Below are 58,927 nucleotides of genomic sequence, written 5' to 3'. Positions count from 1 at the left end.
TGGGCCCACTGGGGAAAGTGCTCCTGGGTTGCTAGAGAGACCAGAATTGCAGTGAGTGAGCGCCATGACCACAGCTCAGCAAAGAGCTCTCCCCTGATATGGACTCAGGGCGGGGATGGGACGGGAATAGGGTGACCAGACAGCAAATGTGAAAAATCAAGATGGAGGTGGGGGGTAATAGGCACCTATATAAGACAATGCCCCAAATATCAGGACTGTCCCTATAAAATCAGGACATCTGGTCACCCTAGATGGGAAAGAGAAGCGCAGGGGGGCTGAATTTCAATGGGAGGGGATAGGTCGCTGGTTAGATGGAACCAGATGGGCATCCTCTTGCCTGGCAAGTTACGAGAGCCCAAGGGCTGGAGCCCCCTTCAAATCCCGTTTGCGCCCCAATGCAGGTGCATGGGCTGGCTAGACAAGGTGCATCAAAGCCGCCCTTCCAGCCCTGCCCCCGGCCTGCGTCCAAAGAACTGCCCTGTGCCCCGCAATCCGTGGAAAGGCTGGAAGGGTTTGTGTCCGGGGAGATCCCAACTCTGGGCCCCCAGCCTGTGTCTGGTGGTGTGTGAAGCAGGGTCGTGTTCTCCAGGCCAGAAACCAGCCGTGGTCACGCAGATACTACGAGGACGTCTCCGCTGCAGTAAAACCCTGGGGGCTGGGCCGTGGCTGATGACTCCGGCTTGGGCCGCGGGGTTGTAGAATTGCCGGGTGGCTGCTCGGGTGCAGCAGGGGGAGGGGCTTAGACCCCAGGATCCAGAGTGAGCCGGAGCGGCTGCACTGCAATTGAACAGCCCCACGAGCCTGTGGCCGCTGACAGGTCTCGCTGGGCCAGGGTCTGAGCTAGATGCTGGTAGTGCTCAAAGGCCTGGGAAATAGGCTCTGGATCTTCCCACTGTCAGCAAACTGCCCGGGGTCCTGGTGACTGGGATCCCAGTTGGGCTGGGACATTTAAAGCCGAGCAGGATGCTCACTCACCTGGGTGGGGGCTGCTGCTCCCAGGGTCCGGGAAAGCCCGAGATCCGAGCAAGCTGCAAACAGAGGCCGGGTGTGGGGCAGGGCGCCGGGGGCTATTTCTGGGACGGTGCCTCATCTGGGACGAGACAGCTGGTCCCGCAGTGGCAGGTGGCAGGGTGATGGGGACTGGGCTGCCGGGGAGGAGTCTGGGCACCGACACAGGAACGGAGACGGTGGCCTGCTGTGACGCAGCTAAAGCCAGGGGACGGGGGGGCTGATCCGAACCCTCCCCTCCCAGCAGGGTCCATGATTGGTGACAGCAGGAACATTGCTCAGGAAAGGAGGGAAGCCTACTGGGACACACGCGTAGCCAGAGGGACTCCTTAATCACAACAGAGCCTCTGGGGTTTGTCTACACTGCATTGTAAACCCGGGTCTGTGGGATCTGGACTGGAGCATCCACACTGCATTGTAAACCTGGATCTGGTCTGTGGGACCCGGCCTTGAGTGTCCCCACTGCATTATAAACCCGGATCTGGTCTGTGGGCCCCGGCCTTCTGGACATGGTGTTTCCAAGTCTGTGCTTGCAGTGTGAACCTGGGCTGACCACTGCTGGCTCCGGGCCTCTCAGCCATGCGAGCCGGTCCATACTGCACCACACAGACCTTCTGACGCCAGTCTGTGACTTGAACTGTGTCCACACTGAAAAAACGACAGGGGCTCGGCCACGCTGAACAAAGACTGTAGGCCACACGCTGACAGGATGGGGGACTGTATCCTGGGAAGCAGCGACAGATAATGGTGGCAGATAATGAGCTGGACATGAGCTCCCAGTGCGATGCTGTGAGCAGACGAGCTAATGTGCTCCTGAGATGTATAAACAGGGGGATCTTGAGTAGAAGCCAGGAAGTTATTTTACCTCTGGATTTTGCCCTGCTGCGACCGTGGCTGGGATTCTATCCTGGTGCCAGACGGATGTTGATAAATCGCAGAGGGCTCAGGGAAGAGCCATGAGAAGGATTAAAGGATTGGAAAACCTGCCGTACAGTGACGGACTCCGGGAGCTCAAACTATTTAGCTTAACAAAGAGAAGGTGAAGGAGAGAGTTGATCACCGTCTGTCAGTACCTACATGGGGAACAAATATTTAACAATGGGCTCCTCAATCCAGCCCACCTGATCCTCATTAACGGCTTCTCCTGGGGCCTGAAAGGGGGCAGCTGGTCCCAGAGGAAGCTGTGGCAGGGGCTGCAGGGAGCAGGAGGTTCTTGACCAAGGAGTTGGGCTGGGAGGATGGAGTCAGAGGTCAGAGCAGCAGGGGGGATGGGCCAGGAAGATGGATCCAGAGGGCGGAGCAGCAGGGGGGTTGGGCAAGGAAGATGGAGCCAGAGGGCAGAGGAGCGGGGGGGAGGGAGGGGGCAGGGAAGATAGAGCCGGGGGCGGAGCAGCAGGGTGGGGTTTGGGCCAGGAAGATGGAGCCAGAGGGCGAAGCAGCAGGGGGGATGGGCAAGGAAGATGGAGCCAGGGGGAGGAGCAGCGGGGGGGGGGGGGGGTTGGGCCGGGAAGATGGAGCCAGAGGGCGGAGCAGCCGGGGGATGGGCCAGGAAGATGGAGCCAGGGGGGGGTTGGGCCGGGAAGATGGAGCCAGAGGGCGGAGCAGCCGGGGGATGGGCCAGGAAGATGGAGCCAGAGGGCGGAGCAGCCGGGGGATGGGCCAGGAAGATGGAGCTAGGGGGAGGAGCACTAGGAGGGCAGCATAGGGCTTGCCTGCTGACCTCTCAAAGCCGGAGACTAGTTGGCTCTGTGCCGGCCTTGGCTACACTGGCGCTTTACAGCGCTGCAACTTTCTCGCTCAGGGGTGTGGAACCCCCCCCCCCTCAAGCGCAGCAAGTTACAGCGCTGCAAAGCGCCAGCGTAAACATTGCCCCAGCACTGGGAGTGCAGCTCCCAGCGCTGTAAGCTAATCCCCACGGGGAGGTGGAATACCTGCAGCGCTGGCAGAGCTCTCTCCCAGCGCTGGCGCTGCGACCACACTCGCACTTCAAAGCGCTGCCGCGGCAACGCTTTGAAGTTGCAAGTGTAACCATACCCGGAGAGAGCTGGATCCTGTCCTGGAGAAGAAAGGGCACCAGGAAGAAAGACGGGGGTGTTCTCTGCTGGGAAGAGCCGGCCAATCCACTTGGGTACTAGTATAGACCAAATGCATCAGTGTGTATTTGGTGTTTAAACGTCATGAAAACAAAGTGGATGCTGCATGCACTGGGTTCACTTACCTGCATCCCGATGGGCTGTAATGGCAAACATTTACCCCTGTCACCAAATAACCCATCAAACTACACAGCAGCTGTGTGGAATGCAAATGAAGAACTCGAACCGCAGAAGTGCGAATTTCAAAGCAAGTCGTGGTTGTGTGTGATGACTGGAGATCAAAGACTCTACATACATTCCTCTCTTTCGGCCCTCAAAGAACGAGCCCACGTGGGTAGGGACCCTGTCGGCTTGTTTTCTGTGAGAAGAAGCTGTAAGTACGGACACCAGGAAAATTTCTTCATCTCTGAACTGTTTGGATTCGAGAGGGCAGAATAACTGAATGAAAAGACAGCGATTCCCCGAGTTACTCTGGGGAGTCCTGAGAAAGTTTGAAAAACTGGCCAATGACAACATCTCTGCTGCCATTTGGAATTATAGACTGTGACTCACCTCTACATACATTTTTACCTGCTTTAACCTCTCAGTAACTATCATTCCTTTTACTTGGCTAATAACCTTTTAGTTAGTTAGGCTATTGGGTACCAGCCTCGTCTTTGATGTGAGATCTGGGATGCAAATCAAGCTGGGTGAGTGAGTGGTTTCTTGGGACTGGGCGTAACCTGGAATATTCTGTGCTTTTCGGTGTAAGCGCCCATTGATTGCACAGTCCGGCTTGCTTGGGTGGCGGGATAGCCTGGCATGTCTGAGGAGGCTGTCTGTCGTTCCCTTGTAAGACAATGGGAGTACCTTGGGAGTTCACCTTTGGCACTGGGTTGGTGAAACTGAATTACAGAACATACCACCAGTGTGGGGTCTCTGCCCTGCTTTTGATGGTCTGCCCTGAGGTTGACACTCATGGTTGTGAGCCACTCCAGACAGTGGGAAAAGTCTGTGCTCCCGGGCGAGTGCGTTCACGCTGTAAATAAAAAGGGTTTAATTTATCAGACCGCAAGCAGCTGCCGTCTCTACATTGGCGGCACGTCCGTATAGGGCAGGGGTCGGCAACCTTTCAGAAGTGCTGTGCCGAATCTTCATTTATTCGCTCTAATTTAAGGTTTCGCCTGCCAGTAATACATTTTAACGTTTTTAGAAGGTCTCTTTCTATAAGTCTGGGATTCCTGCTGTATGGAGACGATGAGACGCGGCTTTGATGGCTCCCATCGTTGCTCTGGCAGGGGTGTTCCCAGCCCTCCCTGCCCCCCCGGCTCCATGTGTCCCATCCCCCCACCTCTGTCCTACTCATATTCGCTCCCCCTCCCATCTTCTCTGTCTCAGTGCTTGGGTCATAAACTATTTATAGAGGAGACAGTGTCCAAACTTCCCTCTGTCTCTGGTTACAGCTGAGTCACGAACCCCTGGCACTGCCTGGGGTCTCTCTGCTGAGCCCCTGGCCTGGCCTGGCAGGGGGGGTCTCTTTAAACAAGTCTTCCTCAGAGGCAGTCGCTCCCATCTCTGGGGCTCTGGTGCCACCGAGTGGACATCTCTGGCTCCTGCTTCATTGAGAAGAAAACCTTTCCCTGCCTGGTTATTGCTCTGGCGCAGGTGTTTGCACCCTATGCTGGGCCCCTGCTCCCCTCTGCCCAGGATCTAAGCAGGACCCCCCCACCTGTCCCATTTTAAGAACCCGGGAAGAGCAGAGGTGACTTAAACCCTGCACCTGCCCTGGTTCTGCAGGGATGCTGGTGACAGCAACACATAGGGGCTGGTCCATAGGTTTTAAGGCCAGATGGGACCATTTGCTCAAAGGCCCAGGCTGGGAATGTCAGAGCCGTCCAGTGGAGTTGGGCGCCCAGGTCCCAGTAAATTTCAGCTCCTGTGGGTCTCTGTGAAGCCCCAGTCACCCCCTGTAATTGCTGCATTGTGAAAGTGGATGCCCCGGGAGGATGCTCAGTCACTTACCTTGGGGCCCAGCTCCCGGGGGGCGGCCTGGTTGTCTCTGTTTCGGCCGGAGGTTTAATACCGTGTAGCCCTCTTCATCCTCCATTGGCCAAGCGGGGCCCTGGTTTGATTTCCCAGCAGGTGCTCAGAGAGGGGAAGGAGCCCCCTCCCCCCCGCCCCATTAACTGGCCCTCAGACTCGGTCTGTGCAGCTCAGGGCTCCCATCAGCACTGACCGTTCTTCAAGGGAAACCACACAGGAAACGCAGGTACCAAGCGCATGTGTGCTCTGAGCTACATCTCTCCTCCGCCCTCCCCTGGACTGTGCTGGAGACCTGCACTGGTTGGACAGAACAGCTTTGAATACAAGCGGGTCAGGGCCCCCTGGCTGGCTTTGCTGAACCGGGTTTCAAACTGATGCAAGTTTGCCCTGCGTCCGCACTAGCGACCTCCTAAATCGTTTCCACTGTGATGTCCTCTGGGTACCGATCCCACTCTTCTCAGCTCAGCCCCCAGAAGCAGTGCATTCTGGGAAACTAAGAACTCCCCCCCCCCACCCCCCAGAGCATTCAGGGGCAGAATGGGAGGGGATGTATGGACCTGTATAAATCACTGGCCATGGCGTGTTCGGTGTCCCCAGTTGCGCCTGATCTGCAGAGGACGTGGGTCTGTTACAGCCCCCCATACAGCCCCTGGCTCTCGGGTTCACACTGTAGAGAGGCTCACGCTTTTCGCTCTGAAGCTGCCTGGTTCAGTTCCTGCTGGTGCTTGTCACATGCGCCTGCCTGCATTTTCCTATCCTTGAATCATCCTAGATTGTGGGCACCAGAACTGGACACAGGATCCCAGCGGCAGTAACACCAGGGCCAAAGCCAGAGGTAAAATAACCTCCTGGCTCCTACTCGAGATTCCCATTTATACACCCCAGGATCACATTAGCCCTTTTGGTCACAGTGTCACACTGGGAGCTCGTGTTCATCTCATCATCCACCATGATCCCCAAAGTTCTCAGTCCTACCGCGCTCATGGGCTTTATGCTCATCGTGTCCCCTAGCATGTATGAGGGCAGAGTGCTGGTATGTGTGTTAGTGGCAGGCTGGGGCAGGGCTCAAAGAGGGCAGAGTTAAGGGTTGTGTTGTGGGGTGAGGATTTTCCCTCTGTGTTTATATATATCAGTGACTTGCATTCGTTTGCTGGAATAGCTGCGTATCCCACTGTGTGTTTTTTGACCAGCCCGTGCTGCTACAATCCGGCAGGTCAATGGAGAGGTTTTCGGAATTAGTGCAGGCAGTAGGAAGAATTGCAGCCAGCCAGAGAGCTTGCTGGAAATTTTTGTAGTCACTTCAGCAAACACACGAGCATGAGCCTGACCCATGGTCTCTCACAGGAAATTGCCTTTGGTCAAGAAATCGCTTAGCACCTGGCAGGTTGTTCACACCATCAGCATCCTCTAGTGCTGCGGGCTAGCTCAGATCAGCACCTCCTGTCCGTGCTGGGTGCTGCCATTAGCTGCTCTCTCTTCTCACTCCCTGGGCTCTGCCTGTGTCCCAAAGACCAGCCGCACCCACTGCTGAGATGGGCAGGGCTGCAGGGGATGGGGTGGGGAGGGGCGAAGGGTAACGACAGGAAGATGCGAGACCAGTGTTGTGTAGCATGAAAGGGCAGGTCATGAAACCCGAGACTGAGGTTGGGCCCCGGGGGAGGAGCCGGTAGCAGCAGAGCAAAGGGCGGTGATGGGAGCTGGCCCAGCGAATGGGGTTTGAAGAGGGATCTGAAGGTGGATTGAGAGGCTCCTTTAAGCCCTGGGTGGGAGATAGGCCAATCCAGACACTGGGGACTCCATGAACAAAACCTTGTAGGCCCAAGGGGGAGAAGAAGGATCAAAGAGGAAGGAGGTGGTGGAGTGGGGTCAAGAGGGACCTTCCCCTGGGCACAGGTTATCCTAGAACTGTGGGTGTCTTGCTCCTTCCTCTGGTGCTGGCCAGTGTCACAGACAGGAGAGTGAGTAGAGGGACCCTGGATCTGGCAACCCCTGCAATCCTGTGAGTGCAGCCCTGTCATAAACAGAGAGTTAAGGGTTAATGTCTCTTTTACCTGTAAAGGGTTAAGAAGCTCAGTAAACCTGGCTGACACCTGACCAGAGGACCAATAAGGGGACAAGATACCTTCAGATCTTGGTGGAGGTAAGTCTTTTGTTTGTGCTCTTTGTTTGGGGGTTGTTCGTTCGCGGGACTGAGCGGGACCAGACATCAATCCAGGCTCTCCAAATCTTTCTGAATCAGGCTCTCATGTTTCAAACTTGTAAGTAGCACAGGCAAGGCGTGTTAGTCTTATGTTTGTTTTCTCAACCTGTAAATGTTCCTTTTTGCTGGAAGGATTTTTACCTCTGTTTGCTGTAACTTTGAACCTGAGGCTAGAGGGGGTTTCCTCTGGGCTATATGAATCTAAGTACCCTGTAAAGCATTTTCCATCCTGATTTTACAGAGATGATTTTTACCTTTCTTTTTCTTTAATTAAAAGTTTTCTTTTTAAGAACCGGATTGATTTTTCTTTGTTTTAAGATCCAAGGAGATTGGGTCTGAACTCACCAGGGATTGGTGAGGGGGGATGGTTAATTTCTCCTTGTTTTAAGATCCAAGGGGTTTGGATCTGTGTTCCCCAGGGAAGGTTTTGGGGGGACAGAAAGTGTGCCAGACACTGATTTCTGGCTGGTGGCAGCATTACCAGATCTAAGCTAGGAATTAAGCTTAGAAGGGTCCATGCAGGTCCCCACATCTGTACCCTAAAGTTCAGAGTGGGGGAGGAAACCTTGACAAGCCCAAGAACTGGAATGGGGGCAGAGCTAGGGACGGAGATGTGGGCAGGGGCAGAGCAGTGCTGCCTGCTGTGTGCTTCATAATATCTGTGAAGCAAAGGAGGGAAAGTTTCCGCCGGGGTGGAAGGCGGAGGTGGAGTGGCTGCCTGTTGATTTTGAGCAGCCAGATACCAGGGATACAAGAAGAGCTCAACAGGGAGCGACGCAGCTCAGGGAGGCTTTGAAAGACCATTTTAAGAGCAAGGCAACAGTGCTGTGTGTTGCTGTAGTGTGTTCTGCCTGGCACTGTTGATGGTTTGTTTGGGTTTTTTGCACTGCGGTTGGAACCTTGTAGTGAATGCTGTGTGTGTAGTACTAGAACATTGCAAACGCACCGATTGCTACTATCTGTGAGTGATGTCAGCCCAAGCCAACATATGCTGTGAACTAATGGAGATGAATTAAGCTTCCATAACTGGACTTTTATTCCAAACCTAGAAGATAGGTAACAGCTGCTAAATGGGTCAGGTGTTACCTGCTGGCAAAAGAGAACTCTTTACCTCTGCCTACTGTACAAATGTTGTCAATGGTCCTTAAGATCCAGCTGCATCTGATTCCTGCAGCAGTGAGTTCCCCAGGTAGTCTATGCATTGCACAAAGTAGTTTCTTGTGTGGGTTAAAAATTGCTGGGCCATTCATTTAACCTGCTTATTGTCAATGGAGGTGAGAGTCTTCCCATGCTGTAATTGCCCCCACCCCCAATTGGGGAAGGGTCCTCTGTTATGTTCACAGCCCACACACAAAAACAAAAACAAATACTTCTGCTGGAAAGTTGCAATGTAACACAACTTTATTCCACCCAGACCTCGCAGGGTCCTGGGTTTTGTGGGACTGTCCCTCTTTGACTCTCAGAATCCTCTGTCCCCGGGGTTGAGGGGCAGTTTGCCCCAGATCTCCCCATTTAAGCAGACCCCCAAACCCAGCGGCACCGGGACTCGGAGCACTGGGTCACAGCCTCACTCTAGTCTGGTCCAGACACCCAATCCATCTCCATCTATGGGCCAAGTCTTAGTGGAGCTGCAATCAATGTGTCCCGCTTTTGCCAGTTTGCAATTCACCACATTCCTGAAGGGCAGATCAGAGACTCTATCCCCAACCAAGCAAACTCTGTCTTCAACCATCCGACCATAAAGCCAAGTAAAAACCCAGCACTTAAGAGAAGCGGATTATACAGAGGTATCTGTCCCCCAGGCTGCAGGAAGACGCCTGTACACACATTCTGTACCTTTTCCAGCTCACACATGCTCTGCGCTAAAGGTCTGAATCGCCTCTCGCACTGGTGAGAGTCAGGAGTGACTCCAGAGAAACCAAGGGAGTCTGTAAACTGGTGGCAGAGCAGAATTCAGCCCTACATACTTCGAGGCGCCTCACAGATATCCAGTGTAAAGCAAAGACGAGCCAGGATCCTCCGTGGCTGAGATGCAGGGGGAAGAGGTAAATTTGCTCACACCCTCCTTTCCTTCCTGGCCCAGGGAGAGAGAAAAGGCCCCATACCTTGTTCCCCAGCTCCCTGAGCCAGATGGCCTGCTGCTCTGGTGCTGGATTGAAGCCAGCACCCCAGTAGGGTAAAGCCCCGTATCCCATTCCTGAACCCCCTGAGCCAGCCAGCCAGCCAGCCAGCCCCCTGCCCTGGCGTCTGATCAGAACTGTCACCCTCTATACGGAAAGGCCGAATAGCCATTCCCCACCCTCCTGGGACTTCCAGTCCCCGCACCCTAAGGGTGAATTGGAGCCAGTGCTCCTGAGAGGGGAAAGGCGCCATATCCCCCGCCCCACCAACCTCTTGTTTGGCTTCTGGAACCTATTACATGATTCTTTGACTGCTACAGGGGGAGAGTTTTGCTGTGCCCTGAAATAGCTCATTTCACATTGGTCACACCCTGTGCTGGGCTTTGGCCATCTCAGCTCTGAGACCACATCCTCTGGCACCGAGGCCTTGACTGACAATCGCTTTGGGCTGGTGAGTGTCTCAGTGAGGAACCGGGGTGCAGGAGTGGGTGAAGAGAGCTCAGAGACCGTCACCCCCTAACGGAACCAAGCCAATCTCCACGTAAAACCCCCCTCGCTCGTCCGGGACGAGGCTGCCGGACAGGAATTGGTATCTGACGTTCCGGGGAGAAGCAGGGCTTGCAGCTGAGACTCGCACGGTGTCTAGAAATGATTCAATTGCTACTTCTCTTGGCTTTCGCAGGTGAGTCAAGGGACCTGCTCGTTCAGGGAGGGGAGTTAAATGCAGAGAAATGATCAGTTTCTGCCACCCCTTACGCTTTTCTGGGGGAGCCCTGGGTGCCTCCCTTTATGGGGGGCTGGATGCGCTAACCACAATCCCCATCACGCGCTGCTGGGACCCAAAGATTTACCATCATGATTTTGGTCCTGCTCATTCCTGAGCCTCAAAGGTGTTCGGACAAGGCAGCATCCTGGACTCCAGAGCAGAGGCTGGGACGTGAACCCAAGGGGTGAGATTCACAAAGGGGAGCGTAGGTAATACTATGCTGCCGCTAGCGCCAAGGCTCCCTGCTGTTTTGCAGCATCCACAGCTCCGCATGGGGTGCTCAGGCTGTCTCTACAGTGCGTAGGGAGAAGGATGAACTAGATCCACAAAACCAGCGTGCTGGATGGAGAGCTGCCTAAGCCAGCCAGTAGGAACAGTCCAAGCCTCGCTCCTCAAACGGACGTAGGTGCCTACCAGTGATTGCCGTCAGTTGGGCCCCTAAGCCGGGTCAGCCCTGCTCACATAACTCCACCAGAGGTGATCCCCTTGTTCTATGCCTTAGCTCAGTGGTTTGAGCACCGAGCTAACATGTGGGAAACTCTAGTTCAAATCCCAGCTCTGCCTGATCAAAGCAGTGAGGGGCACCCAGCTCTCCTACATCCCAGTTATGTGCCCTGACCTCTGGGTGGGGCAGTCTCAATTGCCCCTGCTGGTGCTGTTTCACTTTGCCTAAATAATTCAACATTACTTGCACCAGGCTGGTGGTTAGGGTAGCAATCTGGGTTCAAATCCCCAGCTCTAAGGATTTAACCAAACTGGAGCAGCTTCAACAGGAGAGAGGGAGAGTGACCCACAGCAGAAGATCCCATGACCCAGCATGTTCACGTGGGAGGTGCAATCCCTGTGCCATATCAGGCAGTAGTGGGGTTTTGAACCTGGGTTCAAATGGAGGGTGAGTGCTCTAGCCAAAGAACTATATCAGGGGTCGGCGACCTTTCAGAAGTGCTGTGCCAAGTCTTCATTTCTTCACTCTGATTTAAGGTTTCGCGTGCCAGTCATACATTTTAACGTTTTTAATAAGTCTCTATACGTCTAAACTATTGTTGTATGTAAAGTAAACACGTTTTTTAAAATGTTTAAGAAGCTTCATTTAAAATTAAATTAAAATGCAGATCTTAGTTTAGTGCAGTGGTTCTTAACCTGGGGTGCACCCCCCTGGGGCAGGGCTGGTGCAAGGATATTTTGCGCCCTAGGCGAAACTTCCAGCTTGCACATTGGTTAATTGAGGGGCAAATCCCAATGAGCCTTTATAGACCCCAGGGGCCAGCCGTGCCCAGGGGCTGCTCCCCAGACCAGGTTCCCTCCTCCCCGCCCCCTGAACTCCCCTGGAGGGTGCACAGTCCCCACAACCCAACCCAGGTGGCCCCCACCCCAAGTCCACTCACTGGCTTTGCTGAGCTTGGGCCGCTGCAGCAGCTCGGCAGGGAGGAGCCGCCTTCCGGAGGCACCAGAGAGCCAGAGCATCCCACTTGCGGCAGCAGCGAGCCCCAGCCATGGAGGAGCCAGCGTGGCGCAGGGGGGCAGCAGCCCTGCAAAGGCAGCGGTGACACCGCTAGCGGGGAACAGCTGCGCCCCCCCCAGCCCCTCCTGCCCAGGCTGCGCCTGGCACTCCCCCGGGGGCGCCTGTAGGCTGCAGTGGATGTATGCAGGTGCCAGCCCCCATGCGCCCCCTGGCTCCACCCTCGCCTAGGGTTCTCCTCTTTCAACAATCAAACAAAAGGGGAGAGCCCTGCCCCAGCCCCCATCCATTCCCTCCCACTTCCCACCCCGATTGCCCAGGTCAGAACCCCCAACCCCCCACCCCGCTCCTTGTCCCCTGACTGCCCCTTCCTGGAACCCCTGCCCCTAACTGCCCCCCTAGGACGCTACCCCCTACCTGTCCCCTGGCTGCCCCGACCCTTAGCCACACCCCCGCCCCCAGACAGACCCCCGGGACTCCCACGCCCCATCCAACCACTCCCCGCCCCCTGACAGACCCCCCCACCAGAACTCCTGACCTAGCCAACCCTCCCCCTTCCCCCTGACAGCCCCCCCTCCCGGGGATTCCCCTTACCATGCCCAGGCCGGTCAGACGCTGGCTCCACGGGGAGGCAAAACATGGTGCCGGGCTGCTGTGCACACAGCCCCTCCCCCGCACAGTGCTGAGGCAGCGGGCGAGGGGAGCTGCGGGATGGGCAGCGGCGGAGGTTCACACTTCTGGGAGCCGCAGAACCTGAGCACAGTGAGGGGGGAGCCAGGGGACCTGCCTGCCTGGGCTTCGGTCCGGTGCCCCCTCAGGCTGCGGCCTGGTGCCGGCTCCTGCAGCGGATACATGCAGGCAGTGGGCCTCATGCACCCCCCAGCTACCCCCTTGCCGCACTCGGGCTCTGCAGCTCCCGGGAGTGTGAGCTGCCACCGCCCCTCTTGCATCAGGCTCAGGGCCCCGTGCCCCAGCGGCTCACGCTCCCGGGAGCCGCAGAACCTGAGCGCGGTGAGGGAGGAGCCAGGGGGCTCGCCTGCCACCAGTCTGGGGTCCCGGCCACCGGCCCCGCTTCACTCAGCCGGCCGCGCATGCTGACCAGGGCCGGCAGCCGGCAGGGGCGGCTCTAGGAATTTGGCCGCCCCAAGCAGTCATGCCTGCGGGAGGTGCACCGGAGCCCCGAGAACAGCGGACCTCCCGCAGGCATGACTGTGGAAGGTCCGCCGGATCCACCTACTGCCCTCCAGGGAAAATGCCGCCCCACGCGCGCACTTGGCGCGCTGGGGTCTGGAGCCGGCCCTGGCAGCCGGGACCCTGGCTGGCAGCCACTTGCTAGGCAACATCGGCTCGCGTGCCAAAGGTGGCACGCGTGCCGTAGGTTGCCGACCCCTGACCTAATACAAGTACTGTAGTGCAATCTCTTTATCATGAAGATGGAACTTACAAATATAGACTTATGCACAAAAAAAACTGCATTCAAAAATAAAACAATGTGAATTTTAGAGCCTACAAGTCCACTCAGTCCTATTTCTTGTTCAGCCAATCACTCAGACACACAAGATTGTTTACATGTTCAGGAGACAATACTGCCCACTTTGATTACAATGTCACCTGAAAATGAGAACAGATGTTTGCATGGCACTGTTGTTGACAGCATTGCAAGATATTTATGTGTCAGGTGCACTAAAGCGTCATATGTTCCGTCATGCTTCAACCAGAATTCCAGAGGAAATGCGTCCATGCTGATGCCGGGTTCAATAATGATCCAAAGCAGTGCAGATGGAAGCATGTTCATTTTCACTATCTGAGTCAGATGCTACCAGCAGAAGGTTGATTTTCTTTTTTGGTGGTTTGGGTTCTGTAGTTTCCACATCGGAGCGTTCCTCTTTTAAGACTTCTGAAAGCATGCTCCACACCCCATCCCTCTCAGATTTTCAAAGGCACTTCAGATTCTTAAACCTTGGGTCAAGTGCTGTAGCTATCTTTAGAAATCTCACATTGGTACCTTCTTTGCATTTTGTCAAATCTGCAGTGAAAGTCTTCTTAAAACAAACAACATGTGCTGGGTCATTGTCCGAGACTGCTATCATATGAAATACATGGCAGAAGGTGGATAAAACAGAGCAGGAGACATATAATTCTCCCCCAAGGAGTTCAGTCACAAATTTTTCACACATTATTTTTTAACATCAGCATGGAAGCATGTCCTCTAGAATGGTGGCCGAAGCATGAAGTGGCATACAAATGTTTAGCATATCTGGCACGTAAAACTTGCACCGCTGGCAACAACAGTGCCATGCAAATGTCTGTTCTCACTTTCAGGTGACATTGTAAATAAGAAGCAGGCAGCATTATCTCCTGTAAATGTAAACAAACTTGTTTGTCTTAGTGACTGGCTGAACAAGAAGTAGGACTGAGTGTACTTGTAGGCTCTGAAGTTTTACATTGTTTTGTTTTTGAGTGCAGTTATGTAACAAAAAAAATCTACATTTGTGAGTTGTGCTTTCACGATAAAGAGATTGCACTTCAGTACTTGTATGAGTGAAAAATACTGTATCTTTTATCATTTTTACAGTGCAAATATTTGTAATATAAAGTGAGCACTGTACATTTTGTATTCTGTGTTGTAATTGAAATAAAATATATTTGAAAAATGTAGAAAAATATTTAATACATTTCAATTGATATTCTATTGTTTAACAGTGCGATTAAAACTGCAATTAAATGTGATTAATTTTTTGAGTTAATCACGTGAGTTAACTGCAATTATTCGTCAGCCCTAATTACAAGGGTTGATGTGTAAAAGTCAGGTTTCGTTCCAAAAGAAATAAAAGATAAAAACGCAAGCTAACACGTAACTTACCAAGCTAAGTGAACTTGAAAGCAAAAGGCTTTGTCTCACCATATACTACAGCAGTCTGTACTAGCAGAAAAGCCTCCCAGATAGGACCACTGCTCCCTCAGTTCAATGATGCTTTTTTTTATCTTTTGAGCATTGTTGCTGCTGTGAGCAGAGATGGAAGGAGAGAAAGGTGAGGTGGAGGCCACTGTCTCTCATTCTCATATCACTCTCCCCACTTTGAGAATTACCCCAGCCGGGGTGCAGGCAACAAGCAGTTTCTCTTGTGGACGTGAGGGCTGAACCGTTCCTGTGATGAAATGTACATTTCTTATTCACACCTTCCCCCACTGCTGGAGAATGACAGCTTAAGCAGTGATAACTGGGGCCAGTGTGTCTTTTCGTCTCTGAAAAATCGGTTTGTGGGTGTTACCCAGAATTACAGCATATTTCAATAATAATTGTACAGTAGAATCTCATAACTTCACATATAGTGTTGTTATATATTTATTTCAACAGGATAATGATGTTCAGTAGATTATGACTTTTCAAATGCTATCTCACAAGGCGAATATGTTGTACAAAATTTATCATAATCTTGTAAAAGGGGTGAACATAATAGTATAAACCATCACAGTTTTCTGTGAATGCCAGCTGCCTCACTGCCACTTTAGGCACCTGTAAGTCCCGTTGTGACCCCTCCACCCAAGGTGCTGGTTATGCAGCCCCATTCCAGTGTGTCCGTCTCTTCCCCCACCCCAAATATTCCACCTTCCTTCCTACTTCTTTTTGCCTTCTACCTAACTGGCTTTAGAGAGTCAGGATCTAATTTCCCCTCACAACACTGACCCGTCGGTGGTGTGGCTAGCAAAGAAAACTGGGCCACAGCACTCCCATGCTGCTGACAGATTGCCAGGTCCCAGCATGGCCCAGTAGCTTTGTACCAGGCATTCCTCACAGCACGTGGTTTTGCACTGCTGGCCAGGTCTCCAGCTGGTGTGAATCTGCACAGCTTCACTGGCGTCAATGGGGCCAGATCCCCGGCTGGTGTAACTCAGATGCTCTACGGGAGTCAGTGGGGATACACCAGGTCACAGCAGCTGAGAACCTGGCCCAACTTGTGCTGTAGCCTGTGGTTATCCAGCAACTGAAAGGTTTGATTTGTAAAGCCCTATAGAGTCGTTAGACACCCAGCTCCCATGGCCTGCCGGTCGGGGTTAGATAGCTAACAGCTAGCTGTCACTTCTGCCTTGGAGTAACTCTCCCGAAATTGCTTTGGGTCAGACTCCCAGTGAAAATGAAGCTTTGTCCAATTATTTGAGGTTTTACATGAATGGTTCTTTCTTTGGGGGAGAAAAAACAAACAAAACCAGATCCCACATAAAGAGCTCTAAACCCCACTTTGTGTGACTTATAAAGCCTTTTCTAAATCTTAAAACAGATTGTGTGTTTGTGTGAGTGAGAGAGACAGAGAGAGAGAGAGAACTAGTCCACACAGTTGATTTAGGAAATGTCATTTATGGAGTCACTCCTGATCTCCAACTGTGACTTGACCATGGTCATACAGGATCCCCATTGAGCCATCCAAGATGGATTTAGCTCTTAATCTCTTCCAAGGTATCTGCCCCCCCTTCATTATTGTTTATATTGCAGTACTGTTTAGGAGCCATTGTTTTTGCTGCTTTTCTCTGAACTAGCCTCTCAGGAGATCGTTTGCAGAGTCTTTGTAGCCGGGTTGGTCCCAGGGATTAGAGACAAGGTGGGTGAGGTCATATCTTTTACTGGACCAACCTCTGTTGGGGAGAAAGACAAGCTTTCAAGACACACAGAGCTCTTCTTCAGGTCGTCTTCTCTCAGGAAATCGGCACAGTTCTGGTTTCCTTAGCACTAAGCAATGCAGCGGGCAGAGTTGTAGGACAGAGATCTTTACTGCACATGCACAGGGGCCAGGCTCACTTGCTGAGGGCTGTGCCTGTCTGGTAGCAGCATCTTGCCTTCCTGAGACCCAGGTGTCAAACCATATTTGCTCCGTCCTGAAATCTGACCCTTTATCTCCAGTTCCACCTCTCATTCTACAGTTCTAGAATCGCGGTGCTCCAACCTCACCCCCGGGACAAGATGAAAATATGAACGGTCGAGGTAGTCCAGTACCCCAGCCCCTGCTGTAGTAGTCCCCTATTCCATCTAGTATAATATCCCATTGTCAGTGCCAATCCATAACGCACTAGGCCAGTTGAGCAATGCTCTACATGGGGCAAAGAGTTTCCTTCCTGACTCACATATTGGACCAGTTTATGACCAGTTTATGCCCTGAAGCATGAGGTTTGACCCCCCTCCCCCCACCACATCTCCCCAGATCTAAATTGCTTGTTACACACACAACAAACAGATCCACTGGGGAAACTGGAGGTGCTGTGATTGTGGGAACATTCTGTCACTTCTCTTGCAATTTTCTACAGGATTCCAATGACTTTCATTACAAATATGAGACATCAAGTGATCTTGTTTTCACAGCCAGGATGATCTGTTTAATCTATGTCGTGGCATGAACCTAGCCTTCCACAAAACTACCTTCAGCCAAAGTACAACAGCAGCGGCAAAGGTGTGAACTCAACCATCCCCCAACCCATGTAGTGAGACGTACTGTTAGTAGGTGGTTGTGGTCAGGAAAATGACTGCTCTCTAACTGATATCTGTAATAACATACTCCCCTTACTAGCTCCTGTATTAGGAGCTAGCAACACTTAGTCATGTGGTCTGCTACAGACCACCTAAACAGGAAGAAGAGGTAGATGAGGCTTTTTTAAAATAACTAACAAAATCATCCAAAGCACAGGACTTGGTGGTGATGGGGGACTTCAACTACCCAGACATCTGTCAGGAAAATAACAAAGCAGGGCACAGATTGTCCGATAAGCTCTTGGAATGTATTGGAGACAATTGGAGAGACTGTTCTAGATTTGATTTTGACAAACAGGGAGGAACTGGTTGAGAATTTGAAAGTGGAAGACAGCTTGGGTGAAAGGGATCATGAAATGGTCGAGTTCATGATTCTAAGGAATGGTAGGAGGGAGAACGGCAAAATAAAGATGATGGATTTCAACAAGCCAGACTTTAGCAAACTCAGGGAGTTGGTAGGTAAGATCCCATGGGAAGCGAGTCTCAGGGGAAAACCAACTGAAGACAATTGGCAGTTTTTCAAAGAGACATTATTAAGGGCGCAAGAGCAAACTATACTACTGCATAGGAAAGATAGGGAGCATGACAAGAGACCACTCTGGCTTAACCAGGAGATCTTCAATTATCTTAAAAGCAAGAAAGAGTCCTACAAAAAGTGGAAACTAGGTCAAATTACAAAGGATGAATATAAACAAATCACACAAGTCTGTAAGGGCAACATTAGAAATGCCAAAGCACCAAATGAGATCAAACTAGCTAGAGCCATGAAGGGTAACATGTCATCCCTTTGCCTTAGGCTCTGCCCCTCAGCTCCCACGCAGCCTGCTCCACTCTCAAATAGCCCTGCTTGATTTTCTTCTGCAAAGCTACTCCCTGGCCTTGCTCACTGGGCCAACCATCCCATAGGCCTCCTGCTTCCACAGGCCTCTCCCCAGGACTCTGCTCTTCTCCATGCAGCAGCTCAATGAATGATGCTACCTAGAGTGGGCTGCTTCTTTTACCCTCTATATCCCGCCCCCTGACTTCCCAGAAGGCTTTGCTCTCAGCCTCATAGTTCCTCTGGTTACTACAACTACCAGAATGCCTTGCCAAAATCTGTAAGACTGTCCTTGAAGGGCCAGAATATCTCACTACAGCCCCCTCCTTGGCAGCCTAGAGGCCTGAGTGGGACACGAAGGGGGTTCCCTTCTCAGCCATGGGGCCCGGCTAGGGTTGCCAGATGTCCAGTTTTCAACCAGAACGGCTGGTCGAAAAGGAGCCTTGGAGCAGGCTACAGTCAGCACCGCTGCTAAAAGTCTGGTCGACAGTTCCCGGAAGCAGCTGGCATGTCCAGCTCATAAGCGCAGGGACCAGGGGGCTCTGCACGCTGCCCCTGCCCCCAGCGCCAGCTCCACAGCTCCCATTAGCTGGGAACTGCCTAGGAGCCACCTGAAGTAAGCACTGCCTACGCCTCTCCCTGCACCCCAACCCCCTACCCCAGCCCTGAGACCCCCCTGCACCCAAATTCCCTCCCACAGCCAGCACCCCTCCCTCCTCCCACACCCCAATGCCCAGGCCCTATGCCCCCTCCTACACTCCAAACCCCTTGGCCCCAGTGCAGAGCCCCCTCCTTCACCCCTAACGCCTCATCCCCAGCCCCACCCCAGGGCCCACACCGCCCAGCTGGACCCCTCACCCCCCCCTGCATGCCAAACCCCTGCCTTAGCCCTGAGCCCCCTCCCGCACCCCAAATCCCTCATCCCCAGCCCCACCCCACAGCCCACAGCCCCAGCTGGAGCCCTCACGCCCCCACCTGCCACCAACCCCCCTGCCCCAGCCTGGTGAAAATGACTGAGGGTGGGGGAGAGCGAGCAACGAAGGGAGGGGGGAATGGAGTGAGCAGGGTGTGGGGCCTAAGGGAAGGGGCGGGTGGGGGAAGGTTGTTCTGTTTAGTGCATGTAAGTATGTTGGCAACCTACATAAGGCTGGTCTCTCATAGAATCACAGAAGATTAGGGTTGGAAGAGACCTCATGAGGTCATCTAGTCCAACGCCCTGCTCAAAACAGGACCAACACCAACTAAATCGTCCCAGCCAGGGCTTTGTCAAGCCGGGTCTTAAAAACCTCTAAGGAAGGAGATTCCAGCACCTCCCTAGGTAACCCATTCCAGTGCTTCACCACCCTCCTAGTGAAATAGTGTATCCTAATATCCAACCTCGACCTCCCCCACTGCAACCTGAGACCATTGCTCCTTGTTCTGTCATCTGCCACCACTGAGAACAGCTGAGCTCCATCCTCTTTGGAACCCTCCTTCAGGTAATTGAAGGCAGCTATCAAATCCCCCCTCATTCTTCTCTTCTGCAGACTAAACAATCCCAGTTCCCTCAGCCTCTCCTCATAAGTCAGGTGCCCCAGCCCCCTAATCATTTTTGTCGCCCTCTGCTGGACTCTCCCCAATTTGTCCACATCGTTTCTGTAGTGGGGGGCCCAAATCTGGACTCAATACTCCAGGTGTGGCCTCACCAGTGCTGCCTCAAGGGCATGCTGAGGCCCATTGGACAAGGGGGGAGGGAGGGAGGAATCTCACCTCTCCAGGGAACTGATGTAACCCATTGGGTTGGGGTTATGTGTCATCCCCCCATTCCACATCTCATCCACAGATGCTGTGAGTTTGCTACAGTCCATCCTCCTGAGCCAGGCTCTTTAGCACGGGAGGGCTCCAGTGCAATCCCTGGTGTCAGCCAAGAGGGCGTCTGTCACAGGTGCCCTGGGGACACCCAGAGGCCTCCCAGGCTGATCTGATCCTTGTGTCAGTGTGTGACGCTCCATGCTCTCCCAGGGCTGCTGATCCAGCCTTCAATCCCCTTTAACTCTGGGATCCTTCTCTGTTTTTTCTGCCCCACCCAGGTGCCTCATCCAAACTCTCCATAGTCCCCCATGTGGCCCAGGTCCATGCCAGCCGCAATGCCACAGCCCTGCTGCCCATCTCCATCCGCTCCCTGGACCCGGCCTGGGAATACTTCTACATCTCGTGGGACTTTGCCTCACGGAACTGCCCCATTCTGGTGTTGGTAGTGGATCGGTGCCAGGGGGCTGCCCACCGATGGTGGGAGCCCCCCTGCCAGCTCATGCTTGACGTGGCGCGAGAGTACAAGCAGCGGGCAGACGTGACCCCGCAGAACGGCTCCCTGGTGCTGCAGGGCCTGCGGAGTGAGGACACTGGCACCTACCGGGTAACAGTGAAGGGCCCCAACGGAGAGACCTCTGCAGACGTGAACCTGACGGTGACAAACGGTAACACATGGGGGGGAGGAGGGCATTTAGGCTGCAGGATGGGGAATGGATGTATGAGTAGGGCTCTCAACTGGGAGTCAGGATGCTGGGTTCTATTTGCTAGGTCTGGAAGGGGGGATGGGATCTAGTGGGAGCCAGGACTCCTGGGTTCTCTCCCCAGCTCTGGGAGGGGAGTGGGGTCTAGTGGTTAGAACAGGGGAGCTCCAAGTCAGGACACCTGGGTTCCATTCCAGCTTGGGCATGAGGGAGCTTGGTCTAGTGGGTTGGGGCTGGGAGCCAGGACTTCTGCTCCCACTTGTGCTAGAACCTCTCTCTCCCTTTCATTGCTGATGCTCCCAATGGCCTCAATTGCAGCAGGAGCAGCGTGGGAGGGACTCAGTGTTGGCAACTCCATCCGGCTGGGCTTCAGTGGCCTGGTTCTCTGCCTCCTGGGGCTGATAGTAGCAGAGGTGAGTGATCCCTAGGGCAGCTTTTGTCACTCTGTGGGACAGGCTAGAATGTGGGACATCACTGGGGCGTAGGGGTGGTGAGTGCTGGAGAACATCACAGTGACCAAGGCTTTGTCTATGTAGTGGATGGGACATGTCATTCTGCATGAACTGTGATAGGCTGGGGCCTGATATTGCTGCAGCTGACTGGATGGGAGTAGGCTGGAGGGAGGTGGCAGCAATTGTCCCATCCCATCATTCCCATGAACGGTGTGTGGGGAGGGGTGCATATCACTCCTGCCCTATTAGCAGGAATAGGACCTGTTCGAGGTGGGGTGTGTGGGTTGGGGGGGTGCTAGGCCATGGCCCCTTGCTGGGACACATCTCCCCTGTTGCTCCCATAGAAGAGTGTGGGGTGCACATGTACCATCAGTCCCCCTCCTATGATGCCCCACCATCTCCACACCCCCTCAGTGAGTGGAGGCAATGCATTATTGAGGGGCAGGGATAGCTCAATGGTTTGAGCATTGGCCTGCTAAACCCAGGGGGTTGGACTAGATACCTCCTGAGGTCCCTTCCAACCCTGATATTCTACGATTCGAGGCCTTAGCCATGGTGCATTATGGGAGATGTAGTCCAGCTGGGGACATCAGCCCCTAGAGGAGAAAGGGGACTTGACATGACTAAACAACTCCCAGGAGGCCTGTGGCAGCAGCATTTCCAAATCAAAATAGTGTTTTTTTATGGACTTTCACTTTTTTTACTAAAAAAAATGAAAATTTTCTGCACAAAGAAGCCACTTTTTGAAAATAAATAAAGTTGAAACCCCCAATTGTCAGTTGAAAGGCAGTTCTGATGTACAATTTTTGACCACCCGGCCTTTCACCCCTGCCCTGTTTGAGGATTGTTTTTCTCTTCCCCAGTTTGTATCCAGTCACCAGCACACGGTGAGGCACCAGGACTTTGCATGAGCCTTCACTCAGGAAGAAACCTCTTCTTCCTGGCTCCCTTCCTCACAGTGTTTGATGGGGGATGCTGCAGCGAGACACTACTGTAAGAAAGGGAGTGATTCCCTGCTGACCCACTCAGGGGTGAATAGTTTCCAGCATAAACATTGACTGCCTCCTTAGTTTGGCTTGATCACAACTATAAATAGCACCCACAGTTATAAACCCAGCCAGGCCCTGCTTAATAATCTACCTGGCTGGTTCACACAATAGTGAGTTCCACGTCTCCCTTCAAGAAATAGTGTTTCCTCGCAGTAGTTTAATAGGAGGCCCATGCCAAGTGCTTTTGAAAACACTACGCTAAGGCCTTGTGTTGACTAGGATATAAGGTGTGTGATGTTCACTAACTAGCACATGCTAGTAGCCCTGTGTAGACATGTCAATGTGCCTTTTACAGGTGTGACAGCAGTTGAATTAAAACTTCTTTGCACAGGAACGTTCCCCTGGTATAAGCTAAGGTGTGAGTTTAAACCAATTTACTGACATAACTCCTGTGTGGACACTCTTATTCTGGAATAAGGGAGTTACAGTTACACTGGCATATCAGTCTAAGGCCTTGTCTACACGGGCAAATTAAAGCGCGGTAACTTGCTCGCTCATGGGTGTGAAAAATCACACACTCCCTCGAGTTCAGCAAGTCTGAGCGCTGTAAAGCGCTTATGTGAATTCCATGTACCAAAAACCTGATAACTGGTCAGTAGTTTATTATTTTTTTTAAAAAATGGGTCCATTTTGAAACACAGCCAACTTCAACATTTTTCACAAAGAAGTTTTCTATTTTTCAAACAGCTCTAATTCGTTTTCAGGTAGACATGATTTTATCAATATTTCTTTTGTCATGGAGAAAAGAACTGACACATTGTAAAACATTTTATTTTGAAGTTCATTCTTCATATTCAGGGCCGGCTCCAGGCACCAGCCAAGCAAGCTCGTGCTTGGGGCGGCATATTCTAGGGGGTGGCATTCCGCCCAAACCTAGGGCAGCACGGCAGGTTTTTTGGTGTTTATTTTGGTTCCCCGATCTAGCCGCCCTGTAGGGGGCGGAGGAGGGGAGCAGCCTGCAGCAAACTCAGCAGGGCAACCCGTGTCCTTCCCTCCCCGCTGACCGGAGCGGCGGTGAGCCCTCCCAGCAGGCAGCGCAGCAGCTGGGGCAGCAGGGCGAGTGCCCCACTGAAGCACTGGCCACCCCTCTTCTTTCTCTCCCTTCCCCGCTCCCTCCCACTAGACCGGGTGCACACTCTGCAGCACAGGGAGTCCCCCTGCACCCTGGCTCCAGCCGCCCTGTAGGGTTTTTTTGTTTTGTTTTTTTCCCCTGCTTTGCCACTCCAGCCCTGCCGTGGTTTTTTTTTTTTTTGCTTGGGGCAGCAAAAAAGCCAGAGCCGGCCCTGTTCATATTGCAAATATATATGTTTGGCTGTTAGCTTAAGAGTCAGAGAAACAAACTTTTGTTTAAATGCAATAGAAAAATGTAATAAATTGTTTATTGAAATTGTAGAAAAGTAGGAATTAAAAGTAATACAGTTAGAAAAGAGGGAATGAACATATAAAGTGCAATAACTTATGGACAGAATATATTAAATGTAGCACCTAGAATACATCCATTTGTCACATCAAAACAGTGTCATGGCTTTTTTTTTTAAAAATTGCCTAACAGAAATGGCAGACCAGACATTAATTTAACAAAATACTGTCCCGGATAGAAACTCATTTCAGTAGTACTAGGGATACTGTTGGAAAATAGATTTCTGGATTTTAAAAAAAAATTATTCTATTGTATAAAATCCATAGATCTTAAAAAATGTGTTCTGAAGAACAGTAGTTTTTAGCATGGCAGTAGATTTGTTAATACTGAATAACAAGAAATATCTGGCTCTTATATAGCATTTTTTATCAGTTGATCTCAAACATTTCACAGAGGAGGTCAGCATTTTACAGATGGGGAAACTGAAGCACAGAGCTGGTGAATTTCCTGGTAATGCAAGGTGATAGATCTATTTGCTGTAGTTTGCTGATTGGATTTAATTGATTTGAAAAGTCTGAGGCATCTTAGTTCACAGAAACTGTACAACACTGAAATAAGGGTTGAGTTAGTGTAATTCACAGTGCAATGTACCGCTTATGAGTCCACAGTGATATGTCTCAGCTATATATTGCTGCCCTGTGGCTGGAATTAGAACTGCTCACCTGTGTGGCTTTAAAGCCCATAGAGCTAATACATAACAGAGATTCTTAGCTTAAGTGGTCACAGCCTGTGCGTTTGGGAGAGGAGAATGCAAGTTGTGCTCCCACTGTCACCTCCAGGTTTTGGTCAGCTACGGCGTGCAGTCTCGTTCCAGCCACGAAAGGCTGAGGTAGACACTTAGACCTGTGTCAAAGACTATGTTTTACACGTGCTTGGCAGCACGCTGCTTTCTTATGCGCAAGAAAAGGGTTGTGGCTAGATCGGTGGCAATGCTGGAGTTACAGTACAAAGATGATTATTCCTATTATGCTCACGAGTGGTGAGCAACACTCCAGTGGTTTAATGCTCCAAGACAAACATCGGCCACAAACCAGATTCTGCTCTCACGCTAGCATCGATCCAGAACGACCCCACTGCAGTCAATGGGGACAGAACCTGATTCTGATATCCAGGACCCAGTATAAATCCAGAGTGGTTCTAACTTGCTCTGGATTTACAGAGGGCTGGATTTATACTGGGGTCAGAGATCAGAATCTCCCCTGAGCCCACTGGTTTCAGAGGCATCATTCTGGAGCTACATTAATGTGAGAGCAGAATCTGGTCTGGTGCATACTGAGATGGAACAAAGCCGTGTGAGCACAGGTGCTGGAACTAGGGCTGCTGGCGGTGCAGCCGCACCCCCTGGCTTGAAGTGGTTTCCAGCATATCCAGGGTTTACAATTTGGTTCAATGCGTCTCAGCACCCCGCCCCCCCCCCCACTGTACAAATTGTTCCAGCGCCCCTGCATGTGAGGGTGGAGTAGGCCAGATCTTTTAATCTCTTGTTGCTTGGGACCTTATGTTGCTAAGAGTTCAGTGCTGGTACAGAAAACCCATTGGTCTATTCAGTGACTATCTGAAACCCTGCTGAGGAGAGTGGCTGATCCAGTTCCAGATGTAAACAAATTTTAGAAGGAGGGGTGGGGCAGGTTCTCAGTGCAGAAGAGTCCTATGGCTCTTCTTATGCTAGCAATAAATAAAATAAGTTACAATAACTTCACGATTTAGGGTCTTGAAGGTGCAGGTAGAGTTAAGATGAAACAAATGCAGGCATTTACATAGAAGACAACGTACTGAAATCTGTCCAGTAGAGACCACGCTTATTAGGCAAAGACCAGTCTCAAACACCCCACCCCAAGTACAAATCTACTAAGGTGGAACTTTTCCACCCTTATCAGACAGACACTTTCACAAAGCAACTAGGGGCTTCTGCTGATGAGTTGAGTGGTCACTAAAGACGGGTTTCAAAGTTTCCCTTTACTGACTCACCAAGACCTAAGCCCAGGGGTTCTGACCTTCGCTGCTAGCAGCTATAGGGCTGGCAGTGACAGGGATGGGGTCTGCCAACCTTCTCTCTGCATAGCCACTGATGTGGTCCTTATCACTGCAGTGTCTGGGCACCTCACCCACAGGTAGGGTCTCCCTTATTTCACAGGCACAGGGTAGATGCAGTGGCTGGCCCAGGGCCACTCAGGGAGTCCCAGCCCAATGCTTTACCCATTAGATCACCCTCCTGACCTCTCAGACTCTGATAGGAGCTGCTGCAGGGACATGGCAGAACCCTGGGGTCTTGGCAGAGCAATTGGTTCCTATCTCTGGTGCCCATGTGCTTTATTTACAGGAGTGGCAGATTAAAGCCATTAAATAAACAAGGTGAGGCCCCCTCCTCACAGAGGAGAGAAGGGTCACTCACCCCTTCAGACACTCTTCGTCCTCCTGGGCCCTGCCGTTCACCAATAGGTCTTGCTCCTGCCGGGCCTGATCTACTTGGCGTTCGTTTGGCTGGGCGGGACGAGGCTGGCGCTCTATGGTGTTGCTGTCTGGAGGCTCAGAGCTTTGCCTTCTGCGGCACTGGGACAGCCCAAATTTCTTCAACACGATCACTATGACAATCACTCCCACTATGATCACCCCCACTATGATCCCTAATAATATGTGATAGTCCATGGGCCCTGCAATCAAACAGAGTGAGACGGGCATTAGGCCAGCAGCAGCTCCCATTGCTATTGATCAACAGAGAAGCACCCACCTGGCTTTCACCATGTCCCAGACCATGCCACGCCACCACCATCCCTCCTGTTCTCTGTCCAGTTGTGTCTCTGGACTTTGCATCTTTTCTGGGTCTTAATTTTCTCTCTCATTATCCTCATCAGCAATTCTTTCTTGCTTTGTGGCATCTCAATGAGCACCTGGGTCTGCAGAGAGCCTGAAACAATCACTGCCTGACCTGGGGTGGGGACGGATGGACAGAATGTACCTGTGTCCACACCCTACACACTATTGTAGTAATCTTTGTACAAAGTATGCCTTGGGAGGTATCATTTGAAAACTCAATCTGCCTGTCATCATTTTCCTGGTAAAATGTGTGGCAACATTGTGATGTGAAGTTTTAAGATTTCCCCACCATATGCTGGTGTTAACACCTGTTCCAAACTGAGGTGGGCAAACAGGTCTGGCTTAAGCAAAGGAATGTGAGTTCTGCTTAATTTTCATTTAAACAGTAAATAGTCATCAAGCAGGAAGGGAAACAAAGGAAGCTCAGAGAGGGGACAAAAAGCAGCAAGGAACATCCTTCCCCTAGACTTTTTGTCCCTGGTAGCCAGCTGGAAATGTTTTCCAAGAGGGGGACTGAAAATATAAAAAGGAGGGACAATCACCCCAAGGCACCCCTATCTCTCTCACTGCTCATCACATTTATGGCATCTGAAACAAAGGAAGCATTCCTTGGATTCTGGGAGAAAGGGTCCTGACCCAAGACGTTTGGTCAGTCAGACTGCTGACGGCACGTGATGAGAAAACTTGGCTTTGAATATAACACAATTTAAGTTAGGCACCAGTTGTGTTTTTATCCTTTTTTCATGTAACCATTTCTGACTTTCATACCTCATGATTTGTACTTGCTTAAAAATCTCTTTGTAGTTAGTTAAACTTGTTTTATCTAATCCAGTGTGGTGAAATTGAAGGGTCTGGGAAACTCCATTGGGGGAGGCAAGTTGTATGTATATTATTTCTACTAAGGATATAATGGACTTTATATAAACTTGTATTGTCCAGAAGAGGGCTGGGAAGTACAGGGCATACATTTGGGGGGGGGGGGGGGAAAATCTAGGACTGGGGGTGTTTGCGTCACCACACAGCATCCCCAAGGCTGATGAAAGCGAGTGTAACCCAAGTGTGGCTGGCAGGCTGCAGTTACGCACACATACACCCACACACTATGTGGCTTGCCCACTGGTGGCTGTTTGTGAGCAGGGCAGCTGGGAGCTCCTTCAGTAAGGCATCATAAGGCACCCAAGGTTGCAGGGCAATGGTGGCCCAACTGCTCATTAGTCTAGATTGTACCTGGGTGTGTCACAGGGAGGAATCTGCCCCATGCTTCTCACTGGGGTATTAACTCCCAGCCCCACGGCTCCAGTGGCCCCCAGCGAGTGGGTGTCTCTGTGTGCAGCAGGAAATGAAGAGCACAGTGGGGCCAGCCCCACCACTCGAGCAGAGACACCTCAGCTGCTGGGGCAGGCACTGGAAAGCCCTGTTGCTGCTACCCCTGCTTGAAAATCCCTGAGAGCGCTCTCTGCCTTTAGCCCAGGATGGGGGTGATGCCCCCTGCCGAACCAACCCACTCAGCTCTCTCCTGCAGACACCAAACGTTATCCCCAGCCTCCTGCTCAGGTCACTGGCCCAGCCAGCCTGGACACCCCCAGGCTTTCATACCCAGAGCGACTGGAATTCCCCAGACTCTCAGTGAGCAGAGATCCCCTCACCTGTTGGCACAGAGGCTGTCCCCTCACGGCGGGTGGTCCCAGATATAGGAGAATCGGGTGGTCCCTGAGTGGAAGATGGCTGGCGATCTGGAATGAGACACAGAGAGGGGATTCTTTGGGCACCATTCCAAGAGATGGGAATGTAGCAGAGTGTTCCTGAGTATCATGGTAACAAATCTTGGCGAAGAGGGGTTTGACGTGGTGTGAAATCTGCATGCCTCCAGCCTCCCTATCACCACATCTCAAACTGCTCCACGTAGGGCTCCTGGGGGAATTCTGTGCCACTGCTGAATTTGTGCAGAAATTAATGTTCTGCGCAGAATTTTCTCTTCTCCCTACAGAAATGGGCTGCAGAGCTGCTGGCCACAACTAGGGGGTGCTGGACCCAGCAAAGCCCAGCTCACAAATAGAAGACACTGTTGGGAGAAGGGGGAGGGAGCTGGAGGGTTCCCAGCATGCCCTGAAGGAAGGAGGCGGCATGCAGGAAACTCCATAGAAGCCCAGACCCATCACCAGGCTGTCTCTTCCTCTGGATCCCTGGGTTCTGGGGGTGCAAGTGTCTGGGCTGGGGGTCCAACAGCTGGGCTCTGGGGGGGGTAGGAGTGTGCATATGAGTGTCTGGAATGGGAGGGGGTAGAAGGTGTGGGTGTCTGGGGGGGTGCCCCATAGCTGGACGCTGGGCAGTAGGAAGGTTGGTGTGTCTGCTAGGGGTACCCCGCGGCTGGGTTCTGTGGAGAGGGGACAGAGAAACAGGAACTGGGTCGTTGTAAGGGTTTTTTAACACCCTATTCTTGGGGGAATTTTTGTGTGTGTATGTATTGTTACAGACATACTTGCTGACAGATCTTTTGAAATAAGTTACCAAAATAACTGAAACTGACATGAATCTATTGTTTTGACAAATAAAATTTGCACAATTTTAAAATATTGTGCGCAGAATTTTTAATCTTTTGGCACAGAATTCCTCCAGGAGTAAAAGACAGACTCCACTTCCCTATCCGGTTCCTGTAGGCAGATGTCAACCTGGGCGATATCTGAAACCAGGCTTTTGTTTTTTAGGCTGCAGTCTTGTTCCCCAGAATCCCACCTTCCATTGGAAAAAATGTTACTAGTATTCAAGGTGGGGGGGGAGACCTATGAAAACATGTCCTGAGTGTAACACACACATCCACTTGAGTCTGCAAAGAGCCTGAGCCAATCACTCTGAGAGGTGGGAGCTGCCCCATGCTTCTCAATGGGGCATTAACTCTGAAGTCTGGTGCCAATTATTAGCATTAACTATTTCACTGCTGATCAAAGCACAAAAGCAAGGAGCGGGAGGATCACAGAGCTGCAGAGTGAGAACAGTTTCATCTTGGTGCTTGGGAAATACCAACCTTTTCCCCCTCTCCTCCCACTGCCCCCAGTCCGACCTGTAGAGCTAAACAACTGGAGGGACCTGAACTCAACAAGCTCAGCAGAGCCCATGAGTGTATCTAACCCAGAGGTGGGCAAACTAGAGCTTGTGGGACCGTCTGCCCAGCCCTTGAGCTCCCGGCCTGGGAGGCTACCCCCGGCCCCTCCCCTGCTGAGCCCCCTCCCCCGCAGCCTCAGCTCACTGGGCCGCCAGCACTCTGGGCAGCGGGGCTGCAAGAGCTGCCGGCCTGCCCCAGTGCTCTAGACTGCGCGGCGCTGTGGCTGGCTCTGACTGGGTGGCTGCCAGTCCTGGTGCTCTGAGCGGCATGGTAAGGGGGCAGGGAGCGGGGAGGTTGGATAAGGGGAAGGGGGGTGGTTGGATGGGGTGGAGGTTCGGGGGGGCAGTCAGGGGATGGGGAACGGGGGGTGTTGGGTAGGTGTGGGAGTCCCCGGGTGGGGCCTATCTGGGCACAATGGTGTGTACAGGGGTCGGGGCAGTCAGGGGACAAGGAGCAGGGAGAATTGGATGGGGAGGGTCCTGGGGGCAGTCGGGGTGGGGGTCCCAGGAGGGGGCAGTCAGGGGACAAGGAGCAGGGGGGTTGGATGGGTCAGGGTTCTGAGGAGGGCAGTCAGGAGGTGGGAAGTGGGAGGGGGCAGAGGCCAGGCTGTTTGGGGAGGCAGAGCCTTCCCTACCTGGCCCTCCATACAGTTTTGGAACCCTGATGTGGCCCTCGGGCCAAAAAGTTTGCCCACCCCTGATCTAACCCCATGGAGAGGGGGCCGGACCCAGAGAGCCCAGATGAGCTAACGTGGTCCTATCTGGAACATCTACAGAGCCCACCCTGAGCGGCATTTCAATCTGTTGGCTCTAGTGGGTGGCGTCTTGCTGGTAGGGACACATGGTTCCCCCAGATATCGAGTCCATCCTTTGGGACCCTCTCCAATTGAAGGCTTTCCCCTACAGTCGCAGCTGGGAAAGCCTCCAGGACACTGCAGGACATTTTGCCCTAGGTCTGGAGAGACCATGACCCTGGGCCCTGTTATAGGCAGAAGCACCTTCAAGTGACTGTGCATGTGACCTACCCAGCACCACCAGATGCACGATGTTTGTAGCGACACTGTTTCCATTCAGGTGAGGTGTAATGCTGTAAATCCCTGCGTCAGCTTTGCTCACATTGTGCAGAGTTAAGCCATGTAGGTATATGCTGCATCTGTTTCTGAATTCAGGGCATAAAGGTCCATTTTCCAAGCAAACCAGGCATTTCATCCAGGCGTGGTTCGAGTCTGCTCTTCTACTCAGTTGAACACACCGCTCAGCAGTGTTAAAGGGGATATTTACAGACATTCCTTCACCTACAATCTCAGTTCTTTCAGGGGAATCTTCAGGAATTAGAGGGAAAAATAAAAATCAAGATTAGCGTGAAATTGAGGGAAGCATTTGAAGCAAGATGTGTGAAGAGCAGGGAGTAGCGAACGAGCATCTGCAGTGCTGGGGAGTGCCACTAGATGACCGTAGAGCACTGCACCCTGTACCTCCCCCAGGGCCGCCCAGAGGATTCCGGGGGCCCGGGGTCTTCGGCGGCGGGGGGCCCTTCCGTTCTGGGACCCGCCGCTGAAGTGCCCCGAAGACCCGCGGCGCCCCGCCGAATTACCGCGGCCGGACCTGCCGAAGCGCAGCCCGATCTTTGGCGGTAATTCGGCGGAGGGGGGCCCCCGCCGCGGGTCTTCAGGGCACTTCGGCGGCGGGTCCCGGAATGGAAGGGCCCCCCGTCGCCGAATTATCGCCAAAGACCGAGCTGAACTTCGGCGGCGGGTCCCGCTCCGTCTTCGGCGGTAATTCGCCGGCGGGGGGTCCTTCCGCCCCGGAGCGGAAGGACCCCCCCGCCGGCGAAGACTGGGAGCAGAAGAAGCTCCTGCGCCCGGCCCCGCAAGAGTTTTCCGGCCCCCCCAGAGGGAGTGAAGGACCCCGCTCCAGGGGCCCCGAAAAACTCTGGTGGGGGCCCCTGTGGGGCTCGGGGCCTGGGGCAAATTGCCCCTCTTGCCCCCCCCTCTGGGCGGCCCTGACCTCCCCCTGTAGCTGTTCTGTGGCATCAGGGCTATTTATTCCATTCCCAGGGCTCTCCAGGAAGCTCTCAGAACCTGCAGGAATTCTCACTCCTGAGCATTTCTATCCAAGGGCTCCCTGCAGGTTCCCCACCCCTCCGGCAAAGAGACCAGTGGTGTTCACGGCCTCATTTCCCCTGCTCCAGCAGCTCCACCCACAAATTACGTTGCCTCTGAGTCTGAAGCGCTTTGGGATAATTCTAGGATGGCAGCATCTCTTCTTATTAGAACAACTAGAGGTCCCCGCTGAGATCGGGGCCCCATTGTGCTGGGCGCTGCACAGACACACAGGGAGAGACGTAAAGGGCTTGAGGTCTAAATGGGTGGCTGATACAATAGAACCTCAGAGTTATGAACCCCTCAGGAAGGGAGGTTATTCATAACTATGAAATGCTCGTAACTCTGAACGAAACATGCTGGTTGGTCTTTCAAAAATTTGCAACTGAACATTGATTTAACACAACTTTGAAACCCTACTATGCAGAAGAAAAATCCTGCTTTCCCTTTATTTTTTTAGTAGTTTACATTTAATACAGCACTGTACTATATTTGGTTTTATGGGTTTTTTGGTCTCTGCTACTGCCCGATTGTGCACTTCCAGTTCCAAACGAGGTGTGTGGTTGACTGGTCAGTTTGTAACTCTTGTGTTCGTAACTCTGGGCAGGTCTACATTATGGGCTGATTTATCACATCTAGTATAGATGCAATAAATCGACTGCTGATTGCTCTCCCGTCGACTTCGGTACTCCACCGAAACGAGAAGCGCAAGGGGACAATTTAAAATAATGAGAATAATGTCACCACTGCAAACACACCACTGCAAGTAGATCTAAGTATGTCGACTTCAGGAAGTTGCATAACTTAGATCGATCTTCCATCTGAGATTCTACCGTAATTGTGTAACGGCACCACCTGGTGAACACCTGGCACAACACCAAGAAGGCATTTGAGGAGTCTGGGGAATTCACATGTTCACTTCATACCTGAAAGAGACCAATGTATGAATCCAAGCATGAGCAAAGGTATCCAGGATCTGGGATTCATTATAGCAGCTGATGCCTCCTTTGTCCAGTGATCTAAGAACAGAACAAAGACACTGATGCACTGACCTCTCTTTTCACCCACCGTGTCATTAACAGCACAGTTAGCAGCTGCCAGAGGCCTTATCCAAGGAGGCTTGCAACCTTTATCTGCCCAGGTGCCATATGGGCCAGGAGTACCGTCCATTCTCCCCATAAGGTGACAGTGCAATGTTCTCCAAAGCAGACCTCACCACTTACCCAGCACTTGTCACGGCCTGACTAGATACCTGCAATGTGCTCTGTATGGGGATTATGAGTGCCGACTTCAGCTCATGCAGAATGTGAGGTGAGAAAGGAAGCGTAAGCTAGCCCTGCTCCTTCCATGTCTGCTTAGACTCACCCTTGAATCTGGCCCACAAATCCTTACAGGAAACTCCGAGCTGCCAACTCTCATGATTTGGTCAGAAATGGCAAAATTTTAGGGCTGTTGGTGTTTTTAAATGGTTCTCCTCTGATTTTCTTAATCAAATTTGCAGAAATTTGCCATGATTCAAAATGGCGGTTATTTCCCAACACTGATGGAAAGCCACAAGCCGACCTTTTTCAGGATGGCTGTCATTCCCTGCCGCATGAGACTCTCAGCTTTCATAGTGTTAAAAAAGGTTTCTAGCCCAAAGCTGGAAAACATGAAATCTAAAGACTCAAACACCAGAACGCACATTTTAAAATGGACCCAAAAGTTGAGATTATTATTTTTCCCAGACCTGATTCGTTATTTTTGCACACTTAGGGTAGGCAAAGCACAATGTTGACAATGAAGTGTTGTCACCGGGTTTTATAGACTTTATAGACTTTATACTCCAAGCTGGTAAATGGGGGATGGGAAGGGGAAGGGAAAAGGAAGCCCTCCCCCCGACACACACACATTTGAATCTGACTCAAGCAAACATCACAGCATTACACAGCCTATCCCCCTCCATCAGAGACGGTGGTTTTCAACCTGTGGCCTGCGGACGTGTCCACAGACTATGTCTAAGATTCCCAAAGGGGTCCATGCCTCCATTTGAAATGTTTTAGGGGTCCGCAAATGAAAAAAAGGTGAAAACTGCTGATCTAAGGAATTCCAAGGACTTTGCAAATGCTAACGGATTATCAATTCTTGGCACTTATACAGAACCTATTAATCCATAGATGCTTTCCTGAGCTGGGTGAGCATGTTTCCATCCATCCGAGAGGATGAATTAAGCCAGAGCCAATAACCAACACCCTGCCATGCTCACAGAGCCAGTCAGTAGCAGCGCTAGGAACAGAACCCAGGCATCCTGACATATCTTCTATTTTAACCATTAGACAACTTTCCCCCAGGGCTGGATTTAAAATGTGTGCTCTGACCACTAGACATCACTCTCCATCTGGGGAAAAAAACCTCAGGGGTCCTGAGGACCATCCTTCTTCTAGCCACAAAGTGAAACAGTAACTCTACCCCACCACAACATACAAATCAGCAACCACTGTAGTAGAAATCAAATTGTTTATATGCTCTCCACATCCTAATGGGCACTTCAACTCTTCACCTGATATAAGCGACGCCCAGTCAGAGCCTGCACCCCTCACCCCCCCCAACCCAGTGAAAGTGAGTGAGGATGGATAAGAGCAAGTGACGGAGGCAGGGGGGAATGGTATAAGCAAGGCGGGAAGGGGTGGGGTGATGGTGGGGCCTTGAGGCAGGGCAAGGGTGTTTGGGTTTGTGTGATTACTAATTAGCCAGTTGGCAACCCTTGGCCCCTACCCCCTTGAACCATCTCCCCCTTCTCCCCAAAGCAGCCCCATACCCCCCCCCAAACCATGCTCCCCACCTACCCCCTCCCTGTCTCCTCACAAAGCCTGGCTCTTGGCCCCGGCCCCCTTCTCCCCTCCACCACTGTCCCTCTCCACCTTCCCACTGCCTCCTCCCGGCCCCACAGTCAGCAGTGGATCAGACCTGGGGCTCGGCAAGGCCCAAGCTTGGTCCTGGGGGCTCCCCTGGCCCCTCCTCACCTGTCAGTGACAGCTTGACGGGCACATTCCTCCAGCCCCCTGATTGGGCATGTCCCCGGCTGTTGCGGGGCTTGGCGTTGCCGTCGCTGGGGCTGTCCCTGCCTCTGGGGCCAGGCAGGAAGTGGGGCCGCGCCAATGGAGTGTTGGGCAGGGTGGCAGCTGGACAAGAAGCCTGGCTGTGCCCAGCATCGCCATAAGTGGGGCCAGTGCCAAGGAGGAGGTGCAGCCGCTGCTGCCTTCCCCTGCTCGGGGCCCTGGCAGCAAACACAGCAGATCCCCATGTCCTCACTACCCCTTAGGGAAGGGATTGGGAACCTATGGGCTGGATGAAATTAAGCAATGGGCCAGATCCAGCCTGCAGGTTCCTCAACCCTGGGCCTGGTCTAAGGGATTTAGAAAGTTTCAAACCATGTTGCCAACTCTCACGATGTTATAAAAACGCTACGTTTCCAGCCTTTGTGGATGCAGAGAAAAATTTGAAAATACAACCACGACCTGATTCCATCCTGAAGACTCAGAAACCAGAAAGGTCAAGAGGAAAAACAATCAATTTTTTTTTTTTTAGTCCTGGCTCATTTATCAATAAGGCTGCGATTCCTTCATGGAGGTTGCAGAAGTCATGAATTCTGTGAATTTCCATGGCCTGAAAGACTTCTGCAGTGGCTGGAGACCAGCTGTACGGGTGCCTCGCGACCAGCCACACTGGCCACTGCTGGAGCAGCCCTGGGGCCAGCTGTTGAGGTGATCCCCAGTGCCAGCTGCACCAGCCACTGCTCAGGTGTCCCTGGGCAGCTAGCTCAGGGGACCACCCGAGTGGCTGATATGGCTGGCTCCAGGGAGCGCTCAAGCAACAGTGGTCCTGGGGTGGCCAGAGCAGTGGCCCCAGAGGCTGTCTGGAGAGCAGTCCCCAGGGAACAGTGGTTGCCAGGGGCAGTCAACCCCCAGCACTGGAGCAGAGCCCCCTCCAGAAGCAGCAATTTAGTCTAAAGTCATGGACAGGTCCTGGGCCATGAATCTTTATGTATACCTGTGGCTAAATCTTAGTCTTATTTATCAATGCTTCAGATTGGCAACACGTGACAGAGAGAGGCTAGAGTAGCAACTCTCATTCTCTGTGGATTGGTGCAGTGTAGGACCTGTAACACACTCTCTACGCTTGGGGTGAGTGTGAGTGTGAGTGTGAGCTCACACCCAAGCCAGCAAGTTAGAGCACTTTTAACTTGCCAGTGTAGATAATCCCTGAGACTTAATTCAGTGAAACATTTTACACATATCCCGTCAGAAACAAAGAATCCCTTATCACTGTATCTGATTGCACAGAGTCTCTAAGCAGTTTCCCAAGTTGTCTTATCTGCTGCTGGGATTTCCTGAATTTTTAAAATTTAATTTTTTCTTTTCATTTTAGAGCTGACTGAATTTCTGGCCTAGTGTCAAAATTTTGTTTGAGTCAATCCACCAATGGGGATTGCATATTTACAACTGCTATTCTGCCTCTCAGTCTAGCTCTTAGCGTTTTTCCGCATGTCATTGTGTACAACTTGATTCTCAAATATTCAATAAAGGCAGGATACTATTACCTATAATGTCTTTCTCCCCTGGAAAAAAAATCTATTCTAATTTTTGCAGAAAATTAGAACTGCCATCATGGGTCAGACCAATACTCCGCCTAATCTAGTATCCTGTCTTGTGACAGGGCCAACGCCAGGTGCTTCTAAGGGAATGATCAGACCAGGCAATGACTCATTGAACCATCCCATTGTCCACTCCCAGCATCTGGCAGTCAAGGGACAGTTTAGGGACATGCAGAGCATGCGCCTGCATCCCTGATTATCTTGGCTAATAGCCAATGTACTTATCCTGAGGGACTGATCTAATTGTTTGTTCAACCCATTCATAGTTTTGCCTTTCAAAATATAATGAACACACATTTACAACCCCAAGATATCTTGACAACCACAAGAATTCTAAAATCATGAGTTACACACCCTTGAGTCAAGACATTTTAATAAATAAATTATATCTTTTTTATGTGCCTCTTTGTTCCTGAGTCTGTAGGGCAGGGCCACCCAGAGGATTCAGGGGGCCTGGGGTCTTCGGTGGCAGGTCCTGGAGTGGAAGGACCCCCAGCCGCCAAATTGCCACCAAAGACTTGGAGCGGAAGACGCTCCGGGGGCCCGGGCCCAGACAAGTGAAGGACCCCGCTCCAGGGGCCCCAAAAACTCTCGTGGGGGCCCCTGCAGGGCCTGGGGCAAATTGCCCCACTTGCCCCTCCCTCTGGGCGGCCCTGCTGCAGGGTGCAGTAAGGCCAGTTCCAATGCCTTGAGCCTAAACACCTGAATGAATCTTAGTCTACCCTCATACTCCCAAACATTTCATATACCTAAGGCCATATCTACACTTATAACTTGAGTTAACCCACACTTAGTCAGCATAGAGTCACTACGGTTACTATGCCAAGTATCAGGGGGTAGCCATGTTAGTCTGTATACACAAAAAAACAACAACAAGGAGTCCGGTAGCACCTTAAAGACCAGACAGGTCAGACAGGGGAGGTGTTGGCCATGGGATCCAACTTCTTGTAATGCATTGTTAACTATCCACTAATATACGTATCCCATACATAAAGTTTACTTTTTTTTCCCTAAACCCACAAACATGCCTGGCCCACCTCACTGTCTGCCATCTCACACAGAATCATGGAGCTTGCATGGCTCTGCACTATTGTCATGAGCGTTCGCACCCAAAGGTGCATGCTCCTTTACTATTTGCAGAGCAGCAAACATACATGTGGGGTGTGACATCATACTCTACATTCTTTAGGAAAATATGCTTATGATCTGGATATGACATAGCTAATATATACTTTATGCAAGATGGCTGATGTGGGGTATCATTGCAAAACTTTAGACCTATTGACTGTGTTTATCCAGCCTGTATGCATGTAACATTTATACCTGAGGCAAGAAATATTGACCATGTCTCTGTATTTCAAATGTGCTCTGTTGGATGAGGCCAGACAATGTTAGTGGCTTATTTGACGGAACACACAAAGACATATTACCCCAGGAACTGTGTGCAATAGGAACCTCTGAACGATAGTGTTATACAATGGGGACTACTTGACCTCTGCACAGTGGGTGCTGTTTGACTCAGGTCACAGCACAAGAGCCTTCCAGAAATTGGGGGGGGGGGGGGAAAGGGGAAGGTGGACAATGACAGCCTACAAGAACAACCAGAAACACCTGAGGTACAAAGACTGAACAGTGAGAAGTGATTGTCCCAGCAATCTGGATGATGGGAAGACACTTCAGCTCTGCTCAGCATACCGAGAACAAGAAGGATCTGACATTATCAACCACTGAAGAATAATCCAGGTGTGTATAATATATCTTTTGTCCCCATTATGCAGACATAGACCTTTTTCTCACTGCTAATAACACTAATGAAAACACCACAAGACCAGTTAAGTTTTAACAGTGAAGACAAAGGCTAAAGAAAATGTCTCAGAAATTAAATGAGAGCACAATGAGGTGACGTGAGTATCACAGTTCTGAGTATAATTTGTGGTGATACCTCTTTGCTCCATAGCTGTGTGAAACAGTGACAGAAGTGGAAGTCTGTATAAAGCACAATGGTAGATTTTCTGCCTGTGAGCTTGCTTTCCAAAGGAATTAAGTATTTCACATACTATTTATAATGTTTTTCACTGCTCTCAATGTTTTGTGTGCATTCAATGTTTTTTTTTTTTTAATTAATAGACGGTATGACCTACTATGCAGTGGAAAGGGACTACTAAAGATTTATTTTTAAATGTTCAGACTCTCATTAAGGTTTTTCATGCAATAGCCATGAAATTCCACTTGCAAAATATTTTTTAAACAGTCCTGAAAATATAGGAATGTGGGGTTGGTTCTCTCTTCTCCAAAAATGTGTTTGGTATCAAGTGTTTGTCTAATGCAGTGGTCCCCAACCTTTTCGTCTGGCGGGTGCCAGACGAAGGACCACGGCGGCGGTGGAGCACAAGCTGAAGTGGCGACGCCTCTCGATGACATCGCTTGTCGGCGGCAAGCGGCGTCATCGAGAGGCGTTGCGGCCGAAATTCAGGGGCAACGCCTCTTGATGATGTCACTTGTCAGCGACAAGCAGCGTCATCGAGAGGCATTCCTGCCGAAATGCCGCTGAAATTCGGCGGCATTTTGGTGGGTGCTCCACCAGGGGTCAGGACGTGGGCGCATTTAGCTGCCCCCACGGGCACCGCGTTGGGGACCCCTGGTCTAATGGGTATTTTGAGAATGGCGACTAAGCATCTTGTCATACAGCGAAAGTGTCACTTAAGATTTCTTGAGTAATAAACATGTACATAAGGCTGTGACACTGGCCCTAAACCATGGTGGATTTGATTTAAATCAAATTGATTTAAATCATAATTTAAATCAATTAGTCAGGAAGACTCAATTTAATCATGGTTTTCTAGATAAAAGTCCATTCTTGTTGGTTGTTATAGCCTTAGTACATATTCTTCACAACTCAGAGTTAGATATAAGTTTCATTTCTAGAAGGTACACACTAAACATTTTTAAACAGTGATTTATTTAGAAAACCTTTTAAGAGTAGTTTTACAGCTATATCAGAAAATGAATGTGTGACATTCTATATCTTGGGAGAGTGTGCCCCATGTTCCTCATTTTCATATAATTGTGATCTTACATATAAAGCATGCCATGTAAGGTATCAGTGGAGAGGATTAGGGTTAGGGTTAGACACCAAACCTGTCCAAAGAAAAGTTTATGGCATATGGTTTTTCCTTTCAGCTTAACCTAGAGATATGCAACAAATTGGGACTACAGCATAGCTTCACCAACCCATACCATCCACAAAGCAACGGACTAGCTGAAAACACCAACAAAACCATCAAAAGGTAATTTTAGGGCAGGGAAAATTACAGTATTAATAGAAAGGAGAATACACTATGACAGAAGCTACAAATTGCTTCAAATGTTTAGTGCATTGAAACTCAACTTGTCTTTTATTTAAAGTCACATCCCACTGCACTAGGATGGCCTCTTTATGCCTTTTCGATTGCATACAATTTCTCTCAGTAAAGACAGTCCTTTCTCCTTCCCCCACAAATAATCCATCCCCATTTTTTACAGAGCATTGCGCAAGTTGGTTGATGACAGTGTGACTAATTGTGATGAATTTCTTGGTGACGTATTTTCTTTGAGAACAAAACCAAACATAACAACCAAATTGTCACCCTATCGACTACTGTATGGCTTTGAGGCAAGATTCCCAGACCAAATCTCAGATAACTACACGGTAAGTGTCCTTCAGCTTTCAGGTGCATATGTTATTCTGCAATGGTTCTTTTTACAAACACAACTCCTTTTCCATTTGTTTCCAAAGCCAACAGACTTTGAGGAACTTGATGAAGAATACTCCAAAGAGTACATCATGAAAATTGAAGCTAGATGTGATGCTGAAACTAAACTGACTATTAATAATATTTCAAAAGCACAAGAAAAGCAACGAATACAGTACGCCAAAACTAAGACTTGTAAACATGGGGAAATAACATTCAAGGCTGGTGACACTGTCATGTTACTGAATGCAAGAAGGAAAGCAAGAAAGGGAGGGCAGCTACAACCTACCTACGTGGGACCATACAAACTGCCGCTGTAGAGGGCAAAAGAGTTACATTAGAAAACAAGTTATGGAAAGGTTTACAAAGTTGTACAGTATCTCCCAACTAAAAGTATTTAAAAAGCCTCCAAAATTCGGTGAGGAAAACATATCACAGAGAAACCTGGAAAAGGAAACTGCTGTGGATGACCCTGAAAACCTCTGAGGTAGGAGAAATGGGAGGCAATGTATCTAACAAGCCTCATAACACCTAAGTGAAGGTCACATACACGGAAAAGGTGGAGTGTGGAGTGTCAAGAGTTTCAAGCAGTCATCCAGGTGATTTTGATGACATGGTTACGGGGGATGATGAATACAGAATGGTTTCTCAAAGGTGTTGCTTACCACACAGTTGTTTTTAAAGAATTTGTTGACATACTTCCATTTATCAAGCACATCAATAGTTTCCATGTAGGAATGGAATGTTTGTTTGCAAAAATAATTTCTCAATCTCTTTTGTACACTACCCCACACAAGAGTGGTGGGAGGCACACCAACTTCTATCTAACACCTGGTTATAGATCCAGAGGGGTGAAAAGATCTGCTGCTGAAATCAGAATTGTAGCTGGCCTATTTACTCTTGAGTTAACCGGGTAGGGGAAAGTTGAGAGGACAAACTGTAGGCACACAAGCAGTAGAGTAGCTAGCGGGGGAGCAGCCGCTCCCCCTCAGCGCATTTTCCAAAAGAGGCGCCTTTCCACGCAGCCAGCACTGGGCTACAGACTCGGAGTCTGGAGCTGGGTTTTGCATGCGGCCGCCGGCTGACTCTCGGCTCCGCACCTCCCTCCCATATCCCCAGCCCAGCTTGCTCCGGGGCTGCAGGTGGCAGCTGTTTGCCTGGCTCCCTGGTGATGAGGAGGAGGCGGCAGCTCCCGCCCACCTGCAGCTGCCCATCTCACTCAGCCAAGCCTTGCTTGGCGCACGCCACCCAGGCAGGGATGGGCTCTGCCGGGATGGGAAGGGGTGGCAGCACAGCCCCGCAGTGCAGCAGGGGTGGGGGGACTGAGAAGCAGCAGCCCTGTTGGTCCCCGGCAACCCTATGCAGAGCGAGGCGGCTGCATCGCAGGAAAGGCAACCACCTCCTGAGCCGTCCTGGGCGAGCTCTTGCTCCTGGGCTGGTGATGCAGGAGGCCGAGACCTTCCCTCGGCGTCAGTATTGAACCAGCGCCGAAGCATTAAGCTCAGGGACACTGTGCTGCCATCTCTCAGAGGAAGCTTAAAACCAACGTCCTGACCATGTGTGATCACTAAAGCATCCACTTCCTCACTGCTTAACCCTCCTGACCTGGCCAGCGTGGGCGATTGCATCCTGATGACCCATCTTGCCCCTGCAGTTGTGACAGGAGGAGACTTTTTTTCACTGTCTCGCCTGTGTCACACCGTTGTGGTGCAAATTGGCTGCCAAGTTCCACTCCAGAAGCAGCTGCATTTCAGGCTGGGATGAATGGTCTCTCTGTCTGTATAGATGTATTCTATAAAGTGCATCAATGGCAAGTACTGGTATCCTGCTGGGATGACAGCCAGGGAACCATGATACTGTGTTGCATTGTTTGCATCTTTAGTTGTGATGATGCCACACTGCAGGACACTATCGTGTGTCCTGGGGCACAGTCATTATGTGACACCATCACAATGCTCTACATTAACATGCAGCTCTTTAATGGCTCATGCTCATGGGACACAGGACATTTACAACAGTAGAATCATAGGAATGGAAGGGACCTCAAGAGGTCTTCTAGTCCAGTCCCCTGCACTCGTGGCAGGACTAAGTATTATCTAGACCATCCCTGACAGGTGTTTGTCTAACCTTTATTAAAAATCTCCAGTGACGGTGATTCCACAACCTCCCTAGGCAATTTATTCCAGTGCTTAACCACCTGACAGTTAGGAAGTTTTTCCTAATGTCCAACCTAAACCTCCCTTGCTGCAATTTAAGCCCATTGCTTCTTGTCCTATCCTCAGAGGTGAAGGAGAACAATTTTTCTCTCTCCTCCTTGTAACAACCTTTTATGTACTTCAAAAATGTTATCATGTCCCCTCTCAGTCTTTTCTTCTCCAGACTAAACAAACCCAATTTTTCCAATCTTCCTTCATAGGTCATGTTTTCTAGATCTTGAATCATTTTTGTTGCTCTTCTCTGGACTTTCTCCAGTTTGTCCACATTTTTCCTGAAATGTGGTGCCCGGAACTGGACACAATACTCCAGCTGAGGCCTAATCAGCCTATTACTGTCCTGAGACCTCCAGGTGAAGTGGCAATCCAACTGTATGGAAGCAGGAGACATGCATTCAACTCCCAGCTCTGTCAATGACTCCCTGGGTGACTTTGAACAAGTCACTTTGACTGTGCCTCTGTTCTCCATCTGTAGGTACGTCTACATTGATGCTGAAGGTGTCATGCCCAGCAGTAGGAAACATACTGGTGCTAGCTCGAATCAAACTAGAGTGCTAAAAATAGAAGTGTAACAGCATGAGCACCAGGAGGGGCTAGTATCAGAGGGGGAGCCGTGTTAGTCTGGATCTGTAAAAGCAGCAAAGAGTCTTGTGGCACCTTATAGACTAACAGACATATTGGAGCATGAGCTTTCGTGGGTGAATGCCCACTTCGTCAGATGTATGAGTGCTTATCAAAGGTCTCAGGGTGGATCACACTCAGGATGGCTAGCCCCTTGTACCACTGTGGCTCCATTTCTATTTTTAGCACACTAGTTTGATCAGCGCTAGCATGGGTATGTCTACACAAGCTGGAAATTACACCCCCCTTTTCCAGTGTAAACATACCCCAAATCATGGGGATACTTCCTTTTGTCCACCCTCTGCAAACTCTTTGTACTCTATGTACAGCTTCTGGCTCAGCAGGGCCCTGACTTCACGTGAGGCTTCTAGGCTCTACTGGACTTGTTATTAATAATAATTAATATGCCACCAAGAAATAAGGGAACCATTGGCTGGAAACCAAGCATGCAGCACTACAATAGGCACCTGTCACTTGGAAGTTAACATGGATTCCAAGCAGGGCCGGCTCTAACTTTTTTGCTGCCCCAAGCAAAAAAGAAGAGCGCCGCGCCGCCCGAAGCCCCCGCCCCGAGCGCTGCGCTGCCCGAAGCCCCTGCGCCCCCCCGAGCGCTGCCCCGACAAACCAAAAAAAACACCCCAAGCTCTGCCCCGCCCCAAGGTGCCGCCCCAAGCACGTGCTTGGTCGGCTGGTGCCTGGAGCCGGCTCTGCTTCCAAGCTTTCAGTTTTATCACAACAGGACATCCAAGGAGACCTCGACAGAACAGCACAAAAGCCACAATCTAGTGGGGAGAGCTCCTGGTGGCTCTAAAGCCCAGCTGGTGGCAGCAGAGGAGGTGGAGAAGGAAGGAAAAGGTGGGGGAGGGGTGTTTTTTTTCTTGTGGTCTCTCTTCAGTGGCGTCTTTTCTCCGCGAGCAGCGCAGCCCGGGGAATGACTCTGCCACAGCCTGGGGGAAAGGGGTGACAATTACAAACTACTGTATTCTGTGATTTACTTTCTAGAATTTAAAGTATATCTAAGTATAATCTAAAGTTCTCTTTTTGATACGGTCTCCCATGACCGTCTCATAAACAAACTATGGAAATGCAACCTAGATGGAGCTAAGATAAGATGGGTGCAAAACTAGTTGGAAAACAGTTCAAACAGTAGTTATCAGTGATTCACAGGCTGAAAGGGCTAAGTCAGGCTGAAAGGGCAGAACGAGTGGGGTTCTCCAGGGATCAGTTCTGGATAAGTTTCTATTCCAAATCTTAATCAATAATTGAGATAATGGCATACAGAGTACAATTATCAAGTTTGTGAATGATAACAAGCTGCAGGCACACAAAATGGGAAATGACTGCCTAGGAAGGAGCACTGCGGAAAGGGATCTGGACCACAAGCTGAATACAAGTACTCTGGAAAGGGATCTATGCAAAAAAAAAAACAGATCATCACTCTGGGATATCCACTCTACTGTGTGCTGATTAGGCCTCAACTGGAGGATTGTGTCCAGGTCTGGGCACCATATTTCAGGAAAGATGTGGACAAATTGGAGAAAGTCCAGAGAAGAGCAACAAAAATTATTCAAGATCTAGAAAACATGACCTATGAGGGAAGTAGCATCTTTTTACAAAAGCTGCTTCTTACAATTTATACACATAAATAACTGCTACAGAAGCACATTTCTACATGTAGCAATTTCACATACACTATAGTGCAAGACATGCTCCCTGTCGGCATTTGCTACATCAGGTAGCAGTTTACTACAATAGCAGTTTCTTACCATCCATTCTGTATCAGTAACTGCTGCCAGTAGCACATTCCTACATGGAGCAGTTTAATACACTACACCGGCTCCTCCCCAGCGGCTGCAGCACTGTCAGTGCGGACCAGCCCTAGCCCAGCAGGGGGCGCAGAGCCGGCGCAGGAGACAGAGCAGCAGAAGCGCCGCCAGTCCCCAGCTAGTTCAGCCCTTGCGCTCTGGCCCCTGCAGGGCGCTGTTAATTACTATCCATACCGAGCTCTCAGCAGTGGAGGGCTTGGGTGCTTCAGGCCTAGTGCCTGGGGTGCCCTCTCCCCAGTCCTGTCTCTATTCAAAGCAAATAGGAGCTTGCAGGTCTTCAGGCCAGAATCAGCTACTGGGGTGTGTCTCATTGGGGAAGTGGCGCAGGCCGAGGGATGTGCTGGCTGCTCCTTCCCGCCGCCCTCATTGGCCTGGAGCAGCGAACCGCGGCCAGTGGGAGCCGGGATCGGCTGAACCTGCGGATGCGTCAGATAAACAAACCAGCCCAGCCCGCCAGGTGCTTACCCTGGCGAGCCACATGCCAAAGGTTGCTGATCCCTGCGCTAGGGTGTTACACATGCAGGTTTTATGGACTCGGTGCTGGTCTGTCCACTGTGTTAATTGAAGGGAACTGCCTGCGGTTTACGTCACTATCTCTGATGCCTCTTTGTCCATGGTCCTGCTACTCTGGCCGCCCCCTGCCCGCTACAAACTCCCTTGGAAATCTCAGCCCCAGTCTGCGACCCACAGCCCCCTCCCAATTGTCTCCCCCCCCCAGCGCCCTACACCTCCCCCAGGCCCCATTTCCCCTACACCCCACGATGGGTCTCTGCCAGTGCCGGCCCCCCATCCCCTTCCCTCCCCCCCCCCGGGTGTCTCTGGGGCTGAGGATCTCCCTGCCCCCCGCCCTCAATTCCCCCCTGCTCCTGGGTGTCGCTGCGCCTCTACCAGCCCCCCCGGGTGTCGCTGGGGCGGGATCTCCCCCCTCAGACCCGCGCCCCCCTTTTCCCAGACACTCACCGGGACAGCAGAGCAGGAAACGCTGAACCGCACACGGACGCGCCACCAAAAAAGTAAAGCACCCAAGGCCCAGAGCCGGTTTGTTAGATGCCCCTTAACACAAAGGGGGCCGGGCAGACGGGCGGGCGAGCGAGCGAATTGGTGCGAGGAGACGTGTACATGTGACTCCGATTCCGAGGGGCGGGGGGGATAGACACAGGGAGCGAGTCAGTTCCCGGCACTGGCTGGCCCTCAGCCAATTGCACAGGGCTCAAGACTGGCGGGGGGGAGGTAACCAAGCGGGTTTTGGGAGCTGCGCCTCAGCTGGCTTGTTTGTGAGTTTTTTTTTTTTCTAATGCAAAGTCACCACAGCCTTCACATATTTTTAATCATAAATAATTACTGCGACAGTTGTTTGTCTGACTACATTTTTGAACAACCAAGCACTAAAAAGCATGTTCTTCAAGATGTACTATTATCTCTGTGCTGCTTCTTTTTTTCTTTAAACTGAAGCCACATAACAGAATGGTTTATATTGTGTGTTTAATGAATGAAGCTAACTGACTGCAATAAATGCACAACTTTTGTAAGCCCCAGGGAATCTTGCTGAAGTGGACTTTGTAAGAAAAACTGCTAAAATGTTATGTATTCTGCTTTTTCAGGATTTGAAGTGTCCAGAGAAAATGTTGGCAGCATCTCTGCAATATTTAAATGAATTTGGAAGTGCTGATAGTTTCCTTCATTTTTTTGGTAAGATGACTTCAAATGGAGAAGACCTGAGTCGTCGTAGCGTCGCCGGCGGTCTCAACCACCATCGGTTCCTCTTGGTAAGTACCGGATGGCAGGCTCAGCTGCTCCTCAGGGTAGCTGGCAAGAGGCAGGCTCGGCTCCTCCTCGGGGTAGCTGGCAAAAGGCAGGCTCGGCTCCTCCTCGGGGTAGCGGGCAAGCGGCAGGCTTGGCCAGTCCTCGGGGTAGCTGGAGCGGGGTAGGCTCGGCCAGTCCTCGGGGTAGCTGGAGCAGGGTAGGCTCGGCCAGTCCTCCTCTGGGTAACGAGCGAGGGGTAGGCTCGGCTGGCCCGGTGCAACCTCAGGCCGGCCGTGGCCTTCTGCTGTCTCCCCCAAGGGAGCTCGGCCGCAGACGTCTGGTCTCTACGGCAGCTGCATCTCAACTGAGCTCTGCAGGTGAGCTTGTATACTTCCAGGTCTGCGCCATGACCTCTGAGGGGCGGGCGCAGGACCCAGTGGCTCTGCCCACGTTGGTGTCAGGGGAGGTTCATCCCTCATCAGGGCTGTGGGGTATCCCACCACCTCGCGAGCGCGTCGCCCGCGGGGCCTGAGCTCCGTCCCGCTCAGTGTGAGTTATACAAATGCCTCCCCAAGAGTCTGTACCCGCCCTGCGCTCTCTGATCCGCCCGGAGCTGCTCGGGTTGTTTCTTGTGCTGCTTCCTGCACCCACAGTCCAACTTCTCCAGGCCTGGTCGGCACACAGCGTTTTACCTGTGACATTACACTGTGAGTCGGCTTTCCTGACACACACAACTTCTACCCACAAGGAGCGGGGCTAGTTCTGTCCGCAGGAGAGCGCGCCTGCCAGCAAAGCACTGTTCACACCAGTGCTTGTCCTTGGCAAAACTTTTGTCTTGCAGGAGGTGTTGTTTTTTTTTAACACCTGTGAAAGACAAAAAAGTGTTCTCATTCCAGTTGCCAGTGTAGACACAGCCGGTGTGAACAGCGCTGCCGCCAAAGCTAACCCCACTCCTTGCGGGTAGAAGTTTTTTTGTGGGCAGGAGAGCCGACAAATAGCAGCTACCTTGCGTGACTTTTAATGGCATGGCTGTAGTGACGCAGCCATGTTGCTAAAAGCTGTGTAGTGTAGACATAGCCTGAGTTACTGCAGCTTTGTGGTGGACGCTCTTCCTTCAGCTTAGACCTGGCTTATATGCTTGTGTCAGTAACTGTACAGCTCTCCCCTGGTGGGACTAGCTACACCAGTACAAAGACCTTTTATAGCGATGTAACTGCATCCAGACATGGGGGGTTGTATGGTTTTAGCGATACCAGGGTAGCTAAAGGGTTTGATTTTTGTGTGTAGACAAGTCCTGAGGAAGTGGTAGTGGGGGTGCAGGATCTGGGGGAAGCAGAGCCAGCACTATGCATAAGAAGCCTGAACAATTGCTACGTTCCCTCCTTGTGTCAGCCAAGGATATTCTGTTGCTCATTCTGCTTCCTTCGAAGCGGAGCATCAAGCTCGCTTATCATGGGCCGTATCCTCCAGGTTATTGAGTCCAGCCCAGCAGTCTGTATGTGCCCCTTGATGCAGTCCTTGTAGTGGAGTTTGGGGCGGCCACAAAGCCCTGAACAGCTCCCGGGCTGCTGATTTAGTAGAAGTGAGCAGGTCACGGTTGATCTTTTTAATTATCAATTTCCTCTATGTTTTGGTTGTTTCAGGGTTAGGGTGGGAAGGGGATGTCACTGCTGGAGGGAGGCTCCTCCATTGTGGGGGGCTCGGGGCCATGGGGGATCCTGGCTGTGGGAGGGCAGTGGTATCTAGTGGTTACAGTGGTGGAGACCATTATGATCTGGGCAAGATAGGGAGGCTCCACACTGGATTCAACCAGGCAGCAAGACTCTTCCCTTTGGGGTAGAGGGGAGATCAAGGCAGCAATGGGACAAGGCTGGGTGTGGGGAGGGGGGATTATAGCAACACCCTGTCTGTGGGGATGAACACAAGAGCCTTGGGAGAGCTCCAGCTGGTTCTGGGTGGGGCCAGCCAGCCCCACAAGCAATCCCAGGAAAAGGGACCCGCCAAGTCCTGCTGCTCCAAGCCCTTCACTGGTTCCCCACTGAACCCCACATCCCATTCAGGGGCATGGGCCTGATCTTCTGGTCCAAGCTCTCTGAGTGGCTCCCACTCAGCCCCTCCGTCCTCAGCTTTTCTCACCTCTGCACCCCAGATCCCCTGCCCCACGGGTGTCTCTAGGGCTGAGTCCTTCCTTTTAACACTCCCATTCCCAGCCACACTGGGTCCCAATAACCACCCAGACACATGGTTCAGGTATTTGACTAGGGCTGGCAGGACAAGGAGAGGTTGAGATCCCCTAGGTGCAGAGGCTTAGCGCTTACAGCTCAATATGAGCAACAGTATTTCCTGTTTGGACCCCTGAGGGTAGGGACAGTTCAGTGGAGGGCTTGGGTGCTTCAGGCCTAGTGCCTGGGGTGCCCTCTCCCCAGTCTTGTTTCTATTCAAAGCAAATTGGAGCTTGCAGGTCTTCAGGCCAGAATCAGCTACTGGGGTGTCTCTCATTGGGGCCCCCCTGCACTGGTTCACTGCCTAGCAGGTGACTAGATGTCCTGATTTTATAGGGACAGTCTCGATATTTGGGGCTTTTTCTTATATAAGCTCCTATTGCCCTCCATCCCCATCCTGAATTTTCACACTTGCTGTCTGGTCACCGTACCAGACACTGCTGCTTCCCCAAGAGCTGCACACAGACCTGAACCCAACTGCAATGTCCAGCACTCACACCCTGTTCTCCAGCAGCTTCCTGGCTCCTGCTGCAGCCTGCTTGGTACACAGCTCCCTGGGGATTTCTCCCTGCATCCAGCTTCCCTGCTGCTGTTTCCCCAAGAACCAGCCACTCCCTGGGTCAGGGTCCTTCCTCCTCACTGGCCAGGGTACAGGGATGTGCAGCGGGGAGGGAGTTTCTTGCTTAGCAGGTTCCTCACAAGGCAAACCCTTGGGCCAGGGTGGACTGTGTGGGGTTTTAGCTTGGGTCAATAAACGGCCTCCCCTTGCTATACCTCCTTACTAGTTATGTAACCACATCCAGACTAGAGGGTTGTATGGCTTTAACTCTACTGGGGTAGTTAAAGCAGTTCAATTTCCTAAGCAGGGGAGGAGGGACGGGGACAGAGGCTGGAAATGCCCCAGAGTCTGATTCTGGATCTGCTAAAAAGTTCTCCTGACTTGTGCATGAGGTGAGGGATTTTGTTTATACCCTTTGATCTGTATTTAAATTGTGGGGTGTTTCACATTGAAGAGGAGGCACATGGTAGTGACCGGAGCACAGGGCCACTGCCTGGTCTGTCAACATTCACCCCAGCGTGAAACACGACACTGAAGCGCTAATCCTGGGAGGGGAAGGGGGGAGAATAAATGAATGGAGCAGCTTTACCTCTGCTGCTCCTCCCTTCATCCCCACACACTATGGAGTGGGTTTCCAGTGGCACTAAGTGATGCAGAGGCCCTGCAGCCATCACTCCCCTGCTCAGAAACTGGGGCAGCAGCTGCTAGAAGGGGGTGGGCTGGAGCCCCATGCTCTGGCAGGTGGAAAAATGGAGTTTACAGGGCTTGGTTACTTGGGATCCCTTTGATTCAGGAGATGTGGGTTCTATTCCCAGCTATGACACTGACCTACTAGGTCATCCTGGGTAAGTCAATTCACCCTCTCTGTGCCTCAGTTTCCCCACCTGTGAAATGGAGATAATAATCATAACTTAGTCTGTCTTGTCTATTTAGACTGTATGCTCTGTGGGTATGGGGCCTGCCACTAATACAACAGGGCCTCTATAGGCACTTCTGTAATAAAAACACCACCACAAAGATGGCTTCCGTTTGTTTTCATTAAAGACTCCAGCTCTCTAGGCATATCTGCCCTGCTGCTCACCCCAGAGCCACTTTCACCAGTGTGATGAGTCATTTCGCTTCCTATTTATAGTAACAACTGTCTATTAACTAAGCTCACAAAGGCTGGAAGCTTTGATGATTTGTCTGCCCACCTGCCTGTTCCTTTGAAACACTGTGAAGAGGAGTGTTTTCCAACCAAGCCGCAACAAGGGAGTAGCACAGTTCAGGGTCACTGTCATAGCCATACAGCTAAGGGTAGCATAAAATCCCTCCTTTACCTGTAAGGGGTTAAGAAGCTCAAATAACCTGGTTGGCACCTGACCAAAAGGACCAATAACGGAAGAAGATCTTTTCAAATCTGGGGGGGTGAGGGGGGGGTTGGTTTGTGCTCTCTGTTTGTTCCCTCTGGTTAGAGCGGGAGAGAGAGAGACACCAAGCAGGTAACCCAGCTCCTACTGAAATGAGATACATCTAAGATTACAGAAATTGTAAGTAATAGCAAGGAAATGCGTTAGATTAGCTTGTGAACTTTCCCTGTGCTAAGAGGGAGGTTTATTCCTGTTTTTGTAACTTTGAAGTTGAGCCTAGAAGGGAATCCGCAGTGTTTTAAATCTTTTTATTACCATGTAAAATTACCTTCCATCCTGATTTTACAGAGGTGCTGCTTTTACTTTTTTTCGTTATAACAACGTTCTTCTTTTAAGAACCTGGTTGTTTTTTAGTGTCCTAAAAAACCAAGGATCTGGTCTATGCTCACTTGTTAACCTATTGTTTGGTACAGTATGCTCAAGCCTCCCCAGGAAAGGGGGTGAAGGAGCCTGGGGGGATATTTTGGGGAAATAGGAACTCCAAGTGGTCCTTTTCCTGAATCTTTGTCTAACTCACTTGGTGGTGGCAGCGATACCGTCCAAAGACAAGGAAAGGATTTGTGCCTTGGGGAAGTTTTTAACCTAAGCTGGTAGAAATAAGCTTAGGGGGTCTTTCGTGTGGGTCCCCACATCTGTACCCCAGAGTTCAGAGTGGGGAGGGAACCCTGACAGTCACCAGGGCCTCCTTCCCACAATCCCTGCAAGCAGGGACTTGGGACAAGCTCCCAAGGAAGGTAAGTGACTTTGGGACTGACAGTGAGAGGCAGGACGGGGAGGTAACAGTGAACTGAACAGGTTTACAGGGTAAGCCACTGTCACCACTCGCCACCTGCCTAGCTAGCATGAGCTGCCTGGGTTCCATGGGCCTCACAGAGTTGAAGGAGGAGGGGGTCTGGTTTTATGGATTTTTTCCATCTATGCCTGGCAGTAGCGCAGATCAGTGAAGGGACTTAGGCTCCACTTGGCTACCACCAAACCCTGTAGGTACCTAAACTCACTCAGCACCTAAACGTTCAGGGTAAATGTCCCCTCAGAACCCAAGTTCTGCCTGTGAGTATGTGCACTGCTATCTCCCTCTGGGTATCTGAGCACCTGTCTCCCACCTAAGCCCCACAGTGATCCACAGACCGGGGAAGATGGATGGGGAGAGCCTATCTCACCCATGGGGCTTGATCCCATAGGCTTGCACAGAGGTTGCCTACCAGACCAGAATCTGGCTGGAGGAGGTGGTGCCCTCTTTGTAACTATTAGCCAGCGGTTAGAGCCCTCCCTGGGCTGTGGGAGACCAGCAGGAAGAAAGGATTTGAACAGGGTGTCCCACCTCTCAGTTGACAGCTCTAACCACTGGGCTGTGGGAGATTCTGACATGGGCTCCCTCAACATCTCTCCTGTTGAAGCTGTTCCACTGCAGGTACATAATGAAAGTAAATAGAGCAGGGGGCTGGACCTGCATCTCCCACATGGGTGCCCTGACCGCAGGGCTGAATGTCACAAGGGAAGTAAACCATCTTCTCCTCCTCTGGCCACTTTATGACAGATACCAGTCTTGGCCAGGATATTCAGAAGTAACTAGGGATTTAAAGTGTCTCCATTTTTGGGTGTCCAACTGAGAACACCCTAGAGAGACCTGATTCCCAAGGGACTAGTATCAGGCTCCTTTTGGGTATTACAGGTTGAGCTCCCCAAATTACTAGTCACCTATGAAAATACCAATGCTTGTTTCCACAACCCAGGAATAACTGGAACACAGACACCAACACAGGAATAATTCTGAAGTCAGTATACTTACCCAACCTCTTATGCTGGGACAAAATCAGGTTCTTTAAACTGGAAGGGAAAAAAAATCCTCTAAAGTATCACTAATGTACAGAACTAGGACCGGTGCATTAGGGTTCAATTGTATTTGACTGAGGGGAGATGAAATGAATAACACTTATCTGATTAATACAGGAACCGTATTGGATACACGTTTTCCCAATTCACCCGGAAGCTTTCCTGAAAACAAAGAAATTGAGTTAATAAAGGAAGCACCAGGAGTTCCAGACTGAAAGTCTTTGGTTCAAGCCCTGCCCTTGAGAATGGCTCATTCAGAGGCTTCTAACCCTCTGTAATTAAAGTCCTAGGTATACAAGGCTGCCATGCTCTCTCCAGGCTGTCCTTTGGCAGAAGAGATCAGCTCAGATACTTGAACTGAAACTCTTTCATCTTGCTCTGCAGTCTCAGCTCTCTTTTCTTAAAGGAAGTCTCTAGCTCAGGGGTCGGCAACCTTTCAGAAGTGCTGTGCCAAATCTTCATTTATTCACTCTGATTTAAGGTTTCACGTGCCAGTAACACATTTTAACGTTTTTAGAAAGTCTTTCTATAAATCTGTAATATATAACTAAACTATTGTTGTATATAAAGTAAATAAGGCTTTTAAAATGTTTAAGAAGCTTCATTTAAAATTAAATTAAAATGCAGAGCCCCCCGGACTGATGGCCAGGACCTGGGCAGTGTGAGTGCCACTGAAAGCAGCACCCATGCCATAGGTTGCCTACTCCTGCTCTAGCTGTTACTGTTACAGAAAACACTTTGAAAACATGACTTGAGTGTCCATCACACAGCAACATATGTCTGAGTTTGCAGAGAGCCTCAGACATGAGCTCTGCAAAGGGAGGTTTTAAATTATTGTGAGAGGGTGGCATGTGGGAAAAAATCACAATAACTTACCTTGCCAAGTGGAGGTAGGTAACTCCTGTCTTTTCATGTGTTATATATTTATACCTGCCTACTGTAATTTCCACACCATGCATCTGAAGAAGTGGGTTATGGCCCACAAAAGCTTATGCCAAATAAGTTTGTTAGTCTTTAAGGTGCCACGGGACTCCTCATTGTTTTTATATTAAAGATTGTGCAGCACTCTGATACCCCATTCTCCCACTGGGAGTTAGGCTCCTAAAGACCTTTGAGAATCTGGTCCTCAGATACTATGGTGATAGGGCCAGCTGCACAGTGATTTCCCCAGGAATTGAAATGGGGGGGGGTCAAATTTACCGGGGGGGGGGGGGGTGTCAGGACCAATGAGATATATAAAAGAGATTTGAATAAAGTAAATGTTTTGTTAGGATTATGCAAATTTAACATAAGGAAAATGCAAGTTACACCAAAACACACAACAGATCTAGATGTCTAAAAAAATTAATAATAATTAAAAAAATGTATTTAATTTAAATTGACTTTTGAAAAGTAAGCCATCATGGGATAAGAGGGAAGATCCTCTCATGGATCAGTAACTGGTTAAAAGATAGGAAACAAAGGGTAGGAATAAATTATCAGTTTTCAGAATGGAGAGAGATAAATAGTGGTACCCCTGAGGGGTCAGTACTGGGACCAGTACTGTTCAACGTATTCATCTGGAAAAATGGGTAAACAGTGAGGTGGCAAAATTTGCAGATGATACAAAACTATTCAAGATAGTTAAGTCCCAGGCAGACTACAAAGAGCTACAAAGGGATCTCACAAAACTGGGTGACTGGGCAACAAAATGGCAAATTAAATTCAATGTTGATAAATGCAAAGTAATGCACATTGGAAAGCAATCTCAACTATACATACAAAATGATGGCATCTGAATTAGCTGTTAACACTCATGAAAGACCTTGGAGTCATTGTGGATAGTTCTCTGAAAACATCCACTCAGTGTGCAGCAGCAGTCACAAAAGCATACAATGTTGGGAATCATTAAGAAAGGGATAGATAATAAGACAGAAAATATCATATTGCCTCTATATAAATCCATGGTATGTGCACACCTTGAATAGTGTGTGCAAATCTGGTCACCCATCCTAAAAATATATACATTGGAATTGGAAAAGGTACAGAGATGGGCAACTAAAATGACGAGGGTTATGAAACAGGAGAAGAGATTAAAATGACTGGGAATTTTCCGCTTAGAAAAGAGATGACTAATGGGGATATGATAGAGGTCTACAAAATCTTGACTGGTGCGAAGAAAGTGAATAAGGAAATTTTATTTAATCCTTCACAAGAACTAGCAGTCACCCAATGAAATTAATAGGCAGCAGGTTTAAAAAAAAACAAAAGGAAGTATTTCTTCACACAATATAAAGTCAACCTGTGGAACTCTTTGCCAGGGGATGCTATGAAGACCAAAACTATAACAGGATTATAAAAAGAACTAGATAAATTCCTGGAGAACAGGTCCATCTGTGGCTATTAGCCAGGATGAGAGGGATGCAACACCATGCTCTGAGTGTCCCTAGCCTGTTTGCCAGAAGCTGGGAATGGGCAACAGGGGATGGATCACTTGATGATTCCCTGTTCTGTTCATTCCCTCTGACGCACCTGGCCTTGGCCACTGTTGTAAGACAGGGTACTGGGCTATATGGACCATTGGTCTGACCCAGTATGATCATTCTTATGTAAAAATTAATTATAATAATAAAAATGTTTAGTACAGAAACTCCCCAACATAATGACCTTCCAAGATAGCAACAGAGATAACAACCTTGGCAAATACTGCATTTTAAAAATCTTGGCCTACTAGGAAACATATTTATATAAGTTTCCATTCCCAGTCACAAATCCAGCATTCTGGAGCAAAGTGACTAAAATATAGTCCAACAAATAAATGTTTATTTAACATGCCCCTCACTTTTCCCTCCACCGCACTCCACTCACCGGTGTTGTCCTTGGTCAGTGGAGACTCAGAGTTCAGAGGTGCTTTCACGTGAGTACAGCTTCCAGGTGGGGGACAAGAAGGCACCTTGCTTGTTCCTCCAGCTGCTCACTGTTCGCTCTGCTCACAGTTGTTCGTTGTGCCATCGTTCACTCCACCACTCTGTTGCCAATGGCCCTGCGCTGTCGCCTTTTGCTGCCACCTGCCACTGTGACCTCTGTGAGTTGGTCTCTTGAGGTTTCACCAGCTCTCAGTGATTTCAGCTGAGCTCTCAGTGCGGGAACCTCGCTTGCTGCTAGTGCAGTCTCTGCTATTCCAGCCTTAGCCACTCCACACACAACTCTGCCAATGATGCACAGCACCCACCTCTACCCCAATCCTGGGATATTTGGGGGGTGGGTGGGAAATCAATCATGCATCTGCCTGAATATTTGCCATCTGCTATAGTTGCAGGTACCAGCTATGATGCCTCCCATTTCCAGCAACGCACAAATCAAAGAGTAACGACTGCGGGGGAAGGGGGGGGATCTTAAGAAACGGATGAAAATTGTGGAAATCCAGAAAAAAAAATTGAGCTGAGCCCCAAATTCCCAGCGAGCGCAGCAGGGACGGGGAGGTGGGGGTGGGCTGTGGCTTTCCTCCTTACAGGGACTTAGCGAGGGCGACCGGTCTCTGCTGAAGGGCGGGGCTAACAGAGAACGAAGGCGCCGCCTACTGGCTTGGAGAGGGAAATCAACATGTGCCAATGCGCATGCTCCGTTTCTACATAGCTCCTTGGGGTGGGGGCGAGGGCTCCGGCTACCCTGATATTAGTGCCCCCTCCATCACCCCAAAAGATCCGACCGCCCCTCCTCTCGCCTGGTTACCAACCCCCCCCACCAAAAAACTCTCACCCGCCCCAGCCTGGAACAAATACAGTCTCAGCCCGGCCAGGCGCCTTGCACCCAGCCCGGAGCGGAGAGAAGCTCAGAGTCCCGCCCGGCCGCTCCGCTCCCCTTCCCTCTCACCCGGCCCCGGCTGGCGAGGCTGCAGCCGAATCACAGAACAGACAGACGAGTCCTGGAAAAAATGACTCATCGGAGGGGCTGGGTGCTGCTGGTTATAGTCAAGGTTCAAGGAGGAAGCTCCACCCCCTTCTCTCTCACACGCCTCATAACACACACCCTTGGGGCTGTTGCTGGGTGATTTTAAGGCTGATTTCTCCACATTGCGCTACCGCCTGGATTTTCAGCGTGGCCCAGCACCCACTAGGAGAGCCTGGTTGTCAAAAGAGCTCCGCTCCCATTGAGAACAACTCAGAATGGAGACGTGCCTTAGCCAGTGGTCCCCAACCTTTTTCGTCTGCTGGACCGCCGGCCAGGATGCGGGCGCATTTAGGGGACCCCTGCACTAGGGTATGTCTACACTGGAAACTTCAAAACACTGCCGCAGGAATGGTGGCGTGTGAGCACTGGGAGAGAGCTCTCCCAGCATTCCTGGTAATCCACCTCCACGAGGGGGAATGAGCTCGGAGCCTGTCTACACAAGCACTTTAAAGCACTCAGACTTGCTGCGTTCAGGGGGGGGGGGTCATTTTTCACACCCCGAGTCAGCAAGTTAGAGCGCTATAAAATGTAAGTGTAAACAAGCCTTAGTATTGGGCTCAATAAGATGCTAGGAGAAGGGAGAAATTCCACCCCCACCCCGAGGGCCAGAGGTGTGGGTGGGCGTGAGAGGGTTAAAAGGAAGGACTCAGCCCTAGAGACACCCATGAGGCAGGGGATCTGGATGCAGAGGTGAGAAAAGCTCAGGCCCAAGAACTGAGAGGAGAAACTCAGCCCCATGGACACCCAAGGAGTGGGAGCCACTCAGGCAACCTGGACACAGAAAACCAGGGCCATGCCCCTGAATGGGATGTGGGGTTCAGTGTGGAACCAGTGAAGGGCTGGGAGCAGCAGGACTCAGGGGGCCCCTTTTCCTGGGATTGCTTGTGGGGCTGGCTGGCCCCATCCAGAACCAGCTGGAGCTTTTCCAAGACTTGTGTTCATCCCCAGAGACAGGTTGTTGCCATAATCCTCCCTCCCAGCCTTGTCGCACCGCTGCCCAGATGGATCTCCCCTCTACCCCAAAGGGAAGAGTCTTGCTGCCTGGTTGAATCCAGTGTGGAGCCTCCCTACCTTGTCCAGGTCGTAATGGTCTCCGCTGCTTTAACCAGTAGACCCCACTCCCCTCCAAGAGCTGGAGATAGATGCTGCTCTTCTCTCTCTCCCTGTGTTTGGGTGGACAACAAGAGCAGGTGCCAGTGGTTTACAGGGAGCTCACCCCTTACACCAGCTCAGGGGTTCTCAAATGTAACTACACCGCAACCCCCTTCTGAAAACAATTTTTTTATTAAAGCTAGCATTTGAATTCAAGTTCACGTTACACAGGTTTAAAGAAAGGGCACTGTACATCTGGGGTCAAGCTTGAGTTATGAAAAATTAAAAGTCTTGGTTACAAAGTTCACGAGATACACATGGTACATAACAAGCATTGTCTCAGCTTAAGGTGTGTGAGTTTTTAAATGGTAGGAAATGTGTTCTCGAGTACGCCACACATAGAGTGTATAGAGTCCACGTCAGTAGTGGTAAAGTGGATATATATGTGGGTGGAGTTTGTCCCTTGGTCCATTGGTGTCTGGTGGGTCTTCTGTAGACGGATATAGTCTGTCAGGGAAGGAGATGGGTTATTTCTCTGACTGTGTCCCTTGGTGGCAGTCTCATTCACATGTCCTGTGATGTGTTTGGTGTATATGTCCCTGGACTATCTGACGGCATCAGACACCATGAGCTGCCTCATTAGCTGGGCGTAGCGCCGACCGACTCTGCACGTTCTCAGCACTGGCTCGTTGTTGGGGTCCCACGTGCCCAGGGCTCCGACGATCAAGGCGTGGATTTAGACCTCGTAGCCCTGGGCTCTCGGGGCATTCACCAGCAGAGTATATTTCTCCACCTTCTGAGCTGAGGCCTCGTGGAAGGCCAGGGTCCTATTCTCAAAGGGCACCGTGATGTCCACCATGCAGAGGGAGGCAGGGGCAGAGGCCCCCAGGCTCAGTCCCGCGGTCCCCCGAGTCCCGGGGGCCTGCGGGGTCCCCCACTCACTCGGGGAACTCTCTCCGGGGCCGGGCCCCTCCCCGGGGCCCGGCCCGGTCTTCTTCTTTGCTGGGCTTCCCTGGGGGGGCGGGGCCCTAGGACCCCCCGCCGCCCCGTGCCCCGGCGGGACCCTTCCGCAGCTCGCTCTTTGGCGGGCAGCGGGGGCTGGGGGCCCTTCCATTCGGGACCCGCGCCCCGAAGTGCCCAGACCCTCGGCGGGGCCCGCCGCACCCGCCAATTACCTGCGGCGGCGGCGGCGGGTCCCCGGCGGTGGTGGGGCGGGGTGGGGGCCGCCGCGGGTCTTGAGGGCGCCGCCGCGGGTCCTGGAACAGAAGGGCCCCCCGCTGCCGAAGACCCCGGGCCCCCGGAATCCTCTGGGCGGCCCTGCCACCATGACATCCACAGGGCCCCATGAGGGGGGATGGAAACCTGAGCCTGCCCAAGCCCGGGAGGAGGGGCAACGCCAAAGCTCAAGGGCTTCGACCTCGCCTCCCAGGACTGAGAAGCCCAAGGGCTTCAGTCCCGGGAGGGGGCAGGGGGGCCTGTAACCTGACCCTGCTACCCAGGGCTGCAGCCCTTGGACTTCAGCCCCAGGAGGTGAGGCACGGGCTTCATCTTTGGCCCTGGGCCCCAGAAAGTGTAATGCGAGCCCTGGTGGTGACCCCATTAAAACAGAGTTACCACCCACTTTGGGGTCCTGACCCACAGTCTGAGAACCACTGCACTGGCTCTGTTCCAAACCAGGGATTTA

At 51.1% G+C, this 58,927-nt stretch overlaps 1 protein-coding gene and 1 long non-coding RNA gene across 2 annotated transcripts in view; both read right to left on the bottom strand.

Annotated features, from left to right (window-relative positions):
* The window catches only part of LOC120394792, a 1,989-nt gene extending 918 nt beyond the window's left edge, over positions 1 to 1,071 (bottom strand). The window contains exons 1-2 of the long non-coding RNA XR_005592406.1: positions 976 to 1,071; positions 1 to 31 (exon numbers count right to left, since the gene is read on the bottom strand). The exon at positions 1 to 31 is cut by the window's left edge and continues 42 nt beyond it. This is a non-coding gene — a long non-coding RNA (uncharacterized LOC120394792). The remainder of the gene's footprint in view (positions 32 to 975) is intronic.
* Positions 1,072 to 23,394: 22,323 nt separating this feature from the next.
* On the bottom strand, positions 23,395 to 45,463 carry LOC120394783. The gene is made up of 5 exons (XM_039518938.1): positions 45,416 to 45,463; positions 32,358 to 32,450; positions 30,355 to 30,651; positions 27,877 to 27,963; positions 23,395 to 26,067 (listed from the first exon to the last, which is right to left on the bottom strand). Exons 2-5 carry the CDS (start codon positions 32,416 to 32,418, stop codon positions 25,805 to 25,807), a joined length of 708 nt encoding a protein of 235 aa, XP_039374872.1. The 5' UTR covers positions 32,419 to 32,450; positions 45,416 to 45,463; the 3' UTR covers positions 23,395 to 25,804.
* Positions 45,464 to 58,927: the final 13,464 nt, after the last annotated feature.

Source organism: Mauremys reevesii, unplaced genomic scaffold, assembly GCF_016161935.1.
Source record: "Mauremys reevesii isolate NIE-2019 unplaced genomic scaffold, ASM1616193v1 Contig78, whole genome shotgun sequence".
In the NCBI taxonomy this organism is placed as follows: domain Eukaryota; kingdom Metazoa; phylum Chordata; order Testudines; family Geoemydidae; genus Mauremys; species Mauremys reevesii.
This window is presented reverse-complemented; position numbering and strand designations above follow the sequence as displayed.

Excerpts from the sequence above, each read along its gene's own strand:
- LOC120394783 (XM_039518938.1), bottom strand. The coding sequence starts at position 32,418 with ATGAATCCCAGATCCTGGATACCTTTGCTCATGCTTGGATTCATACAT. Across the intron at positions 30,652-32,357 it reads CATACATTGGTCTCTTTCAG|ATTCCCCTGAAAGAACTGAG; the intron begins GTATGAAGTGAA and ends TAATTCCTGAAG. Across the intron at positions 27,964-30,354 it reads CGTGCATCTGGTGGTGCTGG|ATCGCCAGCCATCTTCCACT; the intron begins GTAGGTCACATG and ends GTCTCATTCCAG.